General features: G+C 45.1%; 1 protein-coding gene across 1 annotated transcript; it reads right to left on the reverse strand.

The window, feature by feature from the left end:
• Positions 1–25,074: 25,074 nt before the first annotated feature.
• EIF3L (eukaryotic translation initiation factor 3 subunit L) lies at positions 25,075–52,909 on the reverse strand. Its single transcript, XM_044301072.1, has 15 exons — positions 52,803–52,909; positions 52,550–52,598; positions 50,106–50,316; positions 38,049–38,128; positions 37,675–37,736; positions 37,523–37,592; positions 34,915–34,988; positions 34,617–34,788; positions 33,337–33,491; positions 30,419–30,589; positions 30,202–30,335; positions 27,681–27,854; positions 27,226–27,415; positions 25,941–26,021; positions 25,075–25,232 (listed from the first exon to the last, which is right to left on the reverse strand). Exons 1-15 carry the CDS (start codon positions 52,821–52,823, stop codon positions 25,194–25,196), a joined length of 1,683 nt encoding a protein of 560 aa, XP_044157007.1. The 5' UTR covers positions 52,824–52,909; the 3' UTR covers positions 25,075–25,193.
• Positions 52,910–72,089: the final 19,180 nt, after the last annotated feature.

Raw genomic sequence — 72,089 nt, forward strand, 5'->3', positions numbered from 1 at the left:
AAAGTCAGTATAAAACTGAGTCTGCTTATATAGCACCTACCAGTAGCCATTTGGCTCCAGGAGAAGTATATAGTGGGCTCAGCATGCATGTTGGTACTTGCATCCCTGGATCCGATGAAAGCTGTAATAGCACCGGACGGGGTTAAAAGCAGAGTGTGCTTGGCGTGCATGCTGTACCTGCGCTCCCTGGACTTTGTGTGGCTGTCATGGCCCATAACAGGTAGGAACTAGTGTTAGGGACCACTCATGAAGGCGACCTTGACGTGGTGAGTGGCTTATTACGCTTTGGCCAAAATGTACACCAATGCCTTATTCAACATCCAGCATAGAGGCAGGGCAGAGTGCTGGTTGCAGAGTGCGATTGCATTTTGTGTTTTTGCGTTTGTATCTGTATTTCGCCATAGCAATCTGCACCTGCTAGGGGTTGTGCGGGCTGAATCCCACATTAATTTTCCCACCTGCTTCGCTGACTCCCAGACTATAAGCAGTTTCGGAATTTATATTTCTTTATATTGAGCATACACCTCAAACGGGATGCCATCTATGCCTGGAGCCTTGTTCTTTGTTATCCCATTTAACATCTCATACACTTCTAAATGGGTTAAGGGAGCTTTCAGAGACTTGCATTGATCAGTTGTTAACCTCAAGATAGTAATTTCATCCAAAAACTGTTGTATTTGCTCAGAATTTTTATTTAACTTTCTTCTATATATATCAGCAAAATATTTTTGGAGTAGCTCTATTTTGGCTGTTTGCTCAGTATTTTTGTGTCCTGTTTCATCCATTATATAGTGGATATACTTATTATTTTTTATTTGGGTCACTACCAAGGCCGCTAGTTTTTTCCCAGGGTTATGTGCATGGATATAATTGTCCCTTACATAGTTTCCTTTTTGTTGTTCTGCCAATAGGAGCAGTTCATCCTTTAGTACCGAGGCCTTCTCTATCCAGGAAGTGTAGTTTTGATCTGTAGGATTTGCAATATAATTTTTTTCATATTTTTTCTGCCTCGCCTTCTAATTTTGTTATTTTCTCCCTTATTCCTTTCTTGTATACCCCTGTATACTTTATAATAATCCCTCTAATAAAGGTCTTGGCAGCCTCCTATATTATATTTACTGTCGTTGATCCGTCATTCATCTCAAAGAACTCTCTTATCTCTCGCAAAATCTTGTCGTGTGTATCCATCATATTTATCTATCCTATACTTATGTTCATTCCTTTTATTTTTTATTTTTTGTGTTTTAATATTTATAATAATTGGATTATGGTCTGAAACACCCCGTTGCCCATATTTCACCCCTTCAATTTCCAGTGAGCCTTTCTCATTTATGAAAACTAAATCTATCCGTGATAGACTCCTGTGAGTCTTTGAAAAACACAAATATTTCCGTGAATTAGGGTACATAACCCTCCAGATGTCAATCCAACCCATCTCTTTACTGATATTTTTTAGTTTGGATCCTGTACAGGGGCCCTGATTATTCCCCAATTTACATCTATCTAGTCTTACATCCATAACGTTATTAAAATCTCCAACCACCAACAGTGATTTATCCCCTACCTTATCTATAATAGCTTTCCTTATCTATAATAGCTTTCACTATTTTTATATCTATGTCCCAATGTATTAATATGCTTACTCCTCTCGCGTATGCTGAGTACACTGAGTGAAAAGCATATTGCATCCATGGTCTACCTAACCCATCCCTAGTCTCCTTCGTCAGGTGTGTTTCCTGCAGACAAACTATTGCGGGGAGAGATTATGTATTGCATCAAAGACCACAACTGGAACCCCTACTCAGCCCCCTAATATTCCATGAGATAATTCTCATGTTTTTTTTGTTCATAATCCTATCCATAGCCTGGGTATGGAAGGCCCTCATTATTATGAGAGAATCGGGAGTATTGGAACAGGGAAAGCAGGAGGATGGCACAACGGGGATAGAGGAGAGGGACAATGGGGAACGGCGGAAAAAAAAAAAGGGGGGCAACCGGCATACCTCACCCATCCCTCACAAATGATCCAGGAAACCTAAGTCCTGGTTCTCTAAACTAGCATTCCCCCTTACGGCACCCCGCACATCCCAGCCCTCCGCTCAGCCCTTTATCTTTTCCTTAACCCATTCCCCCGCCGCCTCTGCTGTCTCAAAGAACCACGATTTACTTTCCCATTCAATTCTCAGCTTGGCCGGAAACATCATTGAATATTTAACATTCTTTGACCGCAATATTTTTTTCACATCCATAAACCGGTTTCTTTCAATTACCGTTTCTTTTGCGTAATCGGGGAATATCATAACTGTTGTACCCGCATAGTCCAGCCTCCCTTTCCTTCTTGCACCGCGCAATATCTCCTCCCTGTCCCTGACCGAGAGCAGATTCAGAATCATTACCCTCGGTCTTGTACCTGGAGGGGGCGTCTTTGCCGGCACTCTCCACAAAGCTTTTATATTCAGAAATATCCTGACCCAGTTGTTCCTTCAACCAATCTTGTGTAAAAAAGCGGGGGTCTTGCCCCTCTACTCCCTCGGGGATCACCAGGCATCTCAAAGTTGACCTCCTGGCCCTATTTTTCAACTGTATTAGTTTATATTTGATTTCCTTATTTTCTGCCATTAACCTATTTTTCTCTTTAACCACTGTCTGTGCGATATCCTCCACTTCTGATGTTCTTTTCTCTGCTTCTGTCAGTCTATCTTTGTAGACCTGTAGGTCCGCTCTAAGGAGTTTGGCCGATTCCCTAATATTTCCAGTCTGGAGAGAGAGGTCCCGTATCACTGTGTTGCATTTTTATTTTTTTCCTGAAATATATCTTGCAAGCTAGGAGCCTGTTCCAAAACGGCTCTTTTTCTTTCGGTCTCGTCAAACTGGCCACCGCCTCTCTCCCCAGACTGGGGGCCTTCCCCTGCCAACATCAATTCCGAGTTTCCCTCCAAGAGCAATCCCTCCTGGTCTAGTATCTCATCCTCTTTTTTTTACTTTACAGGGCTATGTCCGCGCATACCAGTCAGTAGTAACTGTTTAGATTTCTCATTTCTTTTAGGCACTGGGGAAACCGTAGTATTCAACTCCAGTTTCCCTTTTGCCTTTTTCCCTGTGCCCTGTCTCGCCATTGCCCTACTTCGCCCCCCACAACCGTAGTATAACAATAACTCTGTAGTATATACTTAAGTCGCAATTTTTCATATATCAACAGTTATGCATTAACAGTCCACCTTTACTTATTAGTAATATAGTGCCGTTAGGAGCCCAGGAGCTCTGCAGTTAGTAGCAACAGCAATTCCCAGTTGTTAGTTCGCAGGGATTAGAAACAGTCTCTTGATTATTTATGTTATTTGGATGATTTCTCATGTGGTTAAGTTAGACTAGTAATACTAGCATGCTGTACTGGTTTCAGGTTCCTAACCGTCCTGACCATGGACAATTAGACCTTGGGGCAAATTAGCAATACCCCCTTTGTAGCAGATTATCTGGCCACTTATTTCAAAAGGTTAGTAGCCCATAGGTCGTTGGCAGTCCCCAATAAAATGAATTGTTTGGGTTAGTTTGTGTTAGTTCATATTAGTTTGTTGTTATGTCTTGTATAACATTACTCTCTTGGTGTGTCACCAGTTTTTCCTGTTACGCCATGTACAGAGTCAGCAAAATCGATTCAACTTTGTCCCACCAGTCGTGTACTCCCCCTGCCACATGTAACCCGCCGCTTTAAGTTCTTATAACGCGGAGCCCGCAATTAATGGCGTTCCTCCTCCTCTGCCATGATCTAAAGGGTGCCTACTGTATATAAAGGGGGGGGGGGGGGACCACTAAAATCCCTCTTGTGTATTTTAGGACCTGCTATCATGGCCCCCTCTAACCCCCCAGTCCGCACCCTCACTTGCTGTTATAACAATTGTATCCAAAGATAACCAGAGATAGTACAAAAGGATATCTGTCTTCTCACCACATTGCCGGAGAATGGAGGCAGAGAAAAAGCAGCGTACGCCCGTCGGTCCGAGTCTCCCACTGTCGCTCCTGGATCTCACATGCAGCTCCACTCCGCTCTCGATTTCTGAAGGCAGGGGATGCTCCGCACACTTTCACCACACCCGGAGAAAGGAGAAATCAGCTAGCAACAGAGCGGCAACAGGCAATGGCACGGGCGGCAGGGCAGTAGACAGCCAAGATCCAAGAAAACTTGTGGTCAAAGTAAACCAAGTAACGACTCCAAGGCCGTAATCAGGACGGCCCCAATGCATCAATCAAGTCAGCCGGAGCGGCCTCAGGGCAAATAGCTGAAGCAGCCTCAAAGCGATGGTCGGAGCGGCATCATAGCTTCGGGTCAGAGCGGGCTCGCATTGGGCTGGGAGCTCGACCGCCGGAGGGGGGTGCGCACGTCACCTGCGTGTGCCCGCCCCTTTAAAAGTGACTTTCACAGTGACCGCCCCTTTAACAATGACTTTCACAGTGACCGCCCCTTTAACAGAGACCTCCACAATGCCTGCCCCTTTAAAAGTGACTTTTACAGTGACCGCCACTTTAACTGTGACCGCCCCTTTAACTGTGACTTTCACAGTGACCTCCCCTTTAACACTGACTTTCACAGTGACCCCCCCTTTAAGGGCTGTTTCACCCGAGCGAGTCCATTGCGGGAATCACGGTCCATGTGTGAGTGTGATCCTCCTCTCTGGACTTGCAGGAGCGCATGGCATTATCATGATTTATAATGCTATGTGTCTCTGCATGGCCTTTTTTCCACAGAATCATAGTGACATAAAGCTGTCGGTATGATTCTGTAGAAATAAGATCAAGCAGAGGCACACAGCATTATAAATCATGATAATGCCGTGCGCTCCTGCAAGTCGAGAGCGGAGGATCACACTCACACACGGAGTGTGATTCCCGCAAAGGACTCGCTCGTGTGAAACAGCCCTAACAGTGACTTTCACAGTGCCCGTCCCTATAACAGGGACCTTCATAGCACCCGCCCCTTTAACAGTGACATTACAGTCCCCGCCTCTTTAACAGTGACATCACAGTGCCCGCCCCTTTAACAGGGACCTTCATACCGCCCGCCCCTTTAATAACAGTGACCTCCACAGTGCCCACCCATTTAATGACAGTGACCTCCAAAGTGCCCGCCCTTTTAAAAACAGTGACCTCCACTGTGCCCGCCCTTTTAAAAACAGTGACCTCCACAGTGCCCGCCCCTTTAAGCAATAAAGAAAAATGGCTGGGTTGTTATGGAAACCTGGAGTAAAACTGTGTTTATGGCAGTTGGGATTTGAAGAGAAAGACTTGCAGGCTTGTATTGGCTAATGTGGGTCATTTTTGGGGAATCTCTCAGGAACGGTACATCCTAGAGAGCTGAGCCAGGTCTAAAACCTTCCCAGACACCTGATGTACTTGTGTGTCAAATTTGGTGAAGATCGGTCCAGTCGTTTGGTCCCGCATAAAGAACAGACAGACAGAAACTCATTTTTATATTTATAAGAGACTAGCAGAAGGACCCGGCTTTGCACGGGTATATTTAATCTATTTCATTTTATGTTTCTGTGTGTCATAAAAAGATAAACCGTTTTCCCCATAACAGTAATTTCCACAGTGCCCGCCCCTTTAACATTGACCTCCACAAAGCGCCCCTTTAACAATGACCTTCACAGTGCCCGCCCCTTTAACAGTGACCTCCACAGTGCCAGCCTCTTTAGCATTGACCACCCCTTTTAACAGTGACCTTCATAGTGGCCGGCCCTTCAACAATGACTTTCACAGTACCCGCCCCTTTACCAGAGACCTCCACAGTGCGCGCCCTTTTAAAAGTGATTTTCACAGTGACCGCCCCTTTAACAGTGACTTTCACTGTCCGCATCCGCACTTTCGTTCCATGGCCCTGCAAAAAAAAATAGAGCATGTCCTATTCTTGTCCGCAGCCACGGACAAGAATTGACATTTCTATCATAGTAGCTGCGCAACGCACATGGCCAATGTCCTTGTTTTGGGTATATGCAATTTGCAGACCGCAAAACCGTTGCGGACATCTGAATGGACCCTTGTGGTCCGTTGTAGCGGAATCCTTAACGGAATTCTTAGATAACTACCTGAACCTTGTACGCCAAATTTGAAAATACAAGTTCACTCACAGACTGTAGCATACTGAAAGACTCGCCATGTTGTGGATTGGAATGAAATCTTACTACCAAGTTACTTGCAAGTTCAGGCAGCCTATATGTAAGTGGCTGATGGCTGTGCTATGTAACAGGATGTGGGGGTGGGGCAGCAGAGATTGTGCTGGTGCATGTAAAATCAACAGGAGCGCCCACAGAGCCTCACAGGAGATGACAGCACTAAGCAAAACTCATAGAAGAGCATTTCTGAGTGCATGTGAAGCAAGGCTGACACCAGGAAACAAACAAGTGCAATTTTATTATGTGCTGCATTACGGTAAGATATGAGTTTATTGATTTTAGTGCACAAAGGTGTGCATAGCCTTTAATAAAGATAAAAAGGTGGAATCGTTACTACTAGGTAAGTGTGACATCTGTGGTATGTCAAATATTTGAAGGTACTTTGAGATAAGATTCAGAAGAATATAGCAGCTAATAAATTAATAACCAACATGGGTTCATGCAAAACAGGTTGTGCCTAACCAACATGCTTAACTTCTAAGGTGGAAATCTCAATGTTGCAACAGCATCTGATACTGTACCACACAAGAGCCTTCTACTAAAGCTACAGAGATATATTACCCGGGTAACACATTTAACAGGACAGAAAACTATGAGTTGCTGTACACTTAATGATAAAAAAAAATAATAATACACCCAGAGATGTTGGACTGCTGCAAAACTCAGCTTGGAGTTATGTCTCAGGCAGATGTGTAAATGATCAGAGGTGTGGTCTGATTAGACACTGGGTCTTGCCACAGGAGGATGCAAAAGTGCTTCCCTCGCTGCCCTATAAAAAGGCTCTCAGAGATTACTTTTGGGCAGTGAACCTCTTGGTGAGAGATTGTTGACTGCTAGAGAAGCCTCCATGATGCGCTTCAAGACATTTTGCCCAGTTGACGGTCTTTGAGAGGGGCACATCAATGGACTGAGAGAAGCAGGATGGTCGTTTTGAAGAACTGCCTGCCATCTAGGCCGTTCTAATCTAGGAGTTAAAGATAACTTTTCACCACGCCTGTGTCACGACCAGATCTTTGAGAAGTTCTGATAGACGCTCTTCAGTACCTCCTGCATGATCTTCTTTTGTTTTGCTTTCGTTTTGATATCTCTCCTCCCTCTCCCAGCTGTCATCTATTAGCAGTGATTGCCTCCCTATATATCTCCTCCCCATACTGCCTCACCTTGCGGTTTATACAACTTCCTGGAGTGTGCTCATGCTTCAAGCTGCAAGCTACAACTGATGCTTCTACAGATAAGTCTGTTCATTTATTTGTGTTTTCCTGTTGCCTTGATCCTAGGTGACCCTGACTCCCTCCGTATTAAGTGTAGGGAGCCGGTAGTCATGTCCCCTCACTATTATAGGGTGTTCAGGTGTCATACAGTCGAGGCACGAGGGCATGCAATTTTCTATCATAGAGATCTTTGCATGGGCTGAGAAGACAGGGAGAGTTTCAGGGCTTAAATAGGGGTCACCCTTTTGTTCCTTAGTTTCGGATCAAGCCAGTCGGATCCTTATTTGTAAATTCTTGTTTTCTGTTACACCATCCGTGACAGCCTGACTTAATAGCTTCATGCATCCCCCATGTAATAACAGTTCTGGAGCATCTATCCTTACGTCTCTATGTTGTGCGATTCCTCTATTGTTTCTGCTAGAAGTTATGAATGAATTGCTAGCAGTCTGCAATAAGGGTACAGAGGGGTGGAAACCAGTTGGGTAGGGGGGGTATCTGCACTGTCTGAAAATGGCAGCACTGATTGAGTGAGTACCTGCACGCCCCAACTGGTTACCACCCCTCTGTACCCTTACTGAAGACTGCTAGCAATTAATTCTTAACGTCTAATAGAAATAATAAAGGAATGCCACAACACAGAGCCAGAAGAATAGATGCTCCAGAATTGTTGTTACACAGGGATGCATGAAGCTTTTAAAACAGCCATGGCAGGAGTGGTGACAGGTCTGTTGGGAGCAGTGCTTATGTGAGGGCCCGCACACACTGCAAACAGGCTCTGTATGGCCCAGACAGACCATCAGTAGAGAGGATTGTTTGATCCACCGACAAGCACAAGCAGCTCCCACAGGTTCATTATCCACCATCTAGGCACAGGTGGCACCTTCATTACACACTCCTGTCTCTGCTCAGACCATTACCAGGCGCTTAGCAGAAGAAAATGTTGTGTTATGTGCCCTGCCATTGACAGCCAGCCATAATAACCTTTGTTTGCAGTAGTGTCTTGAATTAGAAACCCAGACTATTACAGACTGGAACCATATTGTCTTGGGCAACGATTTTAGGTTCTGCATGTTTACTTGTGCAGAGTCTTAGTAGACCTCCACTTGCGTCGGATTATTTGTCACTTTGCTAAAATAAAAAGCCTCAAAATCCCCTTTTTGAACTTAGAGATGTGTCCTGGGAACACGGACAATAACACATCCTCAGGTGAGGCAGGTACAGAAGACCGGCAAAGGAAATTATTTAAAGAAAAAAAATCTGCCATGGTGGAGCCACACCCTGGCAATCCAACCAAATGTGCGAAATTCAGAGCATCACAGCTCTGTACAGAGAAAAGGACTCCATATTTTTTTTTTAATAAAGACAAATTGAAAATATTATTTTTAGCTCATAATGAGTACAATGTACTAAGTAAAAAAAAAAGAGTTCGGCCTGTCTTGCAGGATGTCAGGCCGAACTGGATGGACAAATGTCTTTTTTCGGCCTTATGTACTATGTTACATAGCCTTTAAAGAGTAACTAAACTTTTAAATACAATTTTAATAACATGTTCCTAATGCCATAGTAACACTTTTTCTGATATACTTTATTAATGCTTTTTGTATTTTTAATACACTCCCCCCTCCCAAAGCACACCATTCCCTGTGCGCTTAAAATTTACATATCTGTACACCTCTGAACTCAGGTTCGGTTCCAAGGTACTACTCGGAACCGAACCAGAGTTCGGGAAATGTTTTTCTTACAGTAGAAATCAATTTACGAAGTTATTACCCAAAGTCTTGCAAGACTTTGCGAAGTAATAACTTCGGCTCATTGGAGCCAATACATTCTAATCGACTTCGGATTTTTCGCTCATCCCTAGTAGTTACACACAACTCCTCAAATCGAGATAGGGTCTACAAAGCTGCGATCCAGGCGCTAAGGAGGACAGCACTATACATTTATATAGTGGCTGTGCTTGGTGTTGCAACTCAGCCCCATTCAGTTCAATGGGTCTGAGCTGCATCTAGGTTTCTTTTATTGTCACATAGATGCAGAGTTGTGATGCGTTTCGCCTCTAGCAAGAGCTTTCTTCAAACATGTATGTGACATGACTGGCCTAGGAAAAAGGCTGTGGCACTCACAGGAGTGATGGTGCCTTCTCAAACAGCTGATTGACGGGGGTCCCCAGTGTTGACCCCAACTTATCACATACTGACGACCCATTCTGAGGATACATCATCAGTATTAAAATCTCAGAAAACCAATACTTTCTCTATGTTCCACACTTGATTTTGGCTTCAAAAACTGCATCAAAAAGCCGGAATGTCTGTCAGCATCCTTAGATGCCATGGTCAGTTGTGACCACAACATCTGCAGCAGCTTTCAAAGGACCGCTGCACTTCCAGGACCCAAACAGCTCCCCTGTGCGGTAATCGAGGAGGCTGTTCGTTCTCTGTGGTAGCTTGTGTTTGAAGCTACAAGGCTTACCACAGCAATGTTTCTGGAACATAATAAAACTTTCATAGGCTGCAATGGACTTTAAAAAAAATGGTTTTTAAAACTATAACAGTTCAAATCACCCTCTTTCTCCAGTTTAAAAATAAAAAGATGATAGTACATTTGGGGACACAGATGCCTATTAAAATATAAACAGATTTACCCCATACAGGGAATGTCGTCATTTTTTCATCCCCCCCCCCCCCCTAAAAAATAAGAATAAAAAGCAATCAAAAAGTCATTCACACTCCAAAATGCTATCAATAAAAACTACAGATCACCAAGCAAAAATTGAGCCCTCACAATTTTAACCCCATTTGGAATTTTTTCCAGCTTCCCACTACATCATATGCAATGTTAAATGGCACCATTAGAAAGCACAATTTGTCCTGCAAAAAACAAGCTCTCATACAGCTATGTGAAGTATAAATAAAGTTATGTCTACGCGAAAGCAGACAGTAAAAAACGGAAATGCAAAAAGGGAAAATAGCAAGGTCCTGAAGGGGTTAAATGTATGTTAACCAGCAGCCTGGGAAGCATATGTGGTTTTCGGCTATTGCCTTTCATCTGTACAGCTCTGCATGCCTGTGGAGACTCATCAAGGTAGTACTGCTCTAAAGGCCGCTGCCAAAAACGGACATTGTACGCCAGAGCTGCGACATGGCTGCAGGGTTTCAAAATGCCTCCGCTCAAAAACACTACAACTCTGCAGGTTGTCCCAGCTTTTAGTGAAAGCTCTCTGCTCAAAGACAGTTGTGCGTGTAGCCCTTGATCTCATTGAATTAATCTCTAGAGGCCAGGAACGGGAATGTCACTAGCTTTCAAGGGAATCTGTCACCCCTATTGTGGACCATTATCTACAGTAATACATGAGGAGTATACGGAACCATTCATTTCAATGGTTCCGCCCAAAAAACGGAATGTACTCCGTATGCATTCCGTTTGCCTATTTCCGTTCAAAGATAGAACATGTCCTATTATTGCCCGCAAATCACGTGCCGTGGCTCCATTCAAGTCAATGGGTCCGCAAAAAAAACTGAACACGTACTCCGTATCCGTTCTGTTTTTCCGTATCCGTTCTTGCAGAACCATCTATTGAAATTTTTTGACCAGCCCAATTTTTTCTATGTAATTACTGTATACGCCATACGGAGAAATGGAACAGAACCGGAGACACTACTGAAACCAAAACACTGATCCGTTAAAAACAGCCAGCAAAACAGTGAAAAAGCCATACGGTCGTGTGAACGAGCCCTTACTCTAGGCCACAAGGGAATTAAACCTTTAATTTTCTCAGTGACAGAATTATGTGCAGAATCCATGCAGTAAGTGAGCACAGCATGAAGTCTGAGCGAATACTCGGGTGCAGCCATGGACCGCAGAGAAGCAACAGAAAAAGTATTTTCTGGCAAATCTGGCTCTACAGCCAAGTAATATGCAGCAGTGGTTGTCATGGACTGTTGTAGATACAGTCTTGGAAACCTTGAAGACCAGAGTTAATAACCCTAGTTGGTCCATTTTACAAGTTGTATAAATGTGCAAGGAAGGTCTGACCTCCTCACTACACAGGACAGCCTTTCCCAAAACTTGGTTCCACTCGATGGAGTTTAGCACCCTTGTGGAACTCATGAGGCTCTGTCTCCTGAAGGCCTACCACCACCACCACCCCACGTACGGTCTTGCTAACACTTCCTAGCCTCATTTTCTTCTCTTCTCCATGCTTTCTTTGCATATTTTGGTATTCCCTTCCTTTCTATGCTGAAACTTGATAACGGCAGGGAAAATTAGGTGAGTCAGCAAAACCTGTTACCAACACCTACAATTATTTTATTGTTTTGCTGTAATAATGTGCTGGGTCCTGTTCCTTTTCTGAGGCAACAAACTGACATGTGATGCAAGACTCCCCTTCTCTTACATGGGATAAAGTAATTTATGTATTCTAAGGCTATTTGCCATGTATTGATATTTGCCCACAATTTGAAGAAATTAGCCTTTTTATTGCATCTGCCCAGCAATCTCCAGCCATGTACTGAATGCTCTGCAGCAAGACTTCAGGGTCAGACGTGAGCACATCTACACTGCCTGGCCCTGTCAGTCAAAGCAGTGGGGGCACGGCCAGCAGAGAAAGTGAGTGAAGCCTTGGGTGCAATGCCCACGTCCTCACTGCACCAGGGGACTCATTTACATAACATACAAAGGCTTAGAGGACCTGTCACCACTGCCGACATGCCTTTTCTAATAGCTACAAAATGCATTCCCTGTGTAATAATTCTGGAGCATCTATTCTTATCTTTCTTTATTATTTGTACTAGAAGTAATGAATGAATTGCTAGCAGTCTGCAGTAATGGTACAGAGGGGTGGTAATCAGTTGGTGGTGTGTACCTACACAGTCTCACTTTATCCAATCAATGCTGCCATTTTCAGACTGTGTGAGTACACCCCCCCCCCCCCTCCTGTACCCTTATTGCAGACTGGCAAGAGTCACAAGAATAGATGCCCTAGAATAATTACATGGGGAATGCATGAAGCTATTAAAACAAGCATGTCAGGAGTGGTGAAGGGTCCTCTTTAAAGATGACCTTTCACCGATCCTGACATTGTGAACTAAGTATACAGACATGGGGAGCGGCGCCCGGGGATCTCACTGCACTTACTGTTATCGCTGGGCGCCGCTCCGTTCTCCCGCTATGCCCTCTGGTATCTTCGGTCACTAAGTTATGGTAGGCGGAGTCTGCCCTTGTTCTTCTGTAGCGCTGGCCAATCGCAGTGCTTTGAGCTCCCAGGCTGTGAGCTCTGCAATGCGATTGGCCAGCGCTACAGCAGAACAAGGGCAGACTCCGCCTACCATAACTTAGTGACCAAAATCTCCGCCTACTATAACTTAGTGACCAAAGATACCGGAGGGCATAGCGGGAGAACGGAGCGGCGCCCGGGAATAATAGTAAGTGCAGTGAGATCCCCGGGTGCCGCTCTCCATGTCTGTATACTTAGTTCACAATGTCAGGATCGGTGAAAGGTCTTCTTTAAAATAAATAAATGTTAATAAAATAAAATAAAAACAACTAAACATTAAATGAGGACTCTGGCAGCAGCTGTAAACTGCCTACAAGTGATAACTGGCACTTTTCTTCCCTGCTGCCTCCACTGTTACCCTCCAGTTCTACACACTGCTGTTTGTTTTCCTGGCTACAGATGGGATTCTATGTCCATCATATCACCGCTGCAGACAATCAATGGCCTCAACAGCGACATCCAATATACCACTGAGTCCAGTAACTGGCTGCAGCGGTGAGTCCCTCTTGCAGCTAGTAACATGATGTGTGCAGCGCAGGAGCAGTGACACTGGAAGCAGCAGGGAGAAAACTGATGTCTATTTTTGACCATATAAAGCTGCTGCCCAAGTGTTTATTCAACTCTGACAAGCCCTTTAAAAATTATCTATTCCAGGCATGCTCAACCTGCGGCCCTCCAACTACAACTACAACTCCCACAATGCCCTGCTGTAAGCTCATAGCTGTAGGCTGTTCAGGCATGCTGGGAGTTGTAGTTTTGCAACAGCTGGAGGGCCGCAGGTTGAGCATGCCTGATTTATTCAGAGAAGCCACAAAGCCTTCCGTTAGAAAGTGAAGGGTCAACTATCCACCAAGGGTGAATGTGTTTTATGGAGATCAACTAGCAAAGACTGGATAACTCCACCTGTTCTCGTACCGCAAGGATGAATATGAATTGCTAGAAAATAACAGAGCGTCCTAAGAGAATAAGGGTCCATTCACACGTCCGCAAAATGGGTCCGCATCCGTTCTGCAATTTTGCGGAACAGGTGCGGACCCATTCATTTTCAATGGGGCCGGAATGTGCTGTCCGCATCTGCATTTGCCGATCCGCACTTCTGTTCTGCAAAAAAATAGAACATGTCCTATTCTATTGCGGACAAGAAAATACATTTTCTATGAGAGTGCCGGCGATGTACGATCTGCAAAATGCGGAACGCACATTGCCGGTGTCCGTGTTTTGCGGATCTGCAAAACACATACGGATATGTGAATGGACCCTAACACAGATGCATTCATTATTTTTGCTATGTCACAAAACTATCATAGTTGGTTAGTGGAAGTGTCAGTAGTATGTTAATGGTAATATACGGTATGGATTATCTTGTGAACATGCCATGAATAAATATCATTTATCCCCTACCTGGAAACCATGTGGTGCATTGAACTGGCTAAGGCCTCTTGCCCATGAACGTAAGGGCTCCATGCCCATGCTGCGGATGGCAAATTGCAGTCTGCAATGCACGGGCACCGACCATGGGGCAGCCACATGCGGATCTCGGACCCATTCACTTGAATTGGGTCCGCGATCGGTCCGTTCCACCAAAAGATAGAACAAGTTCTATTTTTTTTTTATATTCTTTATTTTTCTATATTTTTTTTATCATACATATTACAACGAGCAAAATAAAGATACAGCGTACATGAGACTTCTAAAGCGACATTCCGGCGAAACCATAGCACAGTGAGAATTAAACAACACATCTATCGCACCCCAAAGGGGCTCGACAAGTAACAAACATGGTAACACAGGAGTTTAGTGTAAACGGCTAAAGCCGATCGGTTGGAGGAGGTAAGTATAAAGGTACTCAATAAAACTTTACCTTCTACGTTGTCAGTCTGATTCACCAAATCCACTAATGATCACTAAGTGGGGGGGGGGGGGGTTGGAGGAGCTAAGAGTGAGACCAAATTTCCAGTTTCGAGGTCCTAAGTCCCCAATCTCTCTCCCAGTCTACATTTCCTTTTCCAGCAAGTCAAGTGTATTTGTGTATACACATGCACCTATATCAGGGGTGGTGAAATAAAATAAAAAAATACTTGTCGAAGGACTAAAGCGGGGACTCGATCTACTTGTCCCTCATCACAATCTACTTGTCTTTATACAAAAAATAATTTTAAATCAAAACCATATTTCCATGCAACGCCACACTTCCTTATGCAGGTAGGTGGCTGGCTTGCGTTCCAGTTTTTGTGGTGTGAAATGACTAAGTTCAGTCCTCGTTCACACCAGAGGATTCTGTCCAGAATGCACTACATTGCGGCCGGCTCACTATGTTGTGGGGCAGGAGGGGGCGTGACGATCCATTGAAGTGAATGGCACCGTAGCCACAGCCGCAGGCGATCGGATGCACGGGATCGAAAGGCACAATTATGCCTTAGGTCCAGTGCAGCATTTTGTTTGGACTGACTGCAGGCATAATGTGCCTTGCGATCCTATGCAGCCGATTGCATTGCAGCCGTTGGGCATGGTTATGGTGGCAATCACTTCAACAGACCACTACGCCCCTCCTGCCCCACAATATAGTTAGCCGGCTGCAATGCGATGCAGTGCATTCTGGACAGAATCAGGCCGGAACGCACTGCCTGGTGTGAACGAGGCCTTAATGTGATCACAGCAATTAGTTTAGTGCACACTCTTGCTCTTAGCACATTACTACCCGTACCTCTAGGTGGTTTAGGCAAATTAGCTGCTGATGTGGCATGGAAAGGACCCCCTCACCTTCCCAGTTTGACAACACCTGCAGAAAGGGGGTCCTCTGAGGGATGCTGGCAGAGTGGAGAGTTCTATCAATGCCCCTGGCTCTGTAACGGCCACTGCTTGGTCACCGCCGCTCCACGCCCCCAGCTCATTGCCGATCCACTGCGTCCACTGCTCCGGTAAACAAAGCCATCTCAGCCCTGCTACTTGCCCATAGAGATGGGAAGTTCGGATCTTTTACATGAATCGGTTTATTTGAATCAGTTCATTTAAAAGAACCGATTCATGAATCAAATCTTCAGTTCACTTGCTGAGTCGGCTGACAAACAAGTGAACCGAAGCTCAGGTGGTGGCATGCACAGTTGATCGAATCTTCGATTCATTTGCTGAGTCGGTTCTCGGATGACTCGGGCTGACAAGCAAGTGAACCGAAGCTCAGGAGCCGGATAGGTGTTACATCAATTTCTATTATATGGAGGGGTGCTTAGGGGCATTATACTGAGTGGAGGCGTTCTCATGTATGGAGGGCACTTAAAGGGCTTTATACTGCTGCAACCTGGTCATTAGACTCAGTGTAGTGTTCTAGTGACACACGATTCTTTTAAGGCCTCATGCACACAACCGTTTTTTGGGTCCGCATCCAAGCTGCAGTTTTTGCGGCTCGGGTGCGGAACTATTCACTTCAATGGGGCCGCGAAAGATGCGGACAGCATTCCGTGTGCTGTCCGCATCCGTTGCTCCGCAAAAAAAATATAGCATGTCCTATTCTTGTCCGTTTTCCAGACAAGAATAGGCATGTCTACAATGGGCCCCTCGTTCCGTTCCGTAAATTGCGGAAGGCACATGGGCGGCGCCCATTTTTTGTGGATCGGCACAGTCCTGTGCATGTAGCCTAACTCAAAGAATCGAATGAGTCTATAACCAAGTAGGATCATTCTTAGACTCCGTGTACGACTCCCTGCACTGCTTGTGCCTCAGCTCTGATTGGTTGCAGGCCGGGGTGGGCGGGGAGGGGCTGGCTTCCACTCTAGGATCAGATTACGCTCCTCCCTGCTGCGGCGTCTCTGCTATTGCTCTGCTATCTGACTGGGCGGCTTCACACGGATCAGCGCAGTCAGAGGAATCGACTCCTCCGGTTCAGCGAAATGAATCGATTCAAAAGAACGATTCGTTCATGAACCGGACATCACTACTTGCCCGCAGCAGGGCTAAGCTACTGAACAAACTACCTGCCCGGCGCCCGGAACTGCATGTCCCTGGCGTCGGGCGATACGATTTCCACACCCCTGTATATACATGCATATTCCCTTTATCAACATTAGCGTACGGGTTTATCCTGAGGTGTTCCACTTATCCCAGATTTTAAGGTATTTATCATGGGATCTATTCAGCCAACTAGTCATCTCTTCGAATTGAGAGATCTGATTCACTTTCGCCCTCCATTTCCGGACCGTGGGGGGATTTTTGTCCAGCCACTGTAAAGGTATCAAGGATTTTGCAGCTGCGATAAGATGTGTCACCAAATTATTCTTAGCTGGGGTATACTGACTGTTTTGAGAAGACTACCATCATGTGAGGCAAGCTGTCTAATCTCTTCAGTGATCTGTCTGTATCTGAGTACAAGTCCACCAAATATGGGAAAGTGACCCATTCTCGCTCTCTAGTGAGCAAGTTGAAATGGCTTTCCTGAAGCTTCACGCATTGCGAAAAGCCGTGTGACGTTGCCAACACATTTTCTTGTTGTGCGAGTACTATTTTCAGCTCTTTTTCCCAATCCAGCAAGTATGTCCGTTTCAAGTTCTCTCCCTGTTCTCCAAGAAGGGGGTAGAACCTGGAGACATTCCTTTGCTTACTTATTGGGGTATGAAACAGTTTTTCAAACTTAGTCAAAGGTCTCTGGAGTATATATTTCTTTTTCACTCTCCCACCCACAGAACGTATCGGAGATTCCTTTAAGAAAAACATTGATGAATGCCTAAGTGATTCTGGGAATACTGCCCCCAGAGAAGCCTCCATGTCCATCTAATTCCTGTGTACTAATTTGTGAAAAAGGTCTCCATACCTCAGGGGCATTTTGGCCTGCCATGTCCGCCAGGTATGGGAGGAGGGACCCTGGCATCATAGGGGATGCAGTGGGAGCCATATTTTCCCCTAGCATCTTCCATATGTCGCAGACACCTCTAATCATTGGATCCAAGTCTGATGTCTCTTCCTTATGTTTATGCGGCAGCCAAAGGTATTTCAGGAACGAAGAACCCACACTATACTCACAGATATCTCTCACATCAGCTTGTCTCTTAGGTTCTGCGAGTTCCAACCATCTGTTTAATAAATGTATAGCTTGATAATATTTATCTGTCTGGGAAGCCCAGTCCACCATTTTCTCTATGTCTAGTCAATACTTTATACCTGGAGAACATCTTTTTTATGGTCGCAAGGTGGGAGACTTATAGGGACCTTTTGCAACACATATAGGATCTTGGGTAGTACCTAATGCCTTAAGCCTAAATGACGTTCTTCCTACCCATCCATGATAGAAAAGGGATGTTGTACTTCTGTAATAGCTGTTTTATGTTTTCTGCGAGGGGAATGTAATTGTATTTGAATAGGTCTTCCAGGTGTCTCAGAATTTTATATACCAAGATATTTTATCGGGCTAAGGGACCAGTGAAATAGCAATGATGACTGCAGCAAAGTTACCTGGGAATCCTGAAGAGTAATATTCAAGATTTCAGATTTGGTGTTATTTTATTTTAAAATCTGATACTCTGCTGAAGTCATCTATTTGTCCCTTCAATGCACTCCTTTTCGGGGTTTGTGACGAGAAATAGGTCGTCTGCAAATGCTGTGCATTTAAGTTCTCTAGTTCCGTATTTAATTCCCGATGTGTCCTGTGCTTGTCTCACTGACTGCAATAGGGTTTCTGCAACCAGGATGAATAAGGATGGAGATAGGGGGCATACCTGTCTGGTCCCATTCAAAATTTCAAATGGCTGAGATAGTGTGCCATTGACTTTTCTCTTGCGTGGGGCTGTTCATATAGAGTAAATACTGATTCTATGAAGGAGTCTGGTATGCCAAATTTCTCTAGAATCGATTTCATATAACTCCAATTGACCCTATCGAACGCCTTTTTGGCGTCGATACCCAAAAGTACTAGAGGTATTTTCCTAGTGTGGGCTATGTGTATGGAGTGGGATATTCTGTGAGAGTTATCCTTTCCTTCCCTCCCTTTGACAAATCCTGACTGTTCACATTGTATTAATAAGAGAAGTACCTTACTCAGTCTGGTAGCTAACAACTTCGGCCAAATATTCAGATCCAGGTTCAATGATATTGGTCTATAGCTGCCACAATTTTTGCCTTCTTTGTGTATCAAGGTTACATGAGATTCCTTTGTTTGCCTAGGGAGCGTGTCACCCTGTAGAAGTGCATTACACACTGCTGGGAATTTAGGGATAAGTATTTCTGGAAACTTTTTATAGTAGAGAAGGGGGACCCCATCAGGGCCTGGACTTTTACCCAAGGGAAAGCTGTATATTATTTCTTTCATTTCCGAGTGGGTGGCAGGAATAGTCAGGCAGGAAGCCATTTCAGGCGATACCGCGGGGAGCTGAAGCACATCTAAATACTTATATTTTGTTTTCTACGATCTCCCTGCTCTTCATTTAGATTTAAATTGTATAACGCTGTATAGAAACTCTGGAATGTTTTAGCTATCGCTGGAGTGTCCTTGTGTACAGCGCCGTTCTGTCCCTTCACCTTGGCTATGTGTGTCATGCTCTTGTTTTTTTTGAGAAGCGAGGTCATCAGCTTCCCGCCCTTATTACTGTGAGCGTATACTTTGTGTTGGAAGTATAGCATCTGCTTCGTTATTCTCTGTGTCAAGAGTTTACGTAGTTGAAACCCTAAGGTCTGTTAGTTCTCCTTGGAAGGCTCTACTAGCGGATTGCTTATTACATTTTTCCGCTGTAGCCATTTGCGCTAGCAAGGAGTCAATCATCTTTTGCCGATCTTTTTTGACTTTAGTGCCTAAAGCAAATTCCCCTTATGGGCTTCCCAAATGATGGGATACTTGCTGTGTGCGGGAGAGTTACTATCAAAAAAATATCTCTAACCGAGATCGGACCTTTCAGAATTGTGCCTGTTGTTCAAAAGTGATTCGTTAAGTCTCCAGCTCCAGTCCCACCTGGTCATGGAGTCCAAGGCAAAGGCTGCAGTGCACGGAGCATGATCAGAAACGGTGATGCTTCCTACCCCAGCTGTGCTGAAAGAAGGCAAGAGCGAGACAGATGTGGGTTGGAATAGAAGGAATAATCCTTCACTGTCGGATTAAGAGCTCTCCACACATCCATCAGCTGAAGCTCTTGGAGTTTACTGTGCAAGCGGCTGATAAGTTTTTGCGCTATAAGCGACCTGGAGGTAGAGGAGTCAACTGTAGGATTAAGGACCAAGTTAAGATCTGCACCAACAAGAATGGTCCCTTCAGCAAAAAGTTTGGTCTTATCAAAGGCCTTTATAAGGTACTGTACTGTAGAGGTATTTGGCGCTTAGAGATTCACCAGTGTGAATTTACGTAGCGTAAGTTCCCCTTCCAACAGGAGCATTCTACCCTCTGCAACCGAGAGCTCTAATATGAATGGTACTGTATGGTGAATAGCTATATACACTCCCTTGGATGCCTACTATGGAACCATTGCCTATATGGATGCGCTGGTAGTTTTGGTATTCTGCCAGAGCAGAAATGCGTTTCTTGTAAAAAAAAAAACACTATTTCTGAGTTTAGTTTGCATACCGTAAGCATCACTTGGCTGCGCCTACATGGGGAGTTCATGCATTTTACATTGAATGTGGTGATCTTAATATCCCTCATGCCGAGATATATTGTCTCAATACAATTTACACCACAGAAAAGTACAAGACAGCAGAATCCAGGGCCTGTAGTCGTCCAAACCTCACAGACAGAGATAGGAAATGTAGGGAAGGGGGGAAGGGGGGGTGTATATATGGGAGAAAGGAGTTAGGAGAAGAAGGAGTTGTGATCCAGTGAGCCTGGACAGGCCTTGTGGCCTGATCGGTGATCAGAAATGGACCGTTAATTAACAGTGGATTTAGCACAATGTACAAAATGAACAAAGTAACAATCTCGGCTAGATTATTAAACTATAATTAAATAGGCTTATTGCTCAGAAATAGCCAGTTTCCCAATTGAACAACTAGGCCCAAAAGGGTATATACCCTTTGAAGAAAAACTAGTTCTAAGTGATTGGGGTGAAAGACAGAGCTGTTCTGATGTAGGTCCTCCCTTTAGCAGGGGAAGACAATCTACTCGGGAGAGGTCTGTCAATGTGGGGGAGGACTCAAAGGGTTATCAGGAAATCTCACCTGGTCACCCACCCCAAGCATCCTGGTAGACCTTATGTAATATGTTCTATAGTAACCTTGAACTTCTGATATAAGACATATAGAATTAAAACTTACAATAAACATAAAAGACTATATGTAAAAAGAAAATATATAAAATGTGAGCTGTAAAGAGAAGGGAAGTGTAAGGAACCAGCAGACAAGGGGAAGATGAGAAGGTAGAGAGGAGGGGAGAGCAAGAAGGAAAAGAAACAGAAAAGAGAAAGAAAAAGAAGTGGAAGAGGGAGGCTGTAAGTAGTTATGAGAGTACAAATTGAGCAAATCGTGAAACATTAGCTATGCAGTAGGTAAACAATATTGTATCAGAGGACACCACGGAGGGTAAAAGGGGCGCACAGCTGTCTATAGCATCGAGGACAACTTCATGCAAATGAACAGTACGGAGTAGTGGTGAATTGTCGGCGTCTCATGATGGCGGGAAGCCCCGGGCGCAGGCCCAAGTGGTGGCAGACCTCTTCTTATAATGGAACTAAACAGTTGGGTTGCATGATTAATCAAGTTAGAGTCGCCATTCCTGGTCATCTTGCCATGATGGATTTCCTGTGCCTTTCTCCATGAGGCCTCTCGCGGGAGTCGTAGGCATGCGGTCAGGTGCACCACTGGCATCCACGTGGGGACCTTTATGGGAGCGATTTCTAGGTCTTCCAGTGTGTGTATGGCAATCCTTTTCCCATTTTTGAGAACAGAGAAGCCGAACGGGTATAAGCCATGAATATGGCAGTTTATGCGCCCTCAGGGCCTCCAGGAGAGGCTTCATAATGCGGCGCTTGTTCAAGGTAGATGCAGTGATGTCCTGATATATAGCAATGTCCACTCCCGCGTATGATAGCTGGCCCCTTGCTCTGGCCGCAGTTAGAATGTGGGCGGTGTCTACAAAAGAGAGAATACCACATATAACATCTCTTGGTCTTTCTGTTGGCTTCAGAGCAGGCCTCTGCTTTCTATAATGACTTGTGAGGCCGCTTCTTGGCCCAAGAGGTCAGCGAATATTTTGAGTCCCACTTTTCGCAGTGATTTTGTCGCCCAGGTTTCCGGCAGCCCTTTTACGCACACATTTCGCCTTCTGCTGAGATTATCAGCGCCTTGTTTAGCTCTGTAGTGTGCGTCTCCAAGCCCTCTGAATGCAATATAATCCCCTGAGTTGTGGCCTCTACCCGCTGCCCAATATGTATGAGCTCAGACTTAATGTCCGATAGTTCTGTGAGAACTGGTCTGATTGCCCTTTCAAGAGCTTGGAACCAAGTACCTTGGTTAAAAAGGACTTTGATACCAGCGAGCTCTTGCAGGCCTCCGTTTCCTCTCCCTGCATGCTCTCCTCCTCCAACTCCTCATCGTCAGCAGCGTGCGCTGCCGCCATCTTGGCCCCGGCGTGCTGCGCTTGCGAGTTCCTTTTTTTGAAGAAACTCTGGACGTCTGGCTGGCTTTTTAGTTTTTTCGGGGTGTCTGGGGGTTCAGACCCCCTTTCCTTGCTGAATTTGCCCATCTAGATACAGTTCACTGCTAGTGAAGGTGGTCTAAGACGCTTGGGGGTGGAGGAGCTGAAGCTTCACACAGCCATCCACCACAGCATCCAGGCTCCGCCCCCGAACAAGTTTTATATTTTTTGTGCAATGGAAGCACAGAACACTACGGAAGTACTCCGTAGTGCTTCCATTCCACACCGCATCTCCGGACCCATTCAAGTGAATTGGTCCGCATCCGTGATGCGGAATGGACATGGCCGGTGCATCGCAGAACCGCTGTGTGCGGCCTGCAATACGGCCACAGGAGCACTACGGCCCTGTGCAAGAGGTCTAAGGCTACAGCTACACAGCAACCCTTTGTAGCGCTACTGATTGATTTCAACTCTTGAACTACAGCTGCAGTCCAAATGAATGCATTCAGTTGAATGCGGCTGTCATTCAATAGTTAAAATCAATCAGTTGCGCTACAAATATGTTGCTGTATAGCTCTAGCCTAAATCGCAAAGATCATTTATTTTTATTTTTTTTTAAACTCGTTTTATTGGAGTTTAACAAGTAAGGCAAGTTACAGCATTATCAAGCAGGGTTAAATCCCACGCAGGGGATACATTGACATTATGAAATATCTCTACAACCTTGTATCCAACATAAAGAGAGATCCAGTCTCAATCAGGAAGAAGTAACCAGCAGATCTAACGAAGCGGCATTCCAGAGCACGAAAGTCCGCATATTATTATACAGCAGGAGCACGAACCATATCAGCCACCGAGTACATGCATGCATTAAGTAGAGTTAAAGGAGATGAACACCACTCTCCCTATACCTTGTGGAACTTTTGTGGGCATTTCCTGTGAATAAATAAAAAAAAAATCCATACTCACAGCGTGGTTGACCAGTTATTTCCATTGGCCAAGTGTGGGTGCCCTATTAGCCATCCATCTCAAGGCAATAGCTTTTCTAGCGAAGAACAGAGCCTCATTCAAGAATACCCTGTGGTTGTGTCCCCAAATCTCCTCATCTAATATACCCAGAACACAAATCTTAGAACAAAGCGGTACTGCAGAGGGGACCATAGTTGTCAACACTTTCACTGCTCTCCAGAAGCCTTTTAAATACATACAATCCCACATGAGGTGCCAGAACTCAGCACCATCCTGTAAGCATCTATGGTGTGGTAGTCTGCCCATTTTGTGCAGTCTAGTGGACGTGAGGTAGCTTCTGTGCAAAACAACCAACTGGATCAACCAGTTATTGATTGATGGGGAGACCTTCATCTGAGCCATCAAGGCTTACTTCCAGTCATCAGAAAAGGTATTGAGATTTTCCACTTCCTCTCTATAGCGAGGGGGTTCAACAGCATTCGGTTATTGAACAGGTGCGTATAAAGCACAGAAATTATACCCCTCAGGCCCTGTGATCTTAGAATTCCTATTAGAGGGTATTTTGAAATGTTTCGCTCTCTTTTCCCAAATTGAGCCGTTACCTGCCGGGAGGTCTTTGAGTGACTGCATCTTAGCAGCACTCCATACCCAATGAGCCAATTTATATATAGGGAGCAGGCGTGTGGGGACGGAACGTGACCCTTCCAGTACAGGCCATAGGGAAGACATGTGTAAATATTCCCTAAGTCCGCGTTCGGCAATTCTGAACCTGAGATCCAAAAAGTTAAGAATTTCAACTGACCAGCCAGGTAATATAAGAAAAAAGTTAGGTAGGGCACCTCCCTCCCCCCTCTAACCTAGATCTCTGCAGAACATTAAGGGATAGCTTCTGTCTAGACTCTCCCCAGATAAAATTAGCCACCAGTGAGTGAATGCGACCAAAGAATCCCTTCGGTACTGGTGTGCATGCATGTGCCAGGAGATGCAGACCCTTGGGCAAAAGAACCATTTTGACCAGGTTTAATCTCCCCATGATTGATAACGGTAGGGACTTCCACATTCTGAATTTATCAGTAAACAGAGGTTCCAGGGGCGCTAGGTTTAAAAAGTGTATGCCAGTTGGGGCTCCCTGGTGATCACAATCCCCAGGTACTTCAAGTGGTCCACCACCAGCAAATTACAGTATTGTGAGGGCCACGTATGTGTCCATAGGGGCATAACTGCGGATTTCGTCCAATTTATGTGCAAACCCGCGTACACCCCAAATTTTTATATTATTTCAATCGCTCTAGGGAGCGTAGTCTCAGGTTCACCCATAAAAAGGAGATCATCCGCATATAATCCCACTTTATCAGTCCTATCTGCCATGCTCACACCTCTGAAGACCTGATCTTGCCCGATTCTGAGGGCGAGATGTTCTATCGCTATGGCGAACAGTAGCTGCGACAGGGGGCACCCTTGCCTAGTGCCTCTATGGAGCTCAAAAGACTGAATGCGACCGATTTACTAAAATGCTTGCTTTGGGAAGCTGGTATAATATCTCCACCCACTTGATAAACTTAGCGCCAAAGCTCTGTAACACTTCTATTAAGTACAACCACTCCATTGAGTCAAAAGCCTTAGCCGTATCTAGCGATGCCAGGGCCCAGTGCTCATCTCCTGCCACTCCTATCTGCGCTCTCCTAATGTTATCAGATGTCGATCTGCCCGGTATGAAACCTGACTGATCTTTATGTACTATAGTAGCGATTACCTTGTTCAGTCTAGTAGTTAATAGCCTATATTAAGTATTTTATAATGTGGGTTCAGGAGCGAGATTGGTCTATATGACCCACACTCCAGAGGGTCTTTGTCTGGCTTCAGGATCACCACTAGCAAAGATCATTTTTACTAGGAAAAAAGTTAAAATAACCAGTATTGCTAGTTTTCTGAAGTTTTATTAAAATATTTTAGTCCGCTTGATAATGACAGCAATGTGTTGGTAGCTGTAGGTTGCCATTTAGTCCTTATAAATATCTTGTCTGTTTGATTTCCTTTCAAGGCTTTTGGCTCATCTTCTTCAAAGTTTTGTTTAGCTGAAAAAAATAAATAAATACGGAAGTCACACTAGTTCAATAAACCATTTTGTGGATCTGTACACTTCTATTAATGATTACGTTTACACTAACAGTAAAGTGCATTTCTATTAGGTCCACACTAAAGCATCAGTGCCTAATGGAACGGACAGCAACTCAGAAATCGAGAGAGAGTTATGTATTTATTTTTTAATTATACAGAAAGGGGGGTGATTTAAACTTTTATATATTTTTTGTGATCATTTTGTGCCTCATGAGTTTATTATTTATGGTAATTTTTTTTTTGGTTTAACAGGGATTTTATATTTGCCATTTACAGTCAACTTTGCTCAATTCTTATCCTGGCCTGCCACCTGGTGGCCAAAATAAGAACTGCAGTATGAACACTTTCAGCCTCATCAGCAAGGCTGAGAGTGTTCAGTTTAACCACCGATGCCCGAATTGGCCACACGGGGCATCGGTTTTTGTGCATTAGGTGCCGTGATATCACTTGATCACAGCATTTAATTACAGTGATCGGCATTATTGCCGTTCATGGTAATTAGCCGCAGGTCTCTGCTGTGTGAAACAGAAGAGATCTGCAGGCCATGACGCCCGCTGCACGTGCGAGCGGGCACCATATTCGCACATCGCTCCAGCGCCGTATATGTATGGCGCTGGCAGCGAAAGGGTTAAGGCATTAAAATAGTGGATCTGATGGGCACTCACCTCTTCAAACTTGTGTATCTGTCGTATAAAGAAGTCTCCATAGCGTCGGGCAACTTTGGTATCCGCAATGTGAATCATGTCCTGAAGAAGAACGCAATAAATATTAGTTGTGAAAGGTCAGTCACACATAATATTGTTATATCATACTTCATCCACAGAAATATGAACATGAATATATAAAACAAAAATATTAATGTCTTCCAGTTTAATATTGGAGTTGCCCAAGATTAGTACAAATCTAGGACAACCCCTACAATGCCTTAAAAAAAAAATATTATATATATTATATATATACACACACACACACACACACACACACACACACACACATATACACTTATACTCATTTCTCCAGCACCATTCTTGCTGGTCCGGTACACCTCCCGCTGTTTGCTTTCAAACAGCAGTGGTGATTGGCCTGAATACAGCATGTAACGGCTGCAGCCACTCACCTCAGTGGTCTACAGCTGAGGACTGCGATTGGCTGCAGCGGTCAGGTTACACATACCTGCATGCCACAGTAGTTTATGGATTTGGAACCTCACCAGCCAACATTGTCCTCAACTGTAGACCGGTACAAACCATTGGCTGCAGCAGTCATGCTATGTTTTCAAACCGTATCGGTGATAAAAAAAACTACGGCTGAAATACCAAACAAATGCAGCAGAGAAAAAAAAAAAAAAAAAGTGACATTGTAGGGGATTGCCCGAGATTTTAAATTATCTCAGAAACCAAGATGGATCTGTCACCACTCCAGAGAGTGTTTTAGTAAATAATTGCATTCCCTATGAAATAAGAAATTCTGACACTCCAGGGGACTCCTGGTGATCAAAAACGTTTACCCTATTCTGTGGATAGGGGATAAGTTCTTGAAATGGAACAAACCAATCTCACACACTGGTGTCATATTGCTAGGATATGCCACCAAAAGATAAGTGCAGGTCCCAGAGGTGGGCCCTCCACCTACCTCTAGAACAGGGTCCCCAAAGTAAACAAGGGTGTACCGTGCAAGGGCAGCCATCTTCCATTCATTTTTACGGGAGTGCAGAAAATGGGCCGAACACCAGCATGGCTATTTCTGGAACTCCCATAGAGGTGAACAGAAAGGTGGCCGGGCTTGAGCGGTGTTCTCTCCTTCACTTTGGGGGCCCATTCGAGAGATAGCTGCAGGTCCTAGAGTTGGGACGTGGACCTGTGTCAATGGTGGCATATCCTAGTCATATAACCACCTTTAAGCAATATTTAAGGTTTTAAAAAAGGTGAAGCACAAGGCTGAATGCTGTACCTTATCTATATAGAAATCCACTTCTGATGCAGACTGGAACTCTCCCTCCAGGGCAGAAATGCCACTAGTCCACACAAGGTTCTTCATCTTATGCTTGAAAACAAGCAGCTGAATGCGGAATTCCTGTTCAGGCAAATCCAAGAATCCTGCCAACTTTGCCACAGGCATAGTAGTATATAACTTCAGGAAACTAAAAGAAAAAGAACTGCAAGTAAAAATATGGCCTCTGGTACACAAGGTGCTCATCTTCACTCAGTCTGTGGGGTACCCCCCTACACCTCTTCTCCCCTTGATGCCTTGTTCAAACTTTTCAGCAATTTCTCTTGTGAGTTTAGGGGGTCATTTACAGATATACACCACTTTTGTGGCGAATATCTGGCACAGAATTTGTTGCATGTCATGTTGCGGCAGAATCTGCAACTCCTTCCATGCTCATGCCTTGAAGGGAGACGTACCTGCGGATTGTGGACAGCTGTGCCTGCTGCTGAACTTCATCAAGAAAGACCTTGAGTTGTTGAAGATACGGTTCTTTGTGGTAGTTGGGGTGCACATTGTCATAGTTGGGGACGACTGGTGACAGGAACTTAGGGCAGGCATAATTGAAAAGTTCTTCATAAATCTGTGCATCACTGTCGAGTAGAACAAAGTCAGAAATTCTAAATTTAGAACTAGAAAACACAATATTTACCCATCTATGTGTAATCCCAGACTAGTCTAAGCGCAAAATACCATAAAACGTCATCTGAACACACACATTTGGATTTGAAGTGTGTAGCGAGTGGTCAATTAAACTAATTTAAAGGGTAACTGTCTTTTATTTGCTAGTTAATTACAGCTAGGCATATATAGCCGAGTAGTCTGTCAATGATTGTCAAAAGATCTGCAATTACCTTATAATAACATTACCTTATAATAACAGCTTTCATTAATGACCTCTGTCCCTTTCCACTGCTCCCTTAAAGGGATTCTGTCACCAGACGTAACCCTATTAAGCTAGCTGACATTAGCGATGTGCTAATGGCCGCTTAACCTATCTAGCCTATTCCTACTTTTATCTATGCCTCCGTTACGCCAGAAATCTAACTTTTATAATATGCTGATTAGCCTCTAGGAGCAGGGTTAGTGTTGTTCCTGCTCCTAGAGGCTCCGTTCTCCCACCTTTGTCGTCTCCCTTCAAGTCCTGATTGACAGGGCCAGGCAGCGCTCGCATCTGTCTGCCAGCCCTGTGCTCTGGTGAAATCTCACGCCATTCGGCACAGACGCGGTGAGGAAGGTGGCAGCCTGCGAATGTCTTTCCCTCACCGCTCCTGCTCCGAATGTTGAACGGCGTGAGATTTCACCAGAGCACAGGGCTGGCAGACAGATGCGAGCGCTGCCTGGCCCTCTCAATCAGGACTTGGAGGGAGGCGACAAAGGTGGGAGAATGGAGCCTCTAGGAGCAGAAATAACACCCCCCTTGCTCCTAGAGGCTAATTAGCATATTATAAAAGTTAGATTTCTGGCTTAACGGGGGGCATAGATAAAAGTACGAATAGGCTAGTTAGGTTTAGCTGACATTAGCACATCGCTAGTGTCTGCTAGCTTAATAGGGTTAAATCTGGTGATAGAAACCCTTTAAAAGACAGTTGCTATGGCTCGTCTGTCTGGCTAAAAAGACAGGAAGATGGGGCCAGTGATTGACTGCATGAGCCATGTGAATGTGACATTTTAAAGATAGTTTTTTTTATTTTTATTTTTATTTTACACCGCCTCTTGTTCTCTGCAAGTGTGTATGGGAAGTGAGGGAAAGCAGTTTTGGCCTCAGAGAACTGGCAGAGGAGCCACCTTGAGAAGGTCCTCATATTGTAAATGTTTAAACAGCCGTAACTAAGGGAAAACTCAAGGAAAACAGTGGTAAGTGAAGAAACTACAGATTGCTTTATGCATAATGCTGCTGCAGCAGTAACATATGCTAAACTAGTTTTATTTTTTTATGAAAACATGACAGTTATCTTTTAAAGGGGTTCTGCACTTTCATTTAACTGATGATCTATCCTCTGGATAGATCATCAGCTTCTGATCGGCAGGGGTCCGACACCCGGGACCCCCGCCGATCAGCAGTTTGAGAAGGCAGCGCCGCGGCCTTCTCACCGTTTACTGCCGGCCCATTGACGTCACGACTAGTATCAACTAGCGTGGGTGGGGCTAAGCTCTGTTCACTTGAATGGAGCTTAGCCGTGCCCACGCTAGTTGATATTAGTTGTGACGTCAGCTCGGCAGTAAACAGTGAGAAGGCCGTGGTGCTGCTGGAGCGCCACTGCCTTCCCAAACAGCTGATCGGCTGGGGTCCTGGGTGTCGGACCCCTGCCGATCAGAAGCTGATGATCTATCCAGAGGATAGATCATCAGTTAAATGAAAGTGCAGAACCCCTTTAAGGCTGGGTTCAGAAGTCTACTTTTTAAAAAGATTCCGTAAGATTTTTTGAAATTTGTCAGAGAGCAAGAGGCGGTGTAAAAGAAAACAAAAACCCCATCTTTAAAATGTCACGTCCACATGGCTCATGCAGTCAATCACTGGCCTCAGCAGTCAAGTGTGCATGCACGGCACATAACCAGTGAGGCTGACAACCGGCAGCAGCAATCAGGGGAATGATGAATGACATGTAATCTCTTGCAGGCCCAGCAGGGATCAGATGGGATTGAAAGCCCCTTTGCATTTACTTGAATGGCATGGAGCAGCTGTAATTACACTTTGCGGTATCTACAACAAAAACAATGCTTAGGCAATTTTACAGAGGAAGTAACACTCGCTTGAGCGCCACTAACCCTTCAAACATCTGATCAGTGATGGTACCTGGAGTTAGACCACCACAAGTCTGATATTGATGACCTATCCTGAGGACAAGTCATCAGGATTTACCCACTTAGAAATCCCTTTAATCAAACTATGGAGATAAACCATTTAGGAAAGCTGCATGAGACTTTCAGCTTCCTTACCCTTTCTGCATACGCAACATTTTGTCACCATATTTTTCTCTCAGCTGAGTGTGAATGCTCTCATCTATGCGCATGGGATACATGGTGAGGGCGATGGCCAGCAGTCCATGCATCTGCTCATTCTGCTTGTTAATCTGTGCAGAAAAGACACAAAGTTTGTTCACCCACGTAACGTAATAAAGGTTCAAACAGATCACAAGAAAGAGAAGCCACTTACCATTTCATACTTGTATGTGGTTCTCTGAAACATGCTCTTGGTTCTCTGGATATATAGCAAGATATTAGCAAAAACCCGAATGGCATCCTGGTATCGTCGCATCATAAGGTATGCAAAACCCACATAATAGTATGTGGTCACCTGGCACTCAGGAACTCGAGAGTACATGCTCTGCAAGCAAAAGAGCACCATTATTGTAAAATGTACATTTCAGGAACTCCACTGTACAACCTCTGGTTTAGAGCACTGGACTTCAAATCTTAAACTACCCTCTGTGCAAACATCAGGGATCATTCCAAAATGGGGCCAACTTTACAAACCCAAGTTCTGACAGCAGGACCCTTGCAACTGCCAAAGTAAAGGATCAAAAGTGGTAACAAATGGAATATCGATATGTCATGACACACCAGGTCCTCTAGACACTCAATTCTCTTCAACACTCCTCTTCCCACTGATATAGTAGGATTAATAAAAATTGGATATGCCTAGATTGCAACATTTGATATACAAGCTAGATGGCTACAGAGGGGACATAATGCATCTAGACAAGAGAATTTCTTTGCCTTGGTTTTGCTGCGCTAGAGTATCCTAATTATGTCCAGATGCATGCTATGAGGACATATACATCGTTCTTTGTTTAAACACGTCACAATCTTATTAGCTCATCTAGGTTGTAAGGGTAGCACCCAAGTCTTTGCTTAAAAGGGGTTGTCCCTGTTCAGAGCTGAACCCGGACATATCCCCATCTTTACCCCTCTGGCCCCCCTGAAATGAGTATAAGAGCATTTCATGCTCCGATGCTCTCCTTTGCCCTGCGCGATTCAGTTCCGGTGACGTACAAGGCTCTCCATAGTGTTAGCTAGGCGGAGGCTTCCGCCCAGCAGTGGGCAGGCTTTAGTGCTGCCCTACCCTGCAAAGCTCTGAACCAGGACAACCCCTTTAAAAAAATAAGTCTTCTGCCGTGGGGTCAGAAGGGGAAGACTCAAATACCACCATGAGTCATGTCTTCATTCTTTTGCCCCTAGACTAAAATTTAAGATTTGGAGCATTGCAGACATGAAAATACTATACTAATCTGCAATGTTGTGTGTGCCATCAAGGAAGCACTGCCTGTTGGGATGTGCTTTCTCCAGTGTTAGAAGGAAGCCATAGCTCATAGGAGGTGGTGGAAACAGGCTGCAGTAGGATCCTTGTCTCTACTGCAGCACCGCCTGTTTGCTTCCCAGTGTTCTAGCTGGAAAAATCAGCCGAAGAGATAGGTGGGCAGGTGCTCGGGACACAGAGCCAGGAACTGTAAAGCTGGCGTAGCATGCAGTGTTCAGGGTAAAGCTGCGGCAGAGATCTCACATGGCAAGATAGGGTCAGGAGAAGAGGTAGGGTGTGGGTCAAAATACGTATTCTGTTTCTTCCAGCAAATAAACATGCATCACTTCACCATCAATAACCATGATGCAGCACCAGATTCTTCACGACAGGCGTCGACATCCCCACTACTGCATGCTGCCTTATTCTTCCTGTGAAATCTGATGGAACTGTGCATGGAGGCTCCGAGCGCTTCCTTGAGATGGTACGCAGTGGGAACTTTGTGTCCCTAGGGGGTAACTTGGCTTAAATCTGTTAAAAAACTGTAATCTGGAGAAAGACCTGCTGTGGCTCTGCACTCTGGCTAACAGAAGGACATCCTCTGGTTGGAGCTCCCCCACATACAACATCTCCATATGCCCTAACATGTATTATGCAAAGGGTCTGCTCAGAGGACAACCCATTTCGGCACTTAGTGCTTCCTCAGTGTGTAGACATAGAACTCCGCCCCTAAGTCCCACCTCAGGGACCATCCATATTAATAATGTACAAAATATCAAGATATTCAATTAGCTGAACACCAGTTTCATCAGCAAACAGACCTCTACAGTATGTGCCAACTAAGTATGTTCACAATGGATGATGTGTACCAAAGGTTTCTGCAACTGCAGAAAAAAAAAACGTCATCCACTACAACAAATCTCCACCTATGAATATAACTAGGGATGAGCGGATTTGCATAAAACTTGGTTCCAATACTGTACAGAGCAGGAGCTCCACACAGTATTAGAATGTATTGGCTCCGATGAGCTGAAGTTATTGCTTTGCGAAGTCTCGCGAGAATCCAAGTTCGGGAAATGGTTTTTAGGAGTACAAGATCATTTATGAAGCTATTATGCGAAGAGACTTCGCGAAGCAATAACTTCAGCTCATCAGAGCCAATACATTCTAATACTGTACGGAGCTCCTGCTCTGTACAGTATTGGAACGAAGTCTTATACGAATAGACTTTGGATGTTTCATCCGAAGTCTATTCGCTCATCCCTAAACATATTCTTAAAGTACAGCTTAAGAAGTACCGAAAGGGCAAGTCTAAAACAGCGAACAAAATGTAAGTGGATTACACCAGATAGATGAAATGTAATACAACATACTTCCACAGTTAAAAAGGAGTTTTACGGTTATAATTACATTTAAAGTAATGCCCCAGCCTGCCTCCTGCAAAAGAAGATTCATACTTGTCTGCTCTCTGGTCCTCTGCTATCTCGATCTTCCAGTCGGCTATGAGCAGGATCACAAGCACCTATCCAGCCAACGACTGGCTTCAGCAGAGACATGCTGCTTGTGGTTATGTCACTGCTGAAGCCAGTCATTGGCTGGAGCAGCGCACGTAAACAGTGCCAGGACCAGAACATGGAGGAAGCACAGAGTAGTGGTGCTGCATGAAGCAGGTAAGTATGAATTTTCTGTTTCAGGAGGCAGGCTGGAGTCATTACTTAAAATATAATTATAACCAAAAATACCCTTTAAAGATAATAGGGTTGCTGTCAAATTGGACTTCATTTTCTCTGCAGGCAATAGTCATGTACCCTTAAAACAATAATGGCAGGTGGTACCTTCTTGTTAAGTTCAATGTTTTCCAACACTTTTATAGCCTGATAGTAATCTCCAAGCAGCGAGTGCAGACGCAGCAGTCCAACCAAGCTGAAGTATCCAAGCATCTTATATAGGGAATGTCTCCCATATTCTCCAGCTACACTTTCAGGGTCACCTAAGGATGAGAGATAATAAAAGAAAAATCTTCACATGATGGACTGTATGAGTAACAGAGTCCCACAGTGGAATGTAAAATATAGCTGGTTAGGAGACTTTTGTTCAGTAGCATTCTATTGATGACATATGCTCAAGATAAGTCGTCAATATCAGATCAGTGGGGGTCCAACACCCCCATTTATCAGCTGTCTGAGGCCACGGCATTCACATGCTAGAACTTAATGGGACGAACAGCTGTAATTACACTGCACCATCACTACAATCTAGGGCGTGTAGGTAAACATTCAAGACGACGCATCTGTCACATGAACACTGGCCTCTTCGTTCAGCTGATCGTTGGGGAGCCAGAATCCCACTAGTCTGATATTGAGAGCCTATCCTAATGTCATAGGTCACCAATATCATTACACTACACAAGCCTTTTAAGGCCATATTGATATTTTCCCTTTAGGTTAGGTAAGACAAAAGAATGTATGCAGAGCCAATGAAGCTGTGCATCCCTAACTTCATAATGTTTGAAAATGTAAAAAAAACAGAACAAAACAGAGGCCTAAGTGGTCCAAGTATAAGCAGGTAACTCACCAATACTAAAAGCCTGTCTATGGCACCTTAAATCATGATGGATTCAGTCCTTCCATGATATGCACATGAGTCAAAGACACCAAATATAGACAGTTCCATCCAAAGGACGACATTATTCTGCAATTAAACAGAGGCTGACAACTGTTTTGACTATGCTAAACTGCTGACAGAACTAGGTAAGGCCTGGGGAAGAGCAGGACAATCATACATTTTATGGAGTTTTTGTTATCAGGGGTATCGAGAAAGTTTTATTCTGCCAGATTGTTCCTGCAAGTGCCAAGGAGGCGGAGCTTTACGGTGAAGTGCACACTGCTTTTTTCAGCTTCACAGCCCTGCCCCTTTACTCCACTACAGCAGTCACTGGCACTTGCTGGAGCAGAATAAAACTTCATATTTACACTACTCCAGGTGAGATAAAGGTATGTTTGTACCGTGCTACCCAACCACTACCTAGTGCTGTCACCACAGTGCCGCTGGTCAAAACTGCTGACATAATCCCTTTAATCCCACCCCTAAATGAAGCAAACTTTAGTTTCCTCACCTCCACTAGTATAAATCTCCAGCTGGCGGTTAATGTTGGATTTGTCCACTAGAGAATGTAACACATTAAGTACGCTGTGAACGTTCCAGATCTTGGGGTTGGAACGCAGGAATTCGATTTCTTCCTCTGACTTCTTTGCAGTCTTGCACCGATACTGGCTGAATGACTGAAACTAAAGCAAGAAGAAGTACAAAGAGGTTTAACCAAAAACTAAACTCAATTGTATGTACAAACACCGAAAAGTCTAAGCAGGGCACAGCAGAAAAAAAGGTCACCAAAAAACAAAACATTTGTATACCTGGTAAATGAATTCATCAATAATATCCCACAGCCACTGGTTAGGCAGCTCCAGGGGTGCTGGACCATCTGCATCTACAAGGAAGCCACCAGTGTTAATAAACGCAAACCAGCAATACAATCCTCAGACAAGACAGTTGTGTGCTTTTTAAAAGGATTACTGGCAATACACACATTTATGGCATATCCACCATAAAAGTGTGTGATAGGTGAAGGCCATACCTCTGAGAGCAGCAACTACATGAAGAACGTCTTGAAGAGGTCTCCCAAATCCCACCCCACCGGTAAGACAGCCAAGAATGAATGGAGAGGTGGCGCACAACTATCTCCATTCAGTTCTGTGAGATATAAAGAAACCTACACCTATCACAGTTAAAGGGGTTATCCAATTTCAAGAAACAACCCCCCATGTGCCGGACCCCTCACCGGTAATATACTTACCCCGCTGCTCCTGCTTCTCCCTGCACACGGATGAAAATATCCGGTGTCGGGGGGAGCAGCCAATGGCAGGCGGGGACTGGGAGATGTTTTCATCCATGTGCAGGGAGAAGCAGCAGCGCCACGGGGACCAGCACATGGGGAAAAGGGGGCTTCTTGAAATTGGATACCCTCTTTAAAGGGACCCCCGCCGATCAGCTGTTTGAGAAGGCAGCGGCGCGGCCTTCTCACTGTTTACCGCCGGGCCGCCCGCCTACTGACGTCACGACTTGTATCAACTAGAGTGGGCGTGGCTAAGCTCCATTCAAGTGAACAGAGCTTAGCTGCGCCCACTCTAGTTGATACAAGTCGTGACGTCAGTGGGCGGGCGGCCCGGCGGTAAACAGTGAGAAGGCTGCGCCGCTGCAGGAGCGCCGCTGCCTTCTCAAACAGCTGATCGGCGGGGGTCCCGGGTGTCGGACCCCGGCCGATCAGAAGCTGATGATGATCTATCCAGAGGATAGATCATCAGTTAAATGAAAGTGCAGAACCCCTTTAAGGCATATACAGTGGACATGCCATAAAATGGAGTTGGGAAAACACCTTTAAAGGGAATCTGTCACCAGTTTTATGTAGCCCTATGGGCAGCGTAAACTAGCGACAGATCCCCTTGGCAAAATGCTGGGTTACTTTCTTAAACCCCTTAGTTTTTCTTCCTTTTTTCATTGTCACGTTCCAAGAGCTATACATTTTTTATTTTTCCATCTATATAGTTGTATGAGGGCTTGTTTTTTTAGGGATACGTTGTAGTTTTTAATGGCGCCATTTTGGGGTAGACATAACTTTGATTAACTCTTTCTGGGAGGGAGATGGGAAAAACAGCAATACTGCCACTGCGTTTTTACGTTATACATTTTCCGGCGTTCATTTTTCGGTATAAATAACATAATATTTTTATTCTCTGGGTCAGTCCGATTACAGTGATACCAAATACATATAGTTTTTATTAAGTTTTATAACTTTTTTGCAATAAACCCCCCCCCCCCTTTTTTTTAAGAAAAAAAAAAAAAAGCTTTTGCCGCTTCCCAAGACCCATAACTTATTTTTTATTTTTATTTCTATGGAGTTGCGTGAGGGCGGGCTTGTATTTTTCACTGGTATCATTTTGGGGTAAATGGTGCTTTTTAAACACTTGATTAAGTTTTTTTCAGTGACAACTAAGAATAAATGAGCAATTCTGTTTTTTTTTCCCGCGTTCACCGTAGGGGATAATTTATGTGATATATATGTAGCCCAGGTCGTTACGGATGCGGCAATACCAAATATACGGGGAAGATTATTTTTTTTGCCAATTTACTCATTGAAAAGCGTATTTCCAATGGAAAAAAGAAAAGTTTTTTTTATGGAATCCTTTTAATAAATGTTTTTTTCTCTCTTTTCTTTACCACTTAATAGTCCCACAAGGGGACTATAACAGACAGTATTTTGATTGCTTTTAAAATGCAATGCATTATCCCTATAATGCATTGCATTTTAATAGCAATGCTATTTTAACATTGACCAGCAGGCTGCGCCAGAGGGTACAGCCTGCTGGAAATTACTACAGTCGGGACCGGGCCTACAACAGATGCCAGGTAGCCTTCAAACACATTAGCACCCCGCAAATGCAAGACAGAGGGAGTCCACTCCCTCTGTCACCGCTTTAAATACAGCAGGTGCCATTGCCCGGGGCATGTAAAGTGTTAAACAGCCAGGATCGGCTCTCCTGCCGGTTCGGGCTGCTAGAGCAGGACAGTGCTTAGTCACTAAGAGGTTAACTGACCGAGCTTATTTTCTAAAACAGGCATCTCAAACTCGCGGCCCTCCAGCTGTTGCAAAACTACAACTTCCAGCATGCCCGGACAGCCTACAGGTATCAGCCTACAGCAGGGCATTGTGGGAGTTGTAGTTTTACAACAGCTGGAGGGCCGCAAGTTTGAGATGCCTGTTCTAAAATCTTGTATTGAACATTTCCAGCACCTGGATTTTTTTTCAGCCCCTTGCTGCTGATTGAATTGGGAAAAAGGGTCAATCCGTGCAATGGAGGAGCGGAGAGAGCCAGGAGCTCGGGAACATGAGGACTCAGACATGCCATGGCAGCATAAAACTGGTGACAGATTCCCAAACATTAAGTAATGGCAAGACAAACTTACTGAGAATGTAGTTGAAGAGATTGCAGTAGTTATAGTAGGATTCAAAACGCTGCTCCAGTGTGGGTCCTCCCTACAAGAAGCACAAGAATCACAGGGTTACTGTATCACATCAAACACCAAGCCTGATACAGACATGCAGAATAGATACTTACGCTAACTTTGGCGTAGATGTGTCTATAATATAGCTCCTTATAGAGAATCAAGAACACTGCATCTAAAAGAGAAGGAAACTGGTCATAACAGCCGCACATCCATTTTTGAAGGTCAAATTATATTTAGAACAATGCCAGAAATATGTTTTCATCAAAACTAACACAAGGGAAAAGCTACTTATACAGACTAAGCCGATCTCAGGGTTCATTTTTACTGAAGCCCTTTAGAAAGTTAGTGCTACCTATGGACATCTGCTTCACTTTTCCCTTCTACTAGATTTTATAAATCTCCCCGACTGTGATAAAACATGGACACTACAGCCCCTAAAAGAAAGCCGCTACCGTCACAACATCCAGTAAATGCCCACACCTACCATTCCCAACTTGAGGAGCAATAGCTTCTGCTTCAGGCCATGGAGAATTCTTGAAAAAACGTTCAGTTAACTTTGTCCAGCTGCAATGAGAAGAGAGAATTCTCAAAATTTTCTGTTCACATGTCCCTCATAAGAAACCTGAGGCAGTAAAAGGTTATGTTCACAACCACATTCAAATGAAAACTTTGCCCCCACCATTAACCAAATCGATGGCGAAAGTGTCAAGGTGCTAAGTCAACATATGGCACTGTATGGCTATAGGGTGGCATACATTAACCCCTTAAGGACACAGGGCGTACCGGTACGCCCTATTTCCCGAGTCCTTAAGGACCAAGGGCGTACCGGTACGTCCTGACTTAAAATCGGCATTCCGGCGCCGCGGGGGTTAATCGGAACAGGATTTCGGCTGAAATCATTCAGCCGGCATCCCGTAACAACGCAGGGGGGGGGGGTCATTTGACCCCCCCGTATCGGCGATCGCAGAAAACCGCAGGTCAATTCAGACCTGCGGTTTTCTGCGTTTCCGGTCCATTCGGGTGTCCGGTGACCCGATGAACCGGAAAAAGACTGCGATCGGTGGCGTAATTATACACCACCAATCGCAGTCCGAGGATTTGAGGAGGCGGTGCTGGCCCTGGTGCTGAACACTGCTGTCCAGGGTGCTGATTGGTGCAGGGGAGAGAGGCGCGAGATTCAAACTTCCTGCGCTCCTCTCTCCCCTCCTCTTCCTGTTCTGCACGAGCACCCGGCAGCATCGTCCAGCACCAGCTCCTGTGTCCCCCTAATCGCCATCCATCACCCTCCTGCACCCATCGCCACCCAGGTAGGTTAGGGTCAGTGAGGGAGAGGCATCGTTAGGCAGGGAAAGAAGGGAAAAGTTAGTTAGGAAAAAAAAAAAAACTTTTAACTTTTACACAAAACTTTTTTTGATCCATCTAACAGACCCCAGACCCCCCCCTGCCACTTGCCCCCCCCTACCAGCCCCCCACCACCACCAGCCCCCCCACCCCCTCCACCCATCCCCCCACCACTCCCCCCAACCCCCCCCCCCCCACCACCACCACTAGCCCCCTCACCACCACTTTTTTTCTGCGTTCGCTGACTGGTCGGCACTTTTTAGCGTCCGTCCACTGTTAGCGCATCGCCTGCCCCACCGCTGATCAGCGTTGTACCGCTAATCAGCAACTTTTTTTTTTTCCTAACACTTGCCCTTTTTTCCTTTTTTTTGTACGCGAACACCCGTTGCCCCCACACACACGCACATATAATAAAGTTTTACACACACGCACACCTACACGCACACACACACCCATGGCCCGCCGGGTGTTCTCGGCCGAGGAGGCATATGCCCAGATTGCCTCCGACTCCGAGAGCCCCAGTGAGGATGAGGATGACCCCACATTCCTCTTATCATCAGCATCCTCCTCATCATCATCGGATGACGATGAGCCACCAAGGCGGCGGAGACGCCGCCAGGCGGAGCCAGGGGCCGCTCATGCTAGGGATCCTGTGGCCCACCCTAGTACGAGCCGCCCTGGGGTTCGTACTGGTTTCCCGGCCCACCAAATAAGTTCACCGGAGACCCCTGCCGATGAACTTAGCTGGTGTCCCCCAGTGGACTTTGAGCCTGAGATTCCGGATTTCGCTGGCAATCCTGGAATCCAGATTCCCACAGTGGGGTTTACTGAAATTGACTATTTTAGTTTTTTTTCAGTAACCCACTGGTGAATTTGATGGTGGAGCAGACGAATCTGTACGCCCAACAGTTCGTCGCTCAAAACCCAGGCTCAGTTTTGGCTAGACCCGGTGGCTGGACGCCGGTCAGTGCAGCCGAAATGAGGACATTTTGGGGCCTCGTGCTGCATATGGGTCTAGTCCAAAAACCCAGTGTCAGGCAATACTGGAGTGGGGACGTCCTGTACCAGACCCCACTGTACAGTATGGTCATGACACGCTCCCGGTTTGAGGCCATCCGGAAATGTCTGCATTATTCCGATAATGCAGCATGTCCACCCCGAGGTGATCCTGCCTATGACCGGCTGTATAAGATACGGCCTGTCATCGATCACTTTGGGGCCACATTTCAGCAGGCCTACGTACCTGGAAGGGAGGTCGCGGTTGATGAGTCGCTCATTGCGTTCAAGGGGAGACTCAGTTTCCGCCAATATATTCCCACAAAGCGAGCGAGGTATGGCGTGAAGCTATACAAAATTTGTGAGAGTACCTCAGGGTACACTTACAAATTTCGTGTGTACGAGGGGCGAGATTCCCGTATTCAACCCCCAGAATGTCCCCCCACTCTGGGTGTTAGCGGGAAACTCGTGTGGGACCTTATGTACCCACTGCTGGATAAGGGTTACCACTTGTACGTGGATAACTTTTATACCAGCATTCCCTTGTTCAGGTCCCTTGCCGCCAGATCTACGTTCGCTTGTGGGACCGTGCGGAAAAATCAGCGCGGCCTCCCTGCCTACCCCCTCCAGGTACCTATCCCCAGGGGTGAGACCCGTGCACTTACCAGTGGAAACCTGTTGCTGGTCAGGTATAAGGACAAGAGGGATGTCCTTATGCTGTCCACAATCCACGGTAACGGCACCACCCCAGTCCCTGTGCGAGGTACCGCGGCAACGGTCCTCAAGCCCGATTGTATCGTCGACTACAATCGGTATATGGGAGGAGTTGATCTCTCGGATCAAGTCCTCACGCCATATAACGCCATGCGCAAAACCCGGGCATGGTACAAAAAAGTTGCGGTCTACTTGGTGCAGGTTGCCATGTACAACTCTTTTGTACTATCCCGAAGCGCTGGCAGCACAGGGACATTCCTCCAATTCTATGAGGCAGTCCTCAAGGACCTGATCTTTTCGGACCGGGAAAGAGCAGGCCGGAGTACCTCGGGAACTGGAGGCGCCCGGATCGTCCCTGGCCAACACTTTCCAGGTGTGGTCCCCCATACTGGAAAGAAGGGACGAACCCAAAAAAAGTGCAGAGTGTGTCGCAGGAGGGGGATACGGAAGGACACCACCACTCAGTGCGACACGTGCCCCGATCATCCGGGCCTCTGCGTTATCGATTGCTTCAGGGAGTATCACACTTCCATGGAGTACTAAATTTTTATAATCCCCAACAGTTCACTAGAGAACATAAAACACTATGGCTCTCAGACTTTGGAGACACGAAAACTATTTTTCTTTCCCCCAAAAATATTAGTTTTAGTGCAGGCATCCTCAAACTGCGGCCCTCCAGATGTTGTAAAACTATAACTCCCAGCATGCCCAGACAACCTACAGCCATCAGCAGGGCATGGTGGGAATTGTAGTTTTACAACATCTGGAGGGCCGCAGTTTTAGGATGCCTGCTTAGTGTCTCCAAAGTCTGAGAGCCATACATATTGGGCATCGTCGCGTGCGTAAAAGTCGTCGCTATAAAAATAACTTTTGACCAAACGCCTCGGATGAACGGTGTTAAAAATATAAAATAAAAACGGTGCCAAAACACCTATTTTTGGGCAAAATTTCAATTTAAATCCATTTTGCCGGTAATAAAGCAAGGGTTAACAGCCAAACAAAACTAAATATTTATTGCCCCGATTCTGTCGTTTGCAGAAACACCCCATATGTGGTCGTAAATGGCTATATAGCCGCACGGCAGGGCATAGAACGAAGGGAACGCCATACGGTTTCTGGAAGGCAGATTTTGATGGACAGTTTTTTTTTTGACACCATGTCCCATTAGAAGCCCCCCCTGATGTAGCCCAGACTAGAAACTCCAAAAAAGTGACCCCATCTAAGAAACTACACCCCTCAAGGTATTCAAAAGTTACTTTACAAACTATGTTAACCCTTTAGGTGTTCCACAAAACTAAATAGCGAATGTAGAAACAATTTTAGATTTTAATTTTTTTGTTACATTGCCTCAAAAAAGAGTAATATAGAGCAACCAAATATCAAATTTACCCCAAAAATAGTCCCAAAACAACAACCACCTTATCCCGTAGTTTCCTAGATGGGGTCACTTTTATGGAGTTTCTACTCTAGGGGTGCATCAGGGGGCTTGAAAGGGTACATGGTGTAAATAAACCAGTCCAGCAAAATCTGCCTTCCAAAAACCATATGGCGTTCCCCTTCTTCTATGTCCTGCCGTTTAGCCAAATAGTAGTTTACCACCACATATGGGGTGTTTCTGCAAACTACAGAATCAGGGCAACCCATTTTGAGTGTTGTTTGGCAGTTAACCCTTGTTTTACTCCTAGAAAAAATTGATTATATTGGAAAATTTTCCAAAAAATTGAAATTTCATAATTGTTTCTCCATCTGCCAACTCTTGTGGAACACCTAAAGGGTTAACAAAGTTTGTAAACCCAGTTTTGAATACCTTGAGGGGTGTACTTTCTTAGATGGAGTCACTTTTTTGAAATTTCTATTCTAGGGGTGCAACAGGGGGCTTCAAATGGGACATGGTATAAACAAAACCAGTCCTGCAAAATCTGCCTTCCAAAACCCATATGGTGTTCCCCTCCTTCTATGTCCTCCCGTTCGGCCAAACAGTAGTTTACGACCACATATGGGGTGTTTTTGCAAACTACAGAATCAGGGCAACCCATTTTGAGTGTTGTTTGGCAGTTAACCCTTGTTTTACTCCTGGAAAAAATTGATTATATTGGAAAATTTTCCAAAAAAGGAGATTTTTGTATAACTTACCAGTTAAATCTCTTTCTCGCTCTTCCTTGGGGGACACAGACCTTGGGTATAGCTCAGCTCCCTAGGAGGCGTGACACTAAGTAAAACTGTTAAGCCCCTCCTCCATCAGCTATACCCTCAGCCTGGAGATAGAGGCTACCAGTTGCGTGTCCAAGTAGTGAAAGGATAACAACCAATAACGGAAACAACCAGCCAGCAACCCAACGGGGCGCCAGACCATAACCCTGTAACAAAACACAGAAGGGTGGGTGCTGTGTCCCCCAAGGAAGAGCGAGAAAGAGATTTAACTGGTAAGTTATACAAAAATCTCCTTTTCTCGCCCATTTTCCTTGGGGGACACAGACCTTGGGACGTTCAAGAGCAGTCCAAGAAGGGAGGGACCACAAACCCAAGGCGGACCACCACCGGAGCATCAGGAAACCGCTGCCTGCAAAACCAGGCGGCCCAAAGCAGCATCCGCTGATGCATGCGTATGCACTCTATAGAACCTTGTGAAAGTGTGCAGAGAGGACCAAGTGGCTGCTTTGCACAACTGTTCAGCCGAGGCCCGATGCCTCTGCGCCCAGGAAGCTCCGACTGCTCTGGTGGAATGAGCAGTGACGCTGAAAGGCGGAGCTCTACCCTTGGCTCGATAAGCCTCAGACACCGCCAGTTTAATGAAACGGGCAATAGCCACCTTGGAGACCGCCAAACCCTTGCGCGAACCCTCCGGAACCACAAACAGGGAGTCCGTGCGCCGAAAGGATCCGGTGACCTCCAGATAAATCTTCAACGCCCTGACCACATCCAGACGGTGCAGTTCCCGTTCTCTGGGGTGGGAAGGAGAGGGACAGAGCGACGGAAGGACGATGTCCTCATTGATGTGAAAGGCGGAGACCACCTTTGGCAGGAAGGACGGGACAGGCCGAAGCACAACCTTATCCTGGTGGAAGATCAGGAAAGGTTCGGAGCAAGAAAGAGCCGCCAACTCCGACACCCGTCGGAGAGATGTGATGGCCACAAGAAAAATTACCTTGCAGGACAGAAGGCGAAGGGAGACCTCCCGTAAAGGCTCGAAGGGGGCTGATTGGAGCGCCGAGAGCACCACATTCAGGTCCCAGGATGGAACTGGAGGGCGGTACGGCGGAACAGAGTGAGCCACCCCTTGTAAGAAGGTCTTAATTGGCCCCAGAGGGGCCAGGGGACGCTGGAGAAGAATAGACAGCGCCGAAATCTGTCCCTTCAGAGAACTGAGGCTCAGCCCCAGGTCCAGACCCGACTGGAGGAAGGACAGGATCGTGGGAAGAGAAAACCGGAGAGGTGGGATGCTCCGGGACTCACAGAACCCCAGATAGGACCTCCAAACCCGATAGTAGATCCTAGAGGACACGGGCTTACGAGCACGGATCATGGTGCGGACTACGTCCGCGGAGAAACCCCGTCGCGTTAAGACGGCGGTCTCAATAGCCACGCCGTCAAACGTAGCGAGCCTAAATGCTCGTGGAAGATCGGTCCCTGAGAGAGAAGGTCTTCCCTGGAGGGCAGTGGCCACGGTGCGTCTGCCAACAGCAACATTAGGTCGGCGTACCAAGACCGGCGGGGCCAATCCGGGGCGATCAGAATCGCGGGAACGCCCTCTGCCGCGATCCTCCGAAGAACCCGTGGCAGGAGGGGGAAAGTAGGAAAGACGTACAGAAGGGAGAATTCGCGCCACGGAAGGACGAGCGCGTCGGCGCCGTACGCCTTCGGGTCCCGTGCCCTGGCCAGGTATCGGGGGACCTTGTGGTTGAATTTGGAAGCCATGAGGTCCACGTCGGGGCGACCCCAGCGAAGACAAAGGGCTTCGAACACCTCTGGGTGCAGGGACCATTCTCCCGGGTCGATGGTGGACCGGCTCAGGAAATCCGCCGCCCAGTTGTCCACCCCCGGGATGTAAATTGCGGATAAGGCCGGCACATGCGCCTCCGCCCAGAGGAGAATGAGGGTCACCTCTTGCATCGCTGCAGCGCTGCGAGTGCCTCCCTGATGGTTTATGTATGCCACAGCCGTGGCATTGTCCGATTGGATCCGAACAGGGTGGCCCCTCAGTAGATGGGTCCAGTGTCTGAGGGACAGAAGAATCGCCCTCAGTTCCAGAATATTGATTGGAAGTCTGGACTCCGATAGAGACCAAACGCCCTGGACGGACCGGGGAGGGAAAACCCCCCCCCACCCCCGTAAGCTGGCATCGGTGGTAATCACCAGCCAGTTCAGTGGGAGGAAGGACCTCCCCCGTAGGGGGATATGCAACCACCAGCTGAGGGAAGCCCGAGCCAGGGGAGGCAGAAGAAAGGTCCTGTCCAGACTCCTCGGTGATTTGTCCCAGGCCGACAGAATTGCCCTCTGAAAGGTGCGGGATCGGAATTGTGCGAACGGCACCGCTTCGAAACAGGCAACCATCTTCCCCAACAACCGCATGCTGGTTCTGAGGGAAGGGCGGTGATGACGGAGGAGACTGCGAACAGACCCGCAAAGGGCCAGACGCTTGTCCGACGGGAGGCGGACCTCCGCCAACTCCGTATCCAGGAGCATCCCCAGGAAGATCAGCCGTCTGGAGGGGGTAAGAGAAGACTTGGGGTGGTTGATGATCCAACCGAACCGCGTCAGGGTCTCCAGAGTGAGTCCCACACTGCCGGATGCCTGAGAGAAGGAGGGTGCCTTGACCAAGATGTCGTCCAAGTAAGGGAGAAGAAAAACACTTCTTGAACGCAGAAGGGCCAAGACAGGGGCCAGGACCTTGGTGAATACTCGAGGAGCCGTCGCCAGACCAAAGGGAAGGGCGACGAATTGGAAGTGATCGTCCCCCACCGCGAAGCGCAGGAAGCGGTGATGACATGGAGCAACCGGAACGTGGAGATATGCATCCTGAACGTCGATTGAGGCCATGAAATCCCCTCTTTCCAGGGAGGCCACTGCGGACCTGAGAGACTCCATCCGGAATCTCTGCAGTCGGAGAAAACGGTTCAGGCGCTTTAGGTCCAAGATCGGTCGCACTGAGCCTTCCTTCTTGGGAACCACAAAGAGGTTCGAGTAGAACCCCCTGAACCTTTCCGTCGGAGGCACGGGGGCGACGACACCCTTGTCCATTAGAGAGCGAATGGCCGTGAAGAAGGCGGCCGCTCGTACGGGATCCCGCGGAGGACGGGACCGGAAGAAACGGTCTGGCGGAATGGACGCAAATTCGATCTTGTATCCGCAAGATACAATCTCGAGCGCCCATGCGTCTGAGATGTGGGCCCGCCATACGTTCCTGAACAGTAGAAGGCGGCCCCCCACCCGGGTGGGTGGGGGCGCACCTTCAGGCAGAGGGCTGCTGGCCTGAGGGAGCCCGTGTGGGCTGGGGCTTGCGCCAGGTAGATTGCGTCCGAAAAAACGGCTTCTTGCGTCTATCCTGGGCTGGGCCAGAGGAAGAAGAACCGGCCGCGGGTCTAGACCCGGTGGGCTTGCGAAAGGACCGAAAACGGGACGAACCAGCGCGACCGCGGGGGGCGCCCCTCGGCCTGGACTGGGGGAGGAGAGTACTCTTCCCACCCGTGGCCTCAGATATAAGTTCGTCCAGACGGGTTCCGAACAAGCGGGAACCCGAGAATGGTAGGCCAGCCAAAGAGCGTTTGGAAGCGGCGTCCGCCGCCCAAACCTTCAGCCAGAGTTCCCTCCTGACAGAAACTGCCAGGGCAGAGGAACGGGCAATGAGGGCACCCGCATCAAGAGAGGCCTCACAGACAAATTTTCCGGCCTGGACAATTAGTTGGGCTAAGGAACGGAGGTCCTGTAGAGGGACGTCCGACCCTAACTCCCGTTCCAGTTGCAAACCCCATTCAGAGACCGCTTTACCAGCCCAGGCGGAGGCAAAGACCGGTCTAAGGGCCGAACCAGAGGCAGTAAATATGGCCTTGGAGAGGGATTCCGTACGACGGTCCTCAGCAGACTGGAGGGAAGATCCGTCTTGTACAGGAATAGTAGTGCTTTTGGACAGGCGAGCCACGGGAGGATCAACCTTAGGCGGGGACGTCCACGTGGTCACAGAATCCGCTGGAAAGGGATAACAAATGTCCAGCTTTTTGGGTGTAACAAAGCGGACGTTAGGCCGGGTCCAAGCCTTGGACACCACAGAAGAAAAATCTGCGTGGATGGGAAAGACCTTGGAGGTCTGTCTGGGGCGAAGAAAGGACACGCCGGCCTGTTCAGAGTTGGGGGGGTCATCGTGTATGTGAAAGGTATCACGGATGCTAGTGATAAGATGCCCCACCGCGGACGCCAATTTGGACGGAAGCTCTGAGTCCATGTCCACGTCCGAATCCGCCAGTTCTCCCTCAGAAAGCGTATCCCTTGAGAGGATAGACTTGACTGAGCTCGCACGCATGGCGGAGAGAGCGAAGCATCTGGAGAAGATGTGCGCTCAACCCTTGAACGTTTCTGAATATGCCGGGCCCTGGAAGATTCGCTGGGAGGCAGGGAATCAGTGGGGGCGGCAGAAACGGTAGTCCCAGCGGGTGCGACAGGGATTGTGGCAGCCTGCGGGAGAGGCGGTCTATCCACGAGACGGCCCACTACGTGTGTAAGGCTTTCCACCGCCTGAGACAGAGACCTAGCCCAGTCAGGGGGTTCAGAGGCACCGGGGGGCGCAGCGGAGAGCGGGCCCTGCACCGGGGCCTGACATGCAAGGCAATGCGGCTCAGATTGCCCACACGAAAAAAGTTCCTTACAGGCGGTACAGGCATGGTACCAGGGTTTGGGGGCACCCGTGGGATCTGACATGCTGAAAAAGTGGTCGTACCAATACAGAGACCACAAGGGATATAGCAACTATGACCAGGAGGGTTAGGAGAGGGTTAACTGTCCTACCAGTGCCTCAGAAGAACGTCAGGAGTAGAGAGGATCAGCAGCAGCTGCAGCAGCAGCAGCAGCAGGGAGCAGCAAACAGCAGAGAGCCTGCAGATAGCGCCCACAGAAGCCGAGCGATACACCAGGTGCTCAGAGTCCCCCACGTGTCCCAGCTTCCTGTCTAGGAGTGAGGAAACGCGGGAAGAATTCAGCAGAAGCGCGGGGAACAAGCTCCGCCCCCTCCAGCGCTTGAAATGTCTCCTGTGAAGGAGAACCTAACTCCGCCCCCAAAATGGCGCGCGCGCGTAAGCCACGCCCCCTGCTGCCGAAAAAACTCGCAGGGCTAAGAAGAAGCAGGATGCCATGAAATAAAGGGCCCGCAGGCCCCAAGAGTGCGGCGATTATTCCCAGGTGGGTGACCTTCTGCCACCATCGTCCCCTGCCCCGCCGATGCCGGTATGGTCATGTCGGGCATAAGCCCCGCCCCCCGTTCGGAACGGAGCGGGCGGCGGCAGGAGGGAGAGAGGGAGAGATCAGCCGTCTTGAAGAGTAGCCTGAAAATGGGGGAAAACGGCGTGAGATACACGGAGGGGAGCTGGGGAGGGTCTGCTGGAGCGCTCAGAATGAGCGACCACGGGTGCCCCCCTTACCCAGAGGGGTACATGCTTGCCGATAGGGACGGGTATGGGCTGGAAAAGCCATCTCACCTGTCTTCACCCTCAGTTCCTTCCAGCAGGGTCGCCCCTTCAGCTACTGGCACCGCAGTGGCAGGAAGCTGGGAGAGGGGCTTTGCGTGCGGGCGACCCCCTAGCTGGCGGGATGTAGGGGAGCCATTGCTGCCCAGATCCTCCTATTGCTTCTGTGGGGGAGGCAGCAGTGCAGATAAGTTGGCACTGGCGCAGCTCACCCCGGGAGAGCAGAGAGGCCCAATGCGTCTCTGGTATCTCTAGGAAAACACAAAAATAAAATAAAATTACAACAAGGAGAAAACAGCCCTGCAGTAGCAGGGAGTGTCTTGCCTCCTTGGACACTAAGCTAAAACTGGTAGCCTCTATCTCCAGGCTGAGGGTATAGCTGATGGAGGAGGGGCTTAACAGTTTTACTTAGTGTCACGCCTCCTAGGGAGCTGAGCTATACCCAAGGTCTGTGTCCCCCAAGGAAAATGGGCGAGAAAATAGAAATTTCAAAATTGTTTCTCCATCTGCCATTAACTCTTGTGGAACACCTAAAGGGTTAATAAAGTTTGAAAAAACAGTTTTGAATACCTTGAGGGGTGTAGTTTCTAGAATGGGGTCATTTTTGGGAGGTTTCTATTATCTAAGCCTCACAATATGACTTCAAACCTGAACTGGTCCATAAAAAGTGGGATTTTGAAGATTTCTCAAAAATTTCAAAATTTGCTTCTAAACTTCTAAGCCTTGTAACATCCCCAAAAAATAAAATATCATTCCCAAAATGCTACAAACATGAAGTAGACATATGGGGAATGTAAAGTCATCACAATTTTTGGGGGTATTACTATGTATTACAGAAGTAGAGAAACTGAAACTTTGAAATTTGCTAATTTTTCAAAATTTTGGGTAAAAAATGTATTTTTTTATGCAAAAAAAATAACTTTTTTGACCCAATTTTAGCAGTGTCATGAAGTACAATATGTGACGAAAAAACAATCTCAGAACGGCCTGGGTAAGTCAAAGCGTTTGAAAGTTATGAGCACTTAAAGTGACACTGGTCAGATTTGCAAAAAATGGCCCGGTCCTTAAGGTGAAAATGAGCCCGGTCCTTAAGGGGTTAAAGGTATATGTTACGGAATACTTCCAACATACAGCCCAAATGAGGTGTGAACATGGCAAAAGCCATACAACATTCTCTATAAATGGTGAAGAAAGTTAAAGGGAACCTGTCATCTGGATATTTGATTATAATCTAATTATATACAATCATTAACCACTAAAAAGTGCCTTAGATGTATTCACTTACTGGTGTGACAGATGGTTTCCTCATAACATACACACATAGATGCTGCATGCTAAGGAGCTGATTTGAGTCCAGCGTGATGTCATCGAGTCCAGCGTTTTTTTTAATTCAGAGCTATAGCCACTCCCCTGCCCATCTGCTGCTGATTCATATGGAAAATAACTGTCATTCAGCAGCAGGTAGGTGGGAGAGTCAGGAGCTCATGAATATTCATGACTCATCATTATCAGCTGGAGCTTTTCAATACAAGATGTTGGCAGATTGACTGGGTCAATTAAAGAAAGTGACCCAGCATTTTGCTAAGAGAATCAGTCACTTATTTATGTTGCCCTTAGTTAGTACACCATAAAACTGGTGACAGGTTCCCTTTAAGTCAGGACGCAAATTTGCCAGGCACACAAAAAATTTGGACTTGTGGGAAATGTAGTAAGGCAATTTTTTAGCATTTCAGCTCAAGAGGGTAGTAGCTGCAAAGAGCACATGAGTATGTCCTGTACATAATCTGCAATAGGGACCTCCATACCGAGAGCATCATTACCTGTTTTCATAGATATCTTGGATCTCGTAAACCTTCTGGTCAATGAGATCACTAGATACTCTGCTGGCTTGGAGCTCATATACCTTCTGATCAATCAGGTCAGACACAGTCTTGTGGAAATACTGGATGAAGTTCTTAATCACTTCAGGGATGACTTGATAGGTCTGCTGCTCATACTGGCGTTCATATGCCAGGTCCTGCTTGGGGTCACCTGAGACAGTAGACAAAAAAATGCTTATAGTTACTCAATCACACCATTTTTTTCCACTAAAAGACACCCAATAGAATATACCAATACTGCTGCATGACATGTCTGTAAGGCCTCATGCACACAACCGTATGAATTTTGGGGTCTGCAAAATATGGATACTGTGCATGCTGCATCGTTTGCTGCCCATCAACTTCACTGGGTCCGTATTTTACAACCAAGTACAGGACATGTTCTAACTTTTTACAGAACGAACATACGGATGCAGAAAGCGCACTGATCATGTGTCCTTTCTGCATCTATAAGTCCCTTCCGCTAAAATTCACAATATGTCTGCTAATTGTGGACAACGGACTCAATGAAAACAAGGGGTCCGCAAAGAAAGCGAAGACTGCACATGAACTGTTTCCATATTTTGCGGACTGCATGTGCATGAGGCCTAAGTGTGACTTTTGTATTATGAGCACAGATGTCATTTTGCCGGAAAGAGGCTGGATCCTATTAAAGTTAACGGGGATCCGGCAATGCCCGGCATTATCCAGCTAGGCCAGATCCAGTAAATTCTGTCAGGCTGTTCCTCTGAAGGATTTGTAAAGCAGATATAAACGCACCCTAAGGGTCCATTCAGATGTCCGCAAATGTTCCGCAATATCGGGAACGGGTGCGGACCCATTCATTCTCAATGGGGCAGAACGGGATGCGGAGAGCACACTATGTGATCTCCGCTGCCTCTGCATCCGCATTTCCGGAACGCGTCCCCGAACTTCCAGGCCACGGCTCCGCAAAAAAATATAGAACATGTCCTAACACCCTCCAGCATTGCCATATTGTAAAACAGACTCATCTCAAAAGCTACAGACACTTTCGACTGCAATTTATTTTATTATTATTGTATTCTACGCATTTTGGGCTAAAAGTTTTTTTTTTTTTTCAATAGGTCTAATAAAACTCTCCAGCAGTTCTTGTACTACAGGGGTTAGCAGAGTATCTGCAGACTGTCCGTTTCTATTAACCCGAGTGCTGTCATCCAGCAAAGCTGCCTGCTCAGTCTGTAGTCCTGTTCTTAAAACTCTTGACAGCTCATATATTCATTACAGCTCAGTTCTTGCCACACTGATAAGAATTTGGCTTAAAGGGGTTGTCCCACGAAAAATATCCTACAGTTTACAATCCAGCACCTGGCTATGTACATCTTTCAGGACATTTTTTAATATATTTTTTGCATTCTACTCATTTAGGGCTAAAATTTGTATCAATAATTCACTTTCAGTGCCTCTGAGGGCTGTTTACTTCTGCTTCACTGTGAATCCAGATCACTCTGTACAACTGAACTCCTGACTAGTGTTGAGCAAACTTCTGTTTTAAGTTCGGCGTCTAAAGTTCGGCTTCCGGTTAGCGGAGAATCCCGATATGGATTCCGAATTCCGTTGTGGTCCGTGGTAGCGGAATCAATAATGGCCGATTATTGATTCCGCTACCACGGACCACAACGGTATTCGGAATCCATATCGGGATTCTCAGCTAACCGGAAGCCGAACTTTAGACGCCGAGCTTAAAACAGAAGTTCGCTCAACACTACTCCTGACAGCTCATAAACACTCATTTAAAGAGGACCTTTCATCAGTTTTTAACATAGGCTAATGGGAGGGGGGGAGAAAAAAAAAAAAAAAAAAAAAACAACATCCATGGCATCAGTGGTGGCCGCCCTACAGAGTAATACCATAATTAGCCTTAGGCTTCGTTCACATCACTGTTCAGCCTTTTCATTCTCCTGCCCCGTTTAGGGAACAGAAAGGCCTACGGTGATGTGAACAAAGCCTAAGTTAATACTGATGAAAGGTTCTCCAAGTTAAATTCTTATCAAACTGATAAGAATATCGCTACAATGAGTTTTATGGGCTGTTAGCCATCAGCAACTCTGCGACGCATTTACGGTGAAGCGTCAGTCTACAGATGCAAGGAAAGTGAAAGCTGTATAGGAAAAACTGTTTAAAACTTTAAATTAAATTCAATTGAAGAATATGTTTAGCCCAAAATGAGTAAAATGTAAAGAATGTATCTGAAAGTGTCTACAGCCTGAAATACTGATTAGGTTTCCAGATCGGCAGTCTCCCGATACCCCCGCCATCAGCAGGCGCAGCCCTGGACACCGCGTAGTGACTACGCCTTGTCGCGGTCGCTCAGGGCCACTATACACACACCGAGAGCTGCTCCCTGGCGCGATGAGGTCACATACCTGTGTGAGTGTCAAAGTCTGCCTGGTAGCTGTATGGATCATATGGGGTCTAGAGAGGAAGAGAACAGAGGGACACAGGTCAGTTATAACGATCCGTCCACACAATGCCTGGGGGTGATGACAGCTCTCATGAGAACCATCACACCGGGCTCGTCCGCTCTGTTGCCCAGGCATGGACGCAGCAACATCCCACAAAGTGTGACTCCTTCACCATACACCGGCTGCTGAGGCACGGGCATCGCTAACCACTCACTTCTACTTCCTCATACGACATGATGAGCTCTGCAGTCTCCCCGGACCGATTACCGGCAACTGCAGCGAGTACAGGCAGAAAAGGAGAGAGCAACTTCCGGCGACGTACAAGTGACGCTCTTCCGGCGCCGCGCTCATCCAATCAGCGCAGCTCTTACGTTCCTGCTGTCTACGATTCTTTGTTATCCTCCGGTTGATTGGCTGTTGGTGGTCGCGCGCCTAATGCCGTTCTCGCGTGTTTATGAGTTTAGCACATGTTGGTGGTCGTTATCGTCGTGCCTGTAGTAGTAGTATTTGTATGCTAGATCACGACGTCCAGAAAACCGATCTGACGTGGGATCGGCTTAGTTTTTGGTCTGCATCTCATCCACATTTTTTTGGGACTCATTCGTCTCAATGTGGCTGCAAAAGATGTGGACAGCATATGGGTCCGTTCTGCGGCCCAGCAAAAAATAGAACATGTCCTATTGTCTGTTTTGCAGACAGGGATAGGACATTTGTGAAGAAGTAAAAAAAAATATGGCTTCAGGCTCTCGGCTGGTACCGTGTTTTGCAGACTGCAAAAACGGCTACGGCTCTGTGCATGAGCCATTAAAGGGGTTGTACCATCTTAGACTTGGGGGCATATCGCTAGGACACAGAAAACGAATCCGTCCCCCATTGACTTTCCATGGTGTTCAGGACGGATCCATCATGGCTAAAGAAGACATAATACAACCAGATCCAATCATGGCGGATGCAGGCGGTTGTATTATTGTAACGGGAGGGTTTTTACGGATCCTCAAAAAACGCTAGTGTGAAAGTAGCCTTAGAAGCCTAGGACAGGCTCTGGCTCATTACGCCTCCCAGATCTCCACCCAGGGAGGCGTTCCTGCCCAGCAAGCGCACGCTTCCAGGTTTTCTGCCTCTCAGATGCCTTGGTCACATTTTCATACCGTTGCTTTTGGGCTTGCTCCATTCCTGTGAGGGCGCCATCTTTAACCCCTTAGTGACCAAGCCTGTTTGGGCCTTTATGACCAAGCGTTTTTCTTCCTTTTTTCATGGTCTCGTTCCAAGAGCTATAACTTTTTTATTTTTTCGTCTATATAGCTTTATGAGGGCTTGTTTTTTACGGGACAAGTTGTAGTTTTTAATGGCACCATTTTGGGGTACACATAACTTTCTGATTAACTTTTATTAACTCTTTCTGGGAGAGAGATGGGGGGAAAATAGCAATACTGCCACTGCGTTTTTACATTATAAATTTTACGGTGTTCATTTTTCGGTACAAATAACATAATATCTTTATTCTCTGGGTCAGTACGATTACAGTGATACTAAATACTTATAATTGTTTTTACGTTTTACTACTTTTTTTTTCCAATAAAACCCCTTTTATTAACCAAAAAAATGATTTTGCATTGCCACTTCACAAGACCATAACTTTTTTTTTTCTTTTTCTATGGAGTTGTGTGAGGGCTTGATTTTTGAGGGACAACTTGTATTTTTCATTGGTATCATTTTGGAGTAAATGGCGCTTTTTGTTCGCTTGTTATTACGTTTTTTTCGGTGGAAACTAAGAATAAATTAGAAATTCTGTCTTTTTTTTATTTTTTAAGGCGTTCACCATAAGGTATAATTTATGTAATATTTATGTAGTCGGGGTCATTACGGATGCGGCAATACCAAACATGGGATCCGTGCAGCGCTTAGACCGGGCCGCCGTAAGAACGCGGCGGCCCAGCCTAAGGCCCCTTAGTGACCGCCGTAAAAACACGTATGGGTGGTCAATAAGGGGTTAAAGATTCCACATCTGCTATACTATTACAGCGGATGTTGGAAAGGGGTTAAAGGGAACCTGTCACCATGGAAATGCATCATAAATGACAGGCACCATGTTATAGACCAGGAGGAGCTGAACAGATTGATATATTGTTTTGTAGGAAAAGGTGCATGCTGGGAGTTGTAGTGTCATGGCAGTCCTTTCAGTGATTGACAGCCTTCTCTCTATGACTGTGAACACAGAGATAGCAGTCAGTGATAGGACGCCTGCTTCACCTCAAAGCCCACAATGAGCAGGAACTAAAATGAATGAAATAAAAAAGTTATTCTGAATCTTTTCTCATATACCAGGGATCAGTACTCCAGCTGATATGAACCTACAACTCCCAGCATGCACACTTACTTGGCTGTTTTTTAATTTATAAAAAAGTGCAAGGAGGATTCTGGGGGTTATAGTTTCAGACCAGTTACAGTGCCGGAGGTTGCTGATCCCTGCTATATATTAATCTGCTCAGCTTCTTCTCTATATCATGCTGCCTTCCGCTCAGACACCATGTTTAGCGTGACAGGTTTCTTTAATGGCTGTGCAGTATTGTGGGTACTATGCGGCCATTAACAAGACTGACTAAACAATGATCCCAAAAACCCCTTCCCGACCTTTGACGTACTACTATGTCATGGGAACCACTGTGTTCCCACAATTTGACGTAATAGTAAATCATGGTGATCGCGCGCGCGTTCACTGCAGGGGCCTGGCAGTCCGTGGTAGCCAGGCCCCTGCTGTATCCGTCAGCATCGCTGTAAAAGATGATGCCGGCGGATTAACCCCTTTTATGTCGTGGTCCGCGCTGACCACGACATAGAAGGGGTTTGTGTCGGGTGAGTGATCGCATCGAATCCCCGCGCTGCTGTGGCGGGGACCCGATGCATCATAAAGCAGCCCGATGCCGTGCAGAGCCTTCCTGCCTCCAGCCTCAGGCTTGGTCTCCTAGGCAACCTGTTAGTGTACTACTCTGTGTAATAGACAAACAGGCAATGGATTACAATACAGATGTATTGTAATGCATTGCAGAGGGGATCAGACCCCTAAAAGTGAACATCAGAAATAAAGTAAAGAAAAAAAAAGTGTTTTTAATAAAGTAATAAAATTAATAAAGTAAAAAAGAAAAAAAACGCCCCTTTCCCCTTATTTTATAATAAAAAACAAAACAAATCCCACACATATTAGGTATCGCCGCGTCCGTAATGACCGGCTCTATAAATATATCCACCCTGTCCGATAAACACCATAAAAATAAAAACTTTAAAAAAATACATTTTTGTCACCTTACATCACAAAAAGTGCAACACCAAGCGATCAAAAAGGCGTATGTCCCACAAAATGGTATCAATAAAACCGTCACCTCATCCCGCAATAAATAAGCCCCTAACTAAGACAATCGCCCCAAAAATAAAAAACTATAGCTCTCAGAACACTAGACACTAAAACGTAATTTTTTGTTTGTTTCAAAACTGCTATTATTGTGCTAAAGTGAAATACATTAAAAAAATATATACATATTAGGTATCGCCATGTCTGTAACAACCAGCTCTATACAAATATCACGTGACCTAACCCCTCAGGGGAACACCGTAAAAAAATAAAAAATGTGTAAAGAAATAAAAAGCCATTTTTGTCACATTACATCACAAAAATTGCAACAGCAAGTGATCAAAAAGACGTATGCCCCCCAAAATAGTACCAATCAGACTGTCATCTCATCCCGCTAAAAATCAGATCCTACCTAAGAGAATCGGTCAAAAAAAAAAAAAAGCTATGGCTCTCAGACTATGGATACACTAAAATATCATTATTTCGGTTTCAATGCCATTATTGTGTAAAACTTAAATAAATAAGAAAAAGTAGACATATTAGGTATTGCCACGTTCGTAACGATCTACTCTATAAAAAAGTCACATAACCTAATCCCTCAGGTAAACTCTATAAAAATCAAAAATCAAAACGGTGGTTACCTTGCCTCACAAAAAACGTAATATAGAGCAATTAAAAATCACATGTACCCCAAAATAGTACCAATAAAATTGGCACCTTATCCTGAAGTTTCCAAAATGTGGTCACTTTTTTGAGTTTCTACCGTAGGGGTGCATCAGGGGGGCTTCAAATGGGACATGGCATCTATAAACCAGTTCAGCTAAATCTGCCTTCCAAAAACCATATGGCGTTCCTTTCCTACTGCACCCTGCCATGTGCCCGTACAGCAGTTTACGATCACATGTGGGGTCTTTCTGTAAACTGCAGAATCAGGGTAATAAATATTGAGTTTTATTTGGCTGTTAACCCTTCCTTTGCTACTGGAAAAAATTGATTAAAATGTAAAATCTACCAAAAATGTGAAATTCAGAAATTTAATCTCCATTTTCCATTAATTCTTGTGGAACACCGAAAGGGTTAACAAAGTTTGTAAAATCAGTTTTGTATACCTTGAGGGGTGTAGTTCATACAATGGGGTCATTTTTGGGTGGTTTCTATTATGTAAGCCTCGCAAAGTGACTTCAGACCTGAACTTAACCCCTTAAGGACCTATTTCACCTTAAGGACTTGGCCATTTTTTGCAAATCTGACCAGTGTCACTTTAAGTGCTGATAACTTCAAAACGCTTTGACTTATCCAGACTATTCTGAGACAGTTTTTTGTCACATATTGTACTTCATGACACTGGTAAAATGAAGTAAAAAAAATAAAATTTATAAAAAAAAAAACCAAATTTACCTTTATTTTTAATTGCAAATTTCCAAGTTTCAATTTCTCTACTTTTATAATATATAGTAATACCTCCAAAAATAGTTATTACTTTACATTCCCCATATGTCTACTTCATGTTTGGATCATTTTGGGAATGATATTTTATTTTTTGGTGATGTTACAAGGCTTAGAAGTTTAGAAGCAAATCTTGAAATTTTTCAGAAATTTAAAAGAAAACTATTTTTAGGGACCAGTTCAGGTCTGAAGTCACTTTGCGAGGCTTACATAATAGAAACCACCCAAAAATGACCCCATTGTATGAACTACACCCCTCAAGGTATTCAAAACTGATTTTACAAACTTTGTTAACCCTTTAGGTGTTCCACAAGAATTAATGGAAAATAGAGATACAATTTCAAAATTTCACATTTTGGGCAGATTTTCCATTTTAATAATTTTTTTCCAGGTACAAAGCAAGGGTTAACAGCCGAACCAAACTCAATATTTATGGCCCTGATTCTGTAGTTTACAGAAACACCCCATATGTGGTTGTAAACCGCTGTACGGGCACACGGCAGGGCGCAGAAGGAAAGGAATGCCATACGGTTTTGCTGGACTGTTTTTTTTTTACACCATGTCCCATTTGAAGCCCCCCTGATGCACCCCTAGAGTAGAAATTCCATAAAAGTGACCCCATCTAAAAAAACTACACCCCTCAAGTTATTCAAAACTGATTTTACAAACGTCGTTAACCCTTTAGGTATTCCACAAGAACTAATGGAAAATAGAGATACAATTTCAAAATTTCACTTTTTTGGCAGATTTTCCATTTTAATATTTTTTTTCCAGTTACAAAGCAAGTGTTAACAGCCAAACCAAACTCAATATTTATGGCCCTGATTCTGTAGTTTACAGAAACGTCCCATATGTGGTCGTAAACCGCTGTACGGGCACACGGCAGGGCGCAGAAGGAAAGGAATGCCATACGGTTTTTGGAAGGCAGGTTTTTGCTGGACTGGTTTTTTTACACCATGTCCCATTTGAAACCCCCCTGATGCACCCCTAGAGTAGAAACTCCAAAAAAGTGACCTCATTTTAGAAACTACGGGATAGGGTGGCAGTATTGTTGGTACTAGTTTAGGGTACATATGATTTTTGGTTGCTCTAGATTAGACTTTTTATGAGGCAAGGTAACAAGAAATAGCTGTTTTGGCACCGTTTTTATTTTTAGTTTTTTACAACATTCGTCTGACAGGTTAGGTCATGTGATATTTTTATAGACCAGGTTGTCACGGACGCTGCGATACCTAATATGTATACTTATTTTTAATCTATGTTTTACACAATGATTTCATTTTTGAAGCAAAAAAAAATCATGTTTTAGTGTTTCCATAGTCTGAGAGCCATAATTTTTTCAGTTTTTGGGCGATTACCTTGGGTAGGGTATGATTTTTGTGGGATGAGATGACGGTTTTATTGGCACTATTTTGGGGTGCGTGTGACTTTTTGATCGCTTGCTATTACACTTTTTGTGATGTAAGGTGACAAAAAATTGTTTATTTAGCACAGTTTTTATTTTAAAATTTTTACGGTGTTCATCTGAGGGGTTAGGTCATGTGATATTTTTATAGAGCCGGTCGATACGGACGTGGCGATACCTAATATGTATACTTTTTTTTTATTTATGTAAGTTTTACACTATTTTATCATAAAAAAAATCATGTTTTAGTGTCTCCATATTCTGAGAGCCATAGTTTTTTCAGTTTCTAGGTGATTATCTTAGGTAGGCTCTCATTTTTTGTGGGATGAGATGACGGTTTGATTGGCACTATTTTAGGGGGCGTATGACTTTTTGATCGCTTGCTATTACACTTTATGTGATGTAAGGTGACAAAAAATGGTTTATTTAGCACAGTTTTTATTTTTTACGGTGTTCTCACGGGTTAGGGTTAGGTCATGTGATATTTTTATATTTTTATAGAGCCGGTCGATACAGATGTGGTGATACCTAATATGTATACTTTTTATTTATTTAAGTTTTACACAATAACAGCTTTTTAAAAACAAAAAAAATGATGTTTCCATAGCATCATCACGACGGCATACAAGGAGATTGACCCCTGACCTCTGTAGGGGCAGGAACAGAGAAAGGTTAAATACCCCCCTCCCACCACCAACACCAGTGTTTCCTGTCCCTACAGAGGACAGGGCAGAGAAATGTCTCTCTGTATGCAGGGAGATGAAGCTAAGGAAATTGGACTGTTTTTTTTTGTTTTACCTGGAGAAAATCGCCGGCATCCTGCATGGCGTCCCCCTGCCCTCCCGCGGTCCCAGTACTAACGCTGGCAGGGAGTGTGGGGTATAATCTCGTCCCGGTTGATCCGGGGCCTGATCCCTCGGCGACGACTCCCTCCTGGCCTACCGAGGCTTCAGCAGGGCTGCGCGCCGCATAGTTGTGACGTCACTTCCGGCGTTCCGGAAGCGACGTAGACGGCGCCCGGCCCGGCTTGGGGCCGAGGCTTGGACACCAGTAAGATGCTCCTGTGGAATCGGTTCCCCCAGCCTACAGAGCCCTCATATATTCCGGCAGAAAAGGACGAAGCATCCGGCCACAATGTCTGGGACAGAGCGATCCCCTAGAGAGACTGAACCCACGCTGCCACCATCCGTGAGTCCCCTTTGGGGTATTGTTGCTTGGTCAGGGAGTCTATTGATCCCCCTCTCCGGCAGTGAGAAGTAAGGAGGGGGGGGGGAGAGTTTTGTTCCCCCAGTCTAAGTCTGTGGGTCTTATCTCCTTCCCTGGAGCCCCCCCTTTTCTTTGTGGAGCAAATCTTTCATGGGGAGTTCTCCTCAGCTCTGCCCCCCCCCCCCTTCCTTTAGTTTTTGGCCATTCCTTCTGTTTCATTCCCTTATAGCTACCTTCTCCTCCTTTTAGGTGTCTAAAGAAACCCCAAAAAAGATCAAGAGATCCCTCAGATGTATCTCCTGTAGTGGCAAACTTCCTGACAATTATCTCAAGAAGCTATGCAAAAATTGTATATCAAATATTGTACGTGACGAAGCACCCTCTCTGAAGGAAGAACCAAAATCTATGATACAGGAGGAAATCCGTTCATTTTTAGCCCACCTATCTGCTAATCCCCCTGATTTACCGCAACCTAAGGAAAAGCGTGTTAGATCACCGTCCCCTTCTGACTCTGAAGCCAAAACGGACGAGAGCGTCCACTCAGCCAGGTCATGGGAAGAGGGGGAAAGAGTCTCTGATTCGGACTCGGTAGATAGTGGTCGTAGATACTATTTTTCTACTAAAGATATGTCCGACCTATTAAGAGCGGTCAGATCTACAATGGGAATGGAGGAAGTACAAGGTACCCATTCCGTACAGGAAGAGATGTTTGGGGGATTGAGAGTTAAAAAAACACGTGTGTTTCCCATAAACGAAAGTATTAAAGATATGGTTCTTGAGGAATGGGCAGACCCTGAAAGACGTCTGGGAGTCTCTGCTTCATTTATAAATATATTACTATTTGATCCTGAGGAGTCCAAGATTTTCAACGAGATCTCCAAGATTGATGTTCAGGTTGCTAAAGTGAACAAAAAGACATCCCTTCCATTTGAGGAAGCCTCCCAACTCAAGGATTCTATGGATCGTAAAGCTGACAGCCTCCTCAGGAAGTCTTGGGAGGCTTCCATGTTTAATATTAAAACTAACATTGCGGCTACCTCAGTCGCTTGATCCATGTTTCTCTGGTTGGGAACACATACAGTAACCGGAGGACATACACTGTCCAAAGAGCAGAGAGGAGGCCCAGCAGCCAGTGTAAACACACAACAAAGATTGGAAAATGGACTACTTCCCACAAAGGATCCAACAACGAAAATCCCTAGTGTCCCGCTATACATAAAAAAAAGACTGTTTTCAACCGGACACGCCGACAGGTGATATTGACATTGTTCCAGTTTTTTCTCCTGATGACACAAAACATATGTGTGACCTATTCAACAGTCTTGAAGACAACCTAAAGTCTGAACTATTCCATTCTCTGGACATTATGTTTTTAAACATTTACCTACAAGAAAATATAGCCCCCAGAGGCCTCAGGATAGATATCCCCCCTACCTTTACTGATGATAGGAATTTTGTGTATGAATGGAATGATTACCTTGACCAATGCGCAGCAGGCCTAATGAAAATCATTACAAACAAAAGAAAAGCCCTGGCCGATCACCACACCAATAGAATAGATGACAAAATAAAAGAACTACAAAATTTCACATCCCACCCAGAATTTTCAATGATAAATCATAATCTCACAAATAGAATATATTTCAATGAACAGAACATAATAGCAAATAAAGCCAAAAAATTACAAAGAGACAGAGCAGACAAGGAGCTCAATAAATACAGAAAACCCAAAAATAAAAATTCCCATACCCCGGAAGAAATACAAGATGTTTCAAAAATACCCCCCGGCAACAACACTATACAAAGAACAAATACACAATACCTTAAATCTACAGCACCATACAACAACAAAACCCGTTCATTCACAAACAATCAATACAAAAAACCTAACAATCAAGCTCCCAGCAAACCGTCCCACATCCAACCAACAAGCAGGGATCCACGCTACACATACACCAAACCGATTGCACCTATCATCACCATCGCACCACCCCCAGCTTCACCCACCATACTCTTCCCCGAAACAATAACCAGAATCCAGCCACCGAGCAGCCCCCCCAGTCATATACACAATAGCCTTGGAGAACCTATACTTCACCATCCCAACCACGACACCCACAGCACACCTACACCCTCTACTATACTTGACGCCACCGCTCACTCCTCCCCTGACGAATTTCGAACAAAATTCAGAGCCCTTAGAAACAAATACCTTGATTTTAAAGCTAAACATAACATATCACCCAGATCCCACCCTTACAACACAAGCACACTCCCCATTCCAACCAACCCACCAGAGGACACAAGCAGCATCAAAAACAGCCACTGCAAAATAAGACAACAGCATACCACCCCGATCATAGAAGAAACTAACTTCTTACTTGATACTTCAATTGCCAACCTAACGGTACATGAAATATCATTACACAACACCACTAACATAGCTGGCCTCACCATCATTGACAATACCATCCCTGGAGCCACTGCCCTGGTTCCTTTTTTAGACCCTGCGAGAACACCACCTGCCATACAGATACAGTCCGATCTCCAGACGCTGAAAAAGCCCCCCCAAAAAATCACCCCATCCCTTATCACCCAGTATTACAAACCCAACCTGGGAAAAAGAAAAATAGAACACGAGGATGTAGGGGAGGCAAGCAACAAAAAAGGAAAGCCAGCCTAGACACAGCAGAACAGCACATACGTTCCCCTGAGGAGGAAAAAAATAAAAATAAAACACTATCAGAAGCCCAAGCAACCACTGTCAAAATATTCAACCTTTCATCACACATGAGGGACATGAACATGTGGAGTCACTGTGGGTAGAGATACATGGAGCTAAAAACAACAATAAATTACTAATAGGTGTTTACTATAAACCACCTAATATACCAGAGTCCACAGAAAATCTATTACTAAACGAGATAGACGAGGCGGCAAATCATAATGAGGTGGTTATTATGGGGGACTTCAACTACCCAGATATAGACTGGGAAACTGAAACTTGTATATCTCATAAAGGAAACAGGTTCTTGGCAATAACCAAAGACAATTACCTCTCCCAACTGGTTCAGGACCCGACTAGAGGGACGGCCATACTGGACTTAGTATTAACCAATAGGCCTGACAGAACAACAGACGTGCAGGTTGGGGGACACCTGGGAAATAGTGACCACAAAGTAATAACCTTCCAATTATCATTCAAAAGAGCGTTTCTACAGGGAGGAACAAAAATACCAAACTTCAAAAAAGCTAAATTTAGCCAACTAAGAGAGGCCATAGGCCAAACTAACTGGGACAAAGTCCTCAAAAATAAAAATACAGCCACAAAATGGGATATCTTTAAAAACATCCTAAAATCTCATTGTGAGAGGTACATACCGTATGGTAATAAAAGGTTAAGGAATAAAAAGAAACCAATGTGGATAAATAGAACTGTAACGAAAGCAATAAATGACAAAAAGAAAGCATATCATTCACTGAAACAGGAGGGGAGCACGGAAGCACTGAAAAACTATAAGGAAAAAAATAGAACATGTAAAAAACAAATAAAAGCGGCCAAACTAGAGACAGAGAGATTAATTGCCAAAGAGAGTAAAACTAACCCTAAAATGTTCTTCAATTATATAAATGTTAAAAAGTATAAATCTGAAGGTGTCGGCCCTTTAAAGAGTAATGAGGGGGAAGTCGCAGAGAGCGATGAGGAGAAAGCAAAGCTGTTAAATATTTTTTTCTCCAATGTATTCACTGAGGAAAATAAATTGTCAGATGACATGCAGAATGCAAAAATAAATTCCCCATTAAAAGTGTCCTGTCTGACCCAGGAAGAAGTACATCAGCGACTTAGGCTCCTTTCACACTAGCGTTCGCTGGTCCGCTCGTGAGCTCCGTTTGAAGGGGCTCACGAGTGGACCCGAACGCAGCCGTCCAGCCCTGATGCAGTCTGAATGGAGCGGATCCGCTCAGACTGCATCAGTCTGGCGGCGTTCAGCCTCCGCTCTGCTCGCCTCCGCACGGACAGGCGGACAGCTGAACGCTGCTTGCAGCGTTCGGGTGTCCGCCTGGCCGTGCGGATCCGTCCAGACTTACAATGTAAGTCAATGGGGACGGATCCGTTTGAAGATGCCACAATGTGGCTCAATCTTCAAGCGGATCCGTCCCCCATTGACTTTACATTGAAAGTCTGGACGGATCCGTCCGAGGCTATTTTCACACTTAGCTTTTTTTTTGCCATTTTAATGCAGACGGATCCGTTCTGAACGGAGCCTCCGTCTGCATTATTATGAGCGGATCCGTTCAGAACGGATCCGCCCGAACGCTAGTGTGAAAGTAGCCTTAAAAAGATTAAAATAGACAAATCGCCAGGACCGGATGACATACACCCCCGTATCCTAAAGGAATTAAGTAATGTCATAGCCAGACCCTTATTTCTGATATTTGCAGACTCTATACTGACAGGGAATGTCCCACAGGATTGGCGCATGGCATATGTGGTGCCAATATTCAAAAAGGGGCCAAAAACAGACCCTGGAAACTATAGGCCCGTAAGTTTAACATCTGTTGTGGGTAAACTGTTTGAAGGTTTTCTGAGAGATGCTATATTAGAGCATCTCAACAGAAATAAGCAAATAACGCCATATCAGCATGGCTTCGTGAGGGATCGGTCATGTCAGACTAATTTAATCAGTTTCTATGAGGAGGTAAGTTCTAGACTTGACAGCGGCGAATCAATGGATGTCGTATATCTGGACTTCTCCAAAGCATTTGACACTGTACCACATAAAAGGTTAGTATATAAAATGAGAATGCTCGGACTGGGAGAAAACATCTGTATGTGGGTAAGTAACTGGCTCAGTGATAGAAAACAGAGGGTGGTTATTAACGGTACACACTCAGATTGGGTCACTGTCACTAGTGGAGTACCTCAGGGGTCAGTATTGGGCCCTATTCTCTTCAATATATTTATTAATGATCTTGTAGAAGGCTTGCATAGTAAAGTATCAATTTTCGCAGATGACACTAAACTGTGTAAAGTAATTTACACTGATGAGGACAGTATACTACTACAGAGGGATCTGGATAGACTGGAGGCTTGGGCAGATAAGTGGCAGATGGGGTTTAACACTGATAAATGTAAAGTTATGCACATGGGAAGGGAAAATGCAAGTCAACCGTACATACTAAATGGTAAAACACTCGGTAACACTGACATGGAAAAGGATCTAGGAATTTTAATAAACAGCAAACTAAGGTGCAAAAACCAGTGTCAGGCAGCTGCTGCCAAGGCCAACAAGATAATGGGTTGCATCAGAAGGGGCATAGATTCCCGTGATAAGAACATAGTCCTACCACTTTACAAATCGCTAGTCAGACCACACATGGAGTACTGTGTACAGTTCTGGGCTCCTGTAAACAAGGCAGACATAGCAGAGCTGGAGAGGGTCCAGAGGAGGGCAACTAAAGTAATAACTGGAATGGGGCAACTACAGTACCCTGAAAGATTATCAAAATTAGAGTTATTCACTTTAGAAAAAAGACGACTGAGGGGAGATCTAATTAATATGTATAAATATATCAAGGGTCAGTACAGAGATCTATCCCATCAGCTATTTATCCCCAGGACTGTGACTGTGACGAGGGGACATCCTCTGCGCCTGGAGGAAAGAAGGTTTGTACACAAACATAGAAAAGGATTCTTTACGGTAAGAGCAGTGAGACTATGGAACTCTCTGCCTGAGGAGGTGGTGATGGTGAGTACAATAAAGGAATTCAAGAGGGCCATGGACGTATTTCTGGAGCTTAATAATATTACAGGCTATAGCTACTAGAGAGGGGTCTTCCTCTGGATCAACTTGCGGGATAACAGGCCGAACTGGATGGACAAATGTCTTTTTTCGGCCTTATGTACTATGTTACTATGTTACTATCCTTTCAACATCTGAATATAAATTATTACAGAAAGGACTCTCCTTTTGTCCATACAATCTGGTCGACCCTTTTGAACTCTATTTAGACATACAGAAATTCAGAAAAAATCTCACAATAAAAAGGCATTTCGAATCCGAACCCAAAAAAAACACAGAAGCCTTGCCACAACACCCCGAAACCACCAACGAACCCCCGATCTACACACATCAAGAAGTACACCCAAAGTCCAATTTTTTCCCATTACAAAGCCAGGGACATTTCATACCAACTTTCTTTGACCTGATATCAACAGATATAAAAAAGATGACAGCAAAAAGAAGAAGGTCCATCTATGCAGAGAATTTAAATAGTCAGGAAAAAACGGCCCTGAAAAAATTAAAAGAAAATATTGAGATCATAATCCGCCCAGCTGACAAGGGAGGGGGCATTGTCATACAGGACTACATAGACTACGAAAATGAGGCACAAAACATCCTAAGAGATCCAATTTATTATGAAACAGTCCATGAAAACCCCTTCCCAGCTCTCACCAAAGAGCTGACCACCCGAATCAAAGACGCCTATGAACAACAGCTCATAAATAAGAAAGAAAAAAACTTCCTAACCCCAAAATCCCCATGTATCCCATATTTTTATCACCTTCCAAAAATTCACAAAAATCCTATAAAACCTCCGGGCCGACCAATTGTATGCAACACCAAATCAGCCACCAGCAACCTGTCCCATTATATAGATCTATTTCTACAACCATATGTTCGTAGCCTCCCTAGTTAGCTACATGATTCCTGCCAACTGATCCGAGAATTGAGCACTATTCCATACAAGGACACATATTCTCTGTTCACTATGGACGTGACAGCATTGTATTCCAATATACAACACGACCTAGGTATAAAATGTATAAATAAAATACTAACAAACGATAAAAGACTAAAACCACCACAAATAACCTTCCTCTTGGACAGTTTAAAATTCATTCTGGAAAACAACTTCTTCATATATAACCACACCACATACCATCAGTGCAGGGGGACCGCGATGGGGACGAAAGTGGCACCGTCTTTCGCAAATTTGTTCATGGGCGAATTCGAAAAGGAACACATCTCAAACATCTCTAAACCAAACAAACACATTATCTACTACAGACCTTATATAGATGACCTGTTCATCATCTGGGATGGCAACGAAAAACAAGCACAAGATTTCTGCACTCAGCTAAACTCCACAGATTGGGGAATCTCTTTCACCCCAAATTTCAACAAAATACAGATTGATTTTCTCGACATTACAATCACCAACGTAAAGAACCATCTCGTAACCAAAACATATTTCAAAAAAGTAGATACCAACAGTTATATACATTTTACAAGTTTCCACCACAAAAAATGGCTCCAAAATATTCCCTACAGCCAATATAAACGAATCAGACGAAACTGCACACAAAGGGAAGATTTCATTATACAAGCTAAAGTAATAGAAAAGAGATTTAAGGAAAAAGGGTACCCCAAGAAACTAATAAAGGATGCATATGAAAAAACAATAAAAATATCACAAAAAACCTGTTTAGAGAAGGGTACCAGAAACGAACAAAAATCCGACATGCACCTAAGTCTAATTACCCAATATAACACATCAAACAAAACCATCCGTTCCATACTAGCCAAACATTGGCATATTTTACAGCAAGATCCCTATCTTGAAAAACATCTGCCATCACAACCAAGAATCATCTACAGAAGAGCCCCCACCATAAAAAACATGCTAGCCCCCAGTAAACCGAAACAACATGAGAGAGCCTCAGAAAGGGATAGACCAGATCAAAAAGGCAGCTTCAAATGTGGAACAAAAACCTGCCTATGCTGTAAGGCCATCACACACAACCGCACACATTTCTCCTCAAACAAAAATGGGTCCACCTTCATGATAAAACACAATATGACATGCCAAACCTGCTATGTGGTATACCTCATTGAATGCAAATGTGGTCTTCAGTACGTAGGACGCACAACCCAGGCCCTACATAACCGTCTAAACCAACATAGATACAATATACGCAGGCAATACTTCAAACATAGCCTTTCCAGGCACTGCGCATCCACAATCGAAAAAGAAAAACATCCTCTAACAATTACCCCAATAGAATTCATACCAGAAAATCCCTTCAACAGATTCAACACCTTACAAAAAAGAGAAGTATACTGGATATATCAGCTGGATACCCTTGCACCATATGGACTGAATGAAATCTTGGAAACCATATTATAGACACAAGGGAATGTAAATAAATAAAAACCGTCTCCAAAAAGACTAAATAAATAAAACATATAAGAAATTATACATACAGACCCATACCCCCAGTGTAACCCCCCTCCCCCCCCTCACCCATCCCCTTTTACATAAGAGGGCGTATATACACTTTTAATATTTCCAACATAGATATATATCTTCAATATTCTCACATACAGGTGCGTATGTATACCTTGAACATCTCCATTACATTCCATTTAATTCCATATGTATATATACATATATATATATTCCTTTTTATATTTTTTTTTTGTGTCTACCTGTGTGTTTGTATGTCTGTATGTATATATATATATATATATATATATATATATATATGTATGTAATTCATTATTTTTACACTTCATCTTTTTATACCTATTTGGCTCTATACCTACAATCATCATTATATTCACAAGTACATCTATCCTATTATCCATTTATCTATTTATATTAAGTAATCTTCATTTCACTTCTAAAATAGTACACTCGACCAGGCGAGCAAAAACATAGAAATATAGTATAACCAAATGTTGCCACATCAAACATATTGAGAAATTGTAACTCTCTTCTCTCTCTCTGCACCGGTTGCTACACCGGTTGCTACATAATAAAAGGCTAATCCAGCATCAGCCGACTATATGGCAATTGCCGGCACCTTCCAGCCTGGAATGCCAGTAGAAATACAGTCTATGCACAAATAAAAAAATATATTTTTACAAATAAAAAAATATATTTTTTTATAAAAAGAAGAAAAAACATCAAAACTTATCCCCAATGTGTCTCCCCGTCCTGGCAAGCACCAGATCGGAGCATTTATGCGACCATCGATCTCTAGACCGAATCACAGACTGTAATAGACGACCTACATTTGAGAAATCCACTGCCGCAAACTCTAACTAAAAACAACCAAAGATAAATACCAAGACCTTGACATATCCGCACAAAAATGCTGCGATGTATGACACACCTCCCCCGCTGTCCCTTCAGTGTTAGATCCTCTAATCTTAACTCCAATCCCTTCTGAACGTAGCAGCCAACCAGAGCCCGACTGTCACAGCAAAACATATTTCACCACCTGCAGTAATTCAGAGCGCAGCCTAGGAGAGCGCTCGCCCCCCCCCCCCCCCCCCTCTCTCCCACCTTACCATGCTGTCGTTCGAAAATAAATCATACTGCCACCATAGTCTGCCACATACAGGCTCTCAGGGCGCCACTTAAGATCTGACCCCCCTACTTTACAGTGCCGTCAGCAGCTCACTTAATAAATAGCACTAGACAACTAAGTTTAAACTGCTGCATACCGTGTCAACATTAAAAGACGGCCAGTTCACATAAACACTGATCTGAAGCTACATAGATCATATAGACAATAACCAGTCACCATAATAATACGAACTATCAAAATCCCCAGTGACAGATAACTGTGGGCGTTCCCTACCTGACGTCACACACTCCAACCCCCTGCCTAGCGAATCACTGGCCTGCGTGCCAAAATACTTTTAAAAGACATTGTTTTACTGTGACTCAACATATGCTTTTATTGTCCTGATGAAGAGGGCTGTGAGCCCTTGAAACGCGTTGACAAAAGAATAAATAGCTCTTATTATTTTTTTCTTTTAAAAAAAGACTACATGTGAAATTGGTTCCTGTTTTCAGCGCCGTCAAAATACCAGCCGACGGGAGAATACCAGCATAAGCAGAGTACAGTTGTTGTGGCTCCACACAACAACATATGGTAAGCGCTTCTTGTATATAGTGCGGAAAAATCAAAAAATACAGCCACACACACGAGGCGCGGCCTCCTGTCTTTTCTTCTCTCCTTCTTTCATGGTTGGGAGAATTAGAAGACCATATAAAAAATAAAACATATAGAGAAAAAATCCTCAATTCTCTCCCTCTTTTAAAATCTGCCACGGCCTTCCTGGCGGATGCTTCGGCCGAGTCGGTCAGATTCTCCGCCAGATGTGGCACTTTCCAACTCGGCCAGACGAGCACTTTGGATGAAATGCTGGTCTGGGGACAAGACTTCAAAATTGAAACTTTGCTCTATACCCTTTTCTGGGGAATATGTTTTCGGCCCGGTCCTAGATAAGATTTTAGAGAAGTCCGCGGACAAAAAGAAAGGGTTTCCGGAAGATCGTCCCTTCAGGCGCCGATTTCCCTTTCGCTCTTCCTCGGGTCAAGAGAAAAGCTACAGGGGGAAAGGGAAGTCGGGGCGCTGGAGTTATCCCAAAGGGGGTAGAGGAAGAGGTCAATCCTCCTCCCACCAGAAATCGTCCGACAAGCAATGACGCCGGAGTGGGGGGAAGACTCTCAAAATTCCTGGCGACTTGGGAATCTATTTCCCAAAATCCTTGTGTCTCCAAAATAGTCGGTACAGGCTATCAAATAGAGTGGTCTTCAAAACCCCCAAATAAATTTTCACTGACACGATTTCAACCCAACCTTTGGCAGGGAGTCCAAAAGCTTCATCAGATGAATGTAACCTCCCCAGTTCCACCTCCAGAAAGAGGCCGGGGTTACTATTCAACATTATTCCTAATCAAGAAAAAAGAAGGCACATTTTCGAACAATCATAAACCTGAAGCCCTTAAACAAGTTTATTCTTTACCGAAAATTCAGGATGGAAACCCTTGCATCTACAATACTACTTTTAAGCAAAGACATCTTCATGTGTACAATAGACCTGCGAGACGCTTATTACCATATTCCTATTCACGCCGATTCACTGAGTTTTCTCCGATTTGCAATCCGGGATGCATCAGGGAAAATTCATCACTATCAGTTCAAAGCCCTTCCCTTCGGGATCTCATCGGCCCCGAGAATCTTTACCAAGGTGGTGGTAGAGGTGGTCGCTTTCGTCAGGAGAAAGGGATTATGGTAATTCCCTACTTGGACGACTTTCTTCTGATCAGCGAAGATCTTAATCAGATCAACTCAAATCTGAAATATTTTCTCTCCATCCTAAACGACCTCGGGTGGATTGTGAACAAAGACAAGTCCGTCCTCACCCCCTCGAGGAAAGTTCAATTTTTAGGCATGATTCTGGACTCCCGAAAGCAAGTGATATTCCTACCCCTAGACAAGATATCGATTCTTCAACAAAAAATCTAATCCTTTCAGAAAAGAAGATCATGCTCCATCAGAGAGGCAATGAGTATGCTAGGTCTGTTAACATCCTGTATTCCGGCAGTTCCCTGGTGCCAGATTCACTTCAGACCTCTTCAGTCTTGAATCCTGAGTGTCTGGAACAGGTGCCAATACTTTCTGGATCGTCAAGTGATCCCACCAATCCGGGTACTTCAGACCCCAAATTGGTTGAAAAACCACGAAAACTTATCCAAGGGGACTCCCTGGCAGAAAACTCCCCTAATGCAAGTAGTAACATACTCAAGTCTGTCCGGCTGGGGCGCAAAGGGGGAACACGGTGAACAACTCTTCAAAGGCTGACAACGAAAAAATGTTCATGGGCGGAGCAGAAGGTGGCCTCCATATCTGCAGTTCATCTGAAAGGAACGCTGAATCGGGAAGCAGATTTTCTCAGCCGCCACAGGATCGATCATACGGAATGGTCCCTAAGCCCAGAGACATTCAGGTTAGTGGTAAAAAAGTGGGGGATGCCCGACGTGGATCTATTTGCCATCAGGGCAAACTCAAAGGTGGAGACATTCTGTGCCTTAAACCCCAGGGACAGACCTCATGCCTTGGACGCCTTCGCCATCCGTTGGCATTGGAAACTATGCTATGCCTTCCCTCCACTTCCCTTAATTCCGAAAGTAATACAGAAAATTCGCCAGGACAAGGCCACGGTAATCGTGATCGCTTCCCTATGGCCGGTTCACATCTCTCCAGAAATACTCCCTCCAGGATCCTTGGCCCCT

This window comes from Bufo gargarizans, chromosome 7 (genome assembly GCF_014858855.1).
Source record: "Bufo gargarizans isolate SCDJY-AF-19 chromosome 7, ASM1485885v1, whole genome shotgun sequence".
Lineage (NCBI taxonomy): Eukaryota > Metazoa > Chordata > Amphibia > Anura > Bufonidae > Bufo > Bufo gargarizans.

Bases quoted from the DNA above. Each gene is read 5' to 3' on its own strand.
- EIF3L (XM_044301072.1), bottom strand. From the start codon at position 52,823: ATGTCGTATGAGGAAGTAGAA. The intron at 50,317-52,549 runs GTATGTGACCTC...CTACTGTCTCAG, and splicing joins AGACTTTGACACTCACACAG to GTGACCCCAAGCAGGACCTG. The intron at 30,336-30,418 runs GTAAGTGGCTTC...TTTTCTGCACAG, and splicing joins CCACATACAAGTATGAAATG to ATTAACAAGCAGAATGAGCA.